The following is a 72,089-nucleotide window of genomic DNA, read 5'->3' as shown; positions in this document are numbered from 1 at the left end:
TATAATTCTGTCGAATAGTGAAGAGATCGACAAATAAATCGATTCGAATGATTTCGTTATTCGTATTAGTATATACGAATCGAATAAAGACTAGAGATCTGCATATCCGGCCCGAGCCCGGCCCGAACGGGCTCCGGGCCTAGAGCCGGGTTCGAGCCTTATTTTTTTAAAAATCGGGTTCGGGCCTAATATTTTAAAATAAAATTCGGGCCAAGTTGGGGCTGGCCTTGGAAATATATTTAAATATATTTAAATTTCATCAATTTTATATTGAATATTTTACGTAAAATAATAATATTTGATCTTATTTATAAAACTAGACGTCATATAACATATGTCTTTTATTTTGAGTAATTGTAAAAATTAATTTCTATATTTAAATAAGTTAGGGCCGGGCCGGTAAATTTTCTCAAATAAAAATTTCGGGTTCGGGCCGGGTCGGGCTTGAAAAATTAGGCCCGATGTAGATCACTTTTAAAGAATAATTCGTTCAAAAAGGCCTTTTATACATATATAATGAAAGGTCTGGTCTTATTTGATGAGAATAGAATGAGTGAGGAAAAGAGTAATTTGATTTGCCTAATATGACCACGACCAGGACAATAATGAGCGGTAAAACGGCTAAAAAGAGCTTTTTGATTGGATTTTGATCTTTGGCATTAAAGTCAGATATATTCTCCATAACCTTTATTAAGAAGAATTACTATATATATATTCAGTAAATTGGATGATCGCCCTACATTATATGTAAACATTTCATCAGATATTCCGGACAATATAGTATATGCTTAACTAAAATTTGCCGCTAATAACGTATATTGCATTCCATATTAAATGATTTCATTCTCAGACTTTAAAAAAATCTACTTTTACATAATTCAATATTTAAAGCTAAGGTGCTCATAGTAAAAACGAAATATCAAGATAACGCTCATGCGATAGAGGCCTATGATAGCTCATAATATATTTTTAATGATATTACTATGATGGGATATTGAACATTACTTCGATTTCTCCTCCTTCCTCGTCCGTAACCACTATATCCTTAATCGTGACAATGACGGAACCGTGTGCCACGACAGCCTTAATAATTACATTCGTAGGTGGAATCTCATTTGATGGTACACTGGTGGGAAGAGTTGATTTGCTTTTAAACCATTGGATGCTACTAGACTGTTTAACAGCTATATAGATATTATTTAGGTTATTAAATATCATAAGCGGGGAACCTCCCCCTTTATTTAACTAAATGATCATCTAAATAAAAGTGCTAAGTATCTTCACTATTATATAATATATGTGTTCAAAAAATTAAGATGAATTTAAGTGGGGAGAGGGGGGTAGCGATTAAAATTGAATGCCTATTTATATGGTATTTAAATACGTGGAGGTGGTTCACATTTGGAAGTTATATTTTATTCTAATGTATTATATAAAAATAAGTATGAATTATCTTAGTTACTTGTTAGTTGGAGCAACAACACAAAATATAAGATTTCTTTCGAATTCATTTTTAGTAATTTTTAAAAATAAAATTTCTTTAACTTTCTAGAAAATAATATATATTTATTATTTCGCATTAAGTAATTAACGAAATGAAATATAGAAGGACTTCCCACAAATTTGGAAATCCAATTTTTTTAAATGCCAAATATTGAGAAAATAGTTTTCCATTAATATCAGCTTTTTTTTACTAAGCTTTCAAACTGTCAAAAAATTTTAGGCAAATTCTTCTTATAACTGTACGTTTTTACATCATAAATACTAGCTTTAACTTGAAAGAATATTAGATATGGTCAAAAGTTTGGTCATAACTGTTGAATATTTTTATGATATATATTTTTTTATATCTATTGTTAATTTCCGCCAAAGCTTATATATATGTGTGGTTCAGGAATGAGATTTATATTTTTAAATTTGCTGGGTATATATAATGTATACGGCCTAAAATAAATTGAAGTATATGAAAAAGTTGTTAAGAGAAAAGATAAAACTTTTTTTATTTAAGTAAATATTTATAATATGTTAGAGCATAATAGTTAGACCTGTGCGCCGACATTTTTATAAAACGATCGCCTGGTTATAGCGTACAGATTTAGACACCACCACAAAATTCGGCGGCGGCGTCAAATATTTTTCTAAACTTTTTGATTACAATTATAATTTTATTGGAAATACTTTTATAATAAAATATTTGCTATATTATCCAAATTTCGATATAAATTATAACTATAATTTTAACGATTTTATTAAGTTTATCACGTATAAGTATTATATTATTTAGATTTATAGGACATAATGATGTCCTTTAGAGTTTAGAGTGAGTTCAGCTATGGAAAATACACCCTTGCTGGGTTGTACCTAGAATACACAGAACATTTATAATATTAAAAGTTTAGGAGATTCAATACCCTCTTCCAAAAATCGAAGACATCATTTATCTATAAATAATAAGGCGAAATTTTTAGACTAGTTAAATAGTTTGTGGTTATAGATTCTTCTAAAGAATGTTTGGTAGCTAATATCTTAGGAGAATCAAATTCTGAAGCAACTTCTGCGGTTTCACATTCGATTAATTCGTTCGGTAAAACAACAGAGAAGTAACCATCATCATTCATCATGTGTAATTTGCAAGCATATATTACAAAAGGTGCTATCTGCCGCAACATTGGTTCTCCATTTATTTGTGTCACTTATTAATATTAGGGATCCAAAATATTTCATTGCAAAAATAGGTTTTGCTTGCAAGGATAACTGTATTTTGTTACCTATTATAATGCTACATCCATTACAAATGTTTTAATTAATCCTGCTATGTTTATATATGCTATAATGGCAATAAAATAAAAATCATTAATTAAAATTTCCTTTTTAATAAAAAATAAATTTTATATTCTATATGATGAGTCGTGGATTGCATTAAGAAAATATTATATTACTTCTTATATAATCGATAGTCTCATACAAAAGTTTTAAAAGATCAAATCATTGAAACTTCAAATTACAACTTATAACTAGTGCTACAAAGTATCCAAAAAAGTTAACGTCGTTACAAACGGCATTACATTTTTCGAAGAAAAGGAACGTCATTCATTACTTTATTCTAGAGGTAACGAGTAAAGGTAAGTTTCTTTTTTTTTGAGTAATGGTAAGGCAAAACTCGTTACTTAAAATTTTTCTTAAAAAATATGGAAAAAACATGTTTTATTGTATTATAAATTTTTTTTAAAATTTTATGAATATAAGCCGAGTTTTTAATTCATATCAACTACCAAATTCCTTTATTTTTATTTTAAATTTTCAGAATGTATGTTTTGCACAGCGAAAGCTCATTTATCTGATCTAATATTTTTCTATTGTTAAAAATTAATAAATAATTATTACAAAAATATCTTATCTTATAATATATTATTTTTATATTATTTTAATTATAAATTATATATATAAAAAAATTATTACAAAAAGATATCTTATTATATATTAATTTTTGCATAATTTTATTTATATATACATAGGGAGAAAAAAATTTTTTTTCTTAGATAATATATAGTTTTTTAAGTAACTAGTAACCCCTTACTTTTTTAAATAGCCAGTACCACGCGTTCCTTTTTTCACAAGGTAACGAGTAATAGTAACCCATTGATTTTTTCAGACGTAACGAGTAACACGTTTCTTTTTTGAAGTAGCGTCTACAGCACTACCTGTTTACCACAATACAGATTATAAAATCTAACTTTTTTTAAAACTTACCTAAAATAAATCTTTTTAGAATTAACGAAGGAATGGTATTAATTAAAATAATAAAATATACAATAATATTTCAATACCTTTCTGCATTATTAATCTAAATATATAACATCTTGTTACAAATCAAATGTTTATAGAAAATAATATTTATTAATTTTTAAAAGTAAAATCATTTTATAATTTAAAATATATTTAATGTTTTTAATTTTTAAAAGTAAAATCATTTTTAATAATTTAAAATATATTTAATGTTATTTTTCTTTTAATTATAATTCATAAATAATAAATAAATATTAATTTTAATTTTAATAATAAAATATATATTTCACACCGCCACGCCACAAAATTTTTACATCGGCGTCGGCGTGTTGAGAGCGGCGGCGCACAGGCCTAATAATATATATAAAAAACCGATGCACTCGGATCAGATGGAACCAATGTATTTAAAAAAAGTTCTACTCATTCCGGTCCAAAATAAGAGACCTATCTTGTTATTTTAAAAATAGCTAATAGCATGCATAAATTCAAATGTACCAATATGTGAAAGGATGATTCAAAACTTTGCCATCAATATTGAACAAAATATTTATTAATGAATTAGAATTGTTTATCAATTATTTTTAACTTAATTTAAGTTTATTTTTAAGTTACCATTCGGCATATACCCCATATTCAAAAATTGGAAACAAATGGCTAAACCAACTTCCCTCTCATGTACACTGTTTACAATAACTCTAAAAAATTATAAGTCAATTGTCACTTTTAAAAATTCTGCTATCACTGAAATTATATTGGTGTTCAAAATATTTATATTCGCATTTTGATCAAAATAATTTATAAAGTTCAGAGATAAAGAATATGTTGTGAATTATTTTAATTTACATTAACCATCAACATTATAATGATGCCTAAGCAACTTTGAAATAATCATTTCTACATCAACATTAAAATTATGTGAAAGCAACTTAAAGATAACCATTTTTATTACTCCTTTTAATTTAAGAAAAGATTTTGTATTTTATAACAAAAATTTAAAAGTTCTAATAAAAATTAATATGAAGATCAAAAAATATATTTATATAAAAAATGACAATTTCCTTATTATATATAATAAAATAAAAAAATTCCAATTTTGATCAAAAATCTTTGTACAAATTTTTTTGTAAGCAAATCTTTTGAATTTTAAGCAGTTTATGAAATTCAGGTTCAAGTTGAAACTCACAAAATGGTGAGTTCTAAGATTAATCTAAATTTTCCCAACCAATATGGGATTGCCTAGAAAAATAAGTAATTGTATTTCTTATGATCTAATATTGTCATTAGATTAACCTTAACCCATACCAGGCCCGAATACACTCTTTGCACAAAAAAACAAATATATTTTATAAAACGCTAAATCTTATGGCTTCTATATCTTATAGTTTAAATTAAATTATAATAAATAACTTAAATCCTTATTTTTGTAATAGTTGTTCCATGGAATTGCATATGATATAATGAAATAGCTCGAAATAGTTACATTTTATATAATATTGGAATCATATGGTAAGTAATTTCTTGTAATGTAACTTTTTATAGTTTCAATATATCATATTTTTTAACTATCAACATGACATATATAGTTATTCTTAAATGCGATTTATAATTACAAAAAGCAATAGCTCAAAATAAATATTATCTAAAAGAAATTAAAATACAATTAATTTCCTCATGATCATTATTATTTTTACAAATGTTCCTTGTTAATTAATAATATTTTATCGATAAATAAATGTAAAATAGATGGTATTCATTTTTGAAAATGTTATATAGGGTTATAAAAAATAATTGTGAGAAGACTCGTGATCAATTCAGACGATATTTAAAATTAAAAAATATTTCCGTTTAGGATAAAATTCAACTCATACATAAGTTATAATATACATTGAAGGATTCCTCTCTCATAAAACATCAATGTAACTAGATTTTTTCCTCAATAAAGAGAAAGGTTAAGAACTGCAATATATAAATTAATCTATTTTCATTCATTTATTGTTTGACTAAAATTTAAAATATAGAGAGGAGTTTGAAAACTGAGATTTAAAATATTAAAGCAAATTTATTAATGAAGATTTGAAAACTGTGAATTGAAATTTTAAAGAAAAATTTATTAATTGCCACTTTGTAAAAGTTGTGCCATAGCTGAATTGGAACATTCAAAATATTTATACTCACATTGTCCTAATTGGCGTTTTTTGTTATTAGTTTATTGGGATATATTTTTTTTTTGTAAATTCATTATATGAATTTTTATTACGCGCAATAATCCGGTTTGTTAACCTTAGCGCATTGATTTGTTTTAGGATTGTAAGACTCACAATGACTCATGTTATTCGGATTTGTAAGAATTATTCTTTTATTTATATTATTTTCATCTATAAAATAGCCGTTTTTGTAGCAAATTAGGGAGAATTAGTTTCTTTTTATTTTTAAATTAATAAAAAATATTCATAAAATATTCTGAAATTGTGGAAAATGGATATTCTCATGGGCACAATGCAATAGTTGGTACCAGGACCAAACAAATAAAGAGTAAGTTTTATTTTTTATATTTATATAAAAAAAAATTTAGGTAAAAAATAAATAAAAAGGAAAAACTTAACATTTGTTAAGGGCACAGTGGGTTAACTGTGGTATTGATTTTATGTTGTTAACGTCACAGGGGTTCTGTGGAATATTTTGTTTTTGAGGAAAATTCGGTAGAGTACCGTGGTTGTTGTTAAAGTCACAGGGGTTCTGTGGAATATTTATTTTTTTGAGGAAAATTTGGTAGAGTACCGTGGTTGTTGTTAAAGTCACAGGGGTTCTGTGGAATATTTATTTTTTTTGAGGAAAATTTGGTAGAGTACCGTGGTTGTTGTTAAAGTCACAGGGGTTCTGTGGAATATTTTTTTTGAGAAAAATTCGGTAGAGTACTGGGATTATTAACAGGGATAGGAAAAATATGTACTGTTGTGTTATTTCGGTATTAATTTTATTGATTGTATCATATTGTTTAACTCTTCAGGTAGTTAAGATTTTTATTAGTTAAGTTAATTATTAAATTTTTAAAGTGAAATGAAGAGTTTTAAATTAACTAAATATGTAGAAGTACAGTATAATATATTAGGAGCGATAGTGGTATTGCTGATTTGGTTGGGTAGTTTATATTTCGGCCGGAGAGAACGTTGGAATAGAAGTATTAAAATACGGGGGCAGACGTTATTGATTGAAGGACATAACGGGGAAGAAGATAGGTATGGAAGGGTTACGTGGTGCCCGTGCAGGAAATGTTGTAGGGATGGGCGAGTAATGAGGATTTAAAATGGAGCGATAATGGAAAAGGAATTGGAGATGGAAGAATAGGAATATATAGAGGTCGGGAAAAATTGACAAAGTCGTTTAGGACGGAAGGTCAGAGGAATAGGAATATTGTGTTTTAAATGTGGTATAAAAGGGCACAGCACTGTGGACTGTAGGGATATTAAATGTTTTGAGTGTAGCCACAGTGGTCATACTTCGACGTTTTGTCCTGGTAAGCACAACAGTAAAGGGTGGCGGTGAAAATGGCTCAATGGGTTTGTGGGGCCGGTTGAGGCTCAATGGGTTTTTGGGGCGGTTGAGAAAACTGGCTCATGGTGTGTTGGGGGGGGCCGATTGAGAAAAATGGCTCAATGTGTGTTGGGGGGCCGGTTGAGAAAAATGTCTCAATGTATGTTTGTGGGACCGGTTAAGGAAAATTGCCAAAATATGATAATTGTTATTTTTTTTTCATTATTAATTTTTATATGAATATATACCTGATTAAGTCAAATTTTTAATTACATTACATAAATTTAAAAATGTTTAAGATTGTATCTTATCCTGATTGTCTTAGCCTGATTAGTCAATTCTTAATTTTGCAAAGTAATTTGATCTTATAGTCGAAATTATGTTTTTATTTCGTAAAATGTTATATCGTTTATATTTTAGTGAAGGCTTTATTTTTGTAGAAACGTTATGCAAATCTAAGACCCGAGTAAAAAGAAAAAATTGTATATTCAAAAACATGTATCGAAATATTTTTATTTGTAAATTTATAGGGGAAAGGTGAGTAATATGTTAGGGTTATAGGTAATTTTTTATAGTTTTTGTCAATTTGTGTCAATTTTAGTAAAAAGGAAAAAATAATAATAATTTCGATCAAAATAAAAAATTTTAAAGTTCAGAGACAACGAGTATGATGTTAATTTTTTTTTAGTTTATATTAATTATCAAAATGTTAAAATTATGCTTAAACAACTTTAAAATATTAATTTTTAATATTCACTTTAATTTTAAAAAAATATATAAAGTTTTTTTAAAAATTATTATGAAGATCAAAAATAAATTTTTTTTAAAAAAGAATGACAATTTTCTGATTATAATAAAATCACAAAAGATTTTCAATTTTGGTTAAAAATCTTTTGAACATGCACAAATTTTGTAAAAAAATCTTATTGAATTTTAAGCATTATAAATTCAGATTTAAGTTGAAATCACCAAATAGCAAGTTCTAAAATTAATCTAAATTTCCCCAACCGATATATGATTGAATAAAATTAAGTATTTATATTTATTATGATCTAACATCCTTCACCTGCACTATTAGATCAAAAAACAAATATATTTCTATTTAAATTTAAGAAACTACATAATTTACTAAATTCAAGTCTAAACAAGCTTATAGTTTTGAATAAATCATTATAAATAACTTAAATCCTTATTTATGTAATAGTTAGTATATAGAATCTATATTTTTATGTTCATATGGATACATTTTACAATATTTTATAACTCAATCATGTGTAAATATATTATATGAAATAATAATCAAAATAAAATATATAACGCAAACTCAAAAATATTTCGCAATTATATTTATATAATGGTGAAAATATAATAGATATATAGTAAGTAGCATTTCTTATTTGTCATGTCTCTTTTCCGTACTTTCAATAAAAAAATATTTCAGGAAATATACTTGTAATAATCCATAAGGCACTTGATCCTAATAACCTTCCACCATTATTCTTGCATTTTAAGATATGTTTTCTTGAATGAATAAATAACTTAATATAAAAAATCATTTCCAAACCGTAAATTGTGTTTTGATCTATTCCTTTAGTTTTGGAATGTCTATTTATATATATCATGACTCTTTTTTTATGGTCAAGTTCAAGTAAATTATTTTTATAACGTTACCTGTCAGATAAAAGTTGTTACAAAATGAATAAAACTTATTAAAACCCTCTAAAATATATCTTATCCCTAACCCATCTCTTAAACTCTTAAATAACCCTAACCTATATCTTTCTAAACCTTAATTCTACTTACTAGTTTAGCTTTTTATATATCATCCAATTAAAAAATTTCTTTGAATATTTTTTTTATCATCAAAATATAACCTTTTAGTAAAAGAACCAAAATCATATATATTTGTAATATTTTTATTAAATACCCAAATGACTTTGATATTATCCTCTAAATATTGAAATATCTTATTTTTCAACTACCAACATAACAAACATAATTATTCTTAAATACGAAATTTACTTATAAATAACAATAGCTCAAAAAAATATTATCTAAAATAAGTTAAATTAATATTAATTTATTGAAAATACCTTTTGATAATTATTATCATTACAAATGTTCCTAGTGAATCAATAATATTGTATAGACAAATAAATGCAAAATAGATGGTATCCGTTTTTGGAAAGGTTATTGGGTTATAAAGAATAATTGTTAACAGAATCTTAACTAGTTCAGCCGATATTCAAAAATATAAAATATTTATTTTAAGGATAAAATTTAACTTATGAGTTAGAATATTCTTTGAAGTTTTCACCACTCATAAAATCTTCAATGAAACTAGGTTCAAGGAAGAATAATAACTATATATAGGACTTGGCTATATAAAAGTATTTGCTAATATCTCATTTTCAAGGATAATATTAACTCTTCAGGTTCAGATTATTGAGAATGTAATCATTTAATATTTTATACTAATGTTAATTAAAATAATTTTTTTTGAGAGAAAAAAATATATTATATATTTTTGTTTTATAAAACAGATATTAATTAATTAAGAAAAAAAAATAATAAACTATATTATTGATGATGAATATTTGTTTTTAGGGCTATATGAAGCAGTTGTGGTAAAAAAAAAGTTTTTTAAAAAAAATTTTGACTATTATAAATAACGACGCACTATGTATGTAATTCAAAATAAAGGAAAAGGGATAAAATGTAAAATAATTACATACATTGGTTCGGTTATTTTAAAAATGTGTTGTATTTTCCATCATTTTAAATTAGTGTTGTTAAACGAAAGAGTCTTGAGCCAAATTTTGGGTCGAAAAAATTGACCCAAACTGACTTGAGTTATGAACTCGAGTCGTGAACTCAAGTCTATATACTTAAATCGACTAGAGGACGAATAGTTCTATAAACTTGAGTCGTCGACTAGAGAATGAGAATTTTCATAATTATAACTATTTCTCATTTTTATTATGAATTTCTTCAAAGTAATAATAAAGATTGTTGTTTTTTGATCTTATAGCATCATACAGCATATTTTTATTTTTTATATTAATGTTTAACGGTGCAGATATGCCCCAGGCTAGATTTCCATTAATTTTTTGACGTATTTTATTCATAATATAATATTTGGACTTTACGCTATATAATTTAAAAAATTGAGCATTTTTATCAGAACTAAAATCTTGGCCATTATGGATTAAATGGCCATACTGGAGCTAATGGGAGGGAGTCTGAATTTAGTTTTTACATGAATAATTGTAAATGCAAGAGGAATTTGGTGACGTAATGGAAATGGTTGTTTGATATATTTTCTTTAAGAAAGGTATAAATCGGGCCTAATTTTTCAAGCCCGGCTGAGCCCGAAATTTTTTTAAAAAAGTTTTGCTGACCCGGCCTTAATTTATTTAAATATAGAAATTTATTTTTATAATTACTCAAAATAAAAGATATTGCTATATAAGTATAATCAAATATTTTATTTTAAATAAAAAATATAACGTAAAATTCAAATATTTAAAAAAATTTCCAAGACCAGGTACCGGCTAGATTTTTTTTAAAAAAATATTAAATCCGATCCAACCCCCATTTATTTTTTAAAAAATAAACCAAAGTACGGGCCGGACTGATCTCTAGTCTAAGTACAAAAAAAATTTTTTTCTTGATATTTTGATTAGATGCTTTAAAAATTTTAGTTATTCTTAATGTGTTAATTAAATATATTTTTTTTAAGAAATCACTAAGAAATAAAATTATAAATATATAATTGATTTATTAATCACATGTGGGAACTGGTTAATTTTTTTTATAATTAAAAACAATATTTGTAAATTTTTATAGGGTGTTTGTAAAAATTTTTGATATTTTTAAACTTTAATTAACACGAACGTCAAAGAAGTTAAGAATGAAAATAGTTTTTTTTATGTTATGAACACATGTATATCATTTTTTGAGTTTGTAAAAAAACATTTCGATAAAAATTGATCTTTTTTATTTTCGGTTTTGGAAAAGTGCCAACACTTTTTTGTTTTGCTTATAACTCACGAACGGTTCATTCCGTTGATATGCGGTTTAAAGATTCTGGAGGATCAATTAACTCACCACACTTTGGCATAATTTTAGGTAATTGTTCCTCACTTTTTAAAAAAATTCCTACAACTTCACGCTATAAAAACAGGTCATAACTCAGTTGCGGTTAGTGATATCGATATCCGATTTGGAAATTATCAACGTACAAATTAAAGCCTAAATAATTGCTAAGTTTCAGATCGTGATCTTTTATATTTTCGGTTTTGGCAAAGTGCCAACACTTTCTTATTTTGCTCATAACTCAGTAACGGTTCCCGCTGCTTTCCGGATAGAAGATCAATTAGGATCAATTAACGGGCTATATAATGGTATAAATTTTGGTAATTGATCCTCAAATCATTCCTACAGCTGCAAATCTTCGCACTTTCATTATTTTGCTTATAACTCAATAACCTTTGATTCCGCTGATGTCTGGTTTGAAGATCAATTAAGACTCTAAATAATGGCATAGGTTTTGTTAATTGATCCTTACATCGTTCCTACAACTTCACGGACCTGTTTTATTAAATTTTAAATATAAAATCATTATTATAACTATATAAATACAATATACTTTTAAAATTTATGAGTATCCATTTTGATTATTTCTGGTATTCAAATCAGAGACCTGCAGAGGCACCATTTGCACGGACCGGCCCGGTTTTAATTTTAAACCCGGCCCGGATATTTTTTAAAAAAATTTTCTACGGCCCGGCCCGGATTTAAAGATTTAAGGCCCGGCCCGGATTTAAAAATTTAAGGCCCGGCCTGGATATTTAAAAAAAAAAATTTCAGGCCCGGCTCGGAATTTTTTAAAATTATATTCGACCTGGTATATACAAAAATTCACCTATGAGGTATTTTACCATATTTTTCAGCGAGTATTATCGCTTATTATTTAAAAAATACATGAAAAAAGCTAATATTTTGAGAATATTATATTGAATTTATAAAAATTATAAACTGTTATTTATAAAAATGGATATTTTGAGCATATACTATATTTTTTGCATTTATAAAAATAAAACTAATATTCATAAAAATGGTAATAATATTTTGAGCATATACTATATTTTATATTGCATTTAAAAAAAATAAAACTAATATTTAATTTATAAAAATGGAAAATATTTTGAGAATATATATTGTATTTAATTTACCATTTACTATTTAATTTATAAAATAAAAATAAATCGCTATTTAAAAAAATGCATGTATAATAAATAGTATTTTGAAAATATAATCTAATTGCACAATATTAATATAATTTATTTTATAATTTTTAAATATTTTATATTACATTTATAGGTTGGTTTTTCAGGTGTAAAAAAAATTTATTAATTTTCATGGATTTACCATCACATTTATGTCTTTTTAGATGTGATGTACCATGTTTATAAATATAAGATAATATACTTGAACAATTCTTACATTGTACGTAGCCAATGTTTTTTTATTTTCATCTATGATGATGTTAAATTTAGCCCATATTTCAGATTTTAAATTATTATTTGTATTTCTAAAAGAATAAACATTATTTTTAATTTTATTAATTATATCATTAGTATTTTGTGCCATGATATTCCTTTATTTGATTGTTTTGGTAAATATTCTAAAAATTTAGATATGAATTATAAAAAATATATTATTAATACTTGAATATTGAGGCGTATTTAAGATATTCCTTTATTTGATTGTTTTGGTAAAATATGTTGTAAAAATTTAGATATGAATTATAAAAAAATATATTAATACTTTGAATAAAGTTGCAGGAAATTAATAATTAGATCGATCTTAGGGTGTTAGGTGTGTTAACCATCACCCAATATTATATTAATCATAACTATAATATAATATAATCTTATAACCATTAACTCATAATGTAAAAATTTTTATAAAAAATATTAAGGCCCGGCCCGGGTTTAACAATCTTAGGTACCGCCCCGGCCCGGATATATTTAAAAAAAAAATTTTTTAGGCCCGGCCCGGGTATATTTAAAAAATTTAAAATACGGCCCGGGCCGGGCGTCTCTGATTCAAATAAAATAATTATAAAACCAACATTTATAAACGAGAGCTTTCGTAATTTTATTTATTTACATAAAAATAAATATATGACGTATTTTGGCGTGCTTTTTAATTTATGAAAAAAATAGTGCAAAGCTTACCGTGCATTATCATTAGCCTTGTTTGGAGGGTACTACTGTAATTGGCTATTAAAATTTTTTAATTACTTCCAAAAAATTATATCATACACTCATTAATTTATATTTATTTAATTTACATTTTTATTTAACTTTCATGTTAACTTATTCTTTCAAATTATACAATATATATATAGATCCAAAACACTTTTAACTTATATTTTTTTATTTATATAAAAATAAACTCACCTGAAGTTTCACAAATTGTGTACAATCAGCAAAACTGGCCTTGAACTATGATTATCTAGATTAAAAATGAATTAAGTGATAATATTGTATTGGTGAATAAGGAAAGCTTTGCTCGGCCCTCTATGTTATCTCTACATTTTAGGTAAACATAATTTTGACCATACCCCTTGAACAAATATTCATAGCCCAAATGACAATTATATCAGTGTTTTTTTTGGTTTTTTAATAAAAATATACAATAATAATGGCTTTTAAATTTGCAGTTATTTTTTGGGGATGTTATCGCGATTTTGAACTTGGCGATTTAGTGGTTATAAGAATCTTCTAACATTATTCTTGTATTTAAAAATATATTTTCTTTTCTTGGATGAATTTATAACTTAATATAAAAAAATCATTTTAATATTTCTAATCCGTAAATTTTGATTTGACCCATTCCATTAGTTTTGGAATTTCTATTTTATATATATGACCAACTCAAGGAAATTATTTTTAATCACATGGCTTGTCAGATACAAGTTGTTATAAAATTATTAAAACATTATGTTATTGATTAAAACCCTCGAAAATATATCTTATCTCTTACCCATACCTGAAACCCTTGATTAACATTAACCCATTTGCAAATCTTATACTGCTGATAAGATCCAGTAGATACTTTAATCCTATTTACTTGTTTAGCTTTATATAGATATCTTCCAATTAAAAAATTTCTCTGAGTTGAAGATTCCTTGAGTTGGGTTATTATCATTTTTGTTAAAATTATTTATCAGTATATATAATTCATCAAAAAAATATATTCGAAAACCTTTTATATAAATAACCAAAATCATATATATTTGTATTATTTTTATTAACCATCCAAATGACTTTTATATCATCTTCAAAATATTGAAATATCTTATTCTGAACTACCAACATGACAAATATAATTAATTAAAATATTTATAAAAAGAATTAGAATACAATTTATTTATTGAAAATACATCCCGATCATTATTATTTTTACAAAGAATCCTAGTTAATATGTAAAATAGATGGTATTAATTTTTATAAATGTTATATTAAGGTTATAAAAATAAATTGTAACAGAATCGTACCTGATTCAGGGGATATTTAAAAATATTTATTTTTAGGATAAAATTTATCCATAAGTTAGAATATCCTTTGACGTTTTATTCTCATAGAGAGAAGGAAGAATTAAATGAAGACGGGTTTCTACAGAAATATTATCCAATCTCAGTATGAGCCAGAGTATTCTTTAACTTTATTTATTTGAAATAATAATTTTTCCTTTATCAATATCAAATTATTTAACCCTCTTAAAATTTGGTTAAATAGCTTTTTAGCCCAATTTTTGACACCAAAAAATAATTAAATCAGGCAAAAATATATTTATACTAATTTTTTTTTAAAAAAATGTAATTTTCTATTCCATTTTTTTATCTTAGTAATAATAATTTTTAAAAAGATTGCCTCCACTCCTTTGTTTCCTGATTTTTTAAGATTGATAATTTATTTATTATTTTTTTTAAAATAATTTTTGTATGTTTCAGCAAATTATATATCAATATTTGTGATAGGTTAGTGTCGTCTCGATAACTGGTAGTGTCGGTTTTGGCAAGAAAATGTTCCAAATATTATTATTTATTCTATTGACTGAGACTGACATATATAATTCTCTTTTTTTAAATTTTATTATGGAACGAAGAGAAGAAATCTAGAAAGTCGGAGTCCATTTTTAACCACTATTGCATGCATAATTAGTTATAATTAAATATCAAAGCGATTTAGAGAAAGATTTCCTTGTTACTTCTTACTAAAACGTATATTGATTCAAATTTTATAAATAAAATTATGTTTTTTAAGATATATAAGCCAATGAAGGAAAAAATTATTTATCTAAAAACGTCACGCGTCTTGTATTCTTGAAAATTCACAATCTCAATCCACTTAAAATTAGGACATGCAAAAAAATTGAAAATGTATTTATTTTGACTCAACAGATGAAGAAAAAGAATATTATACGTTTAAAAACGTCACCCGGATTTACTCTTGAAAATTCACTTTCTCAATTACTTCAGAATCACAAAAATCTTAAAATTTAACCAAAACGACTCAGATGATGAGCATACGTATTTATGATATGTCAAATGCCAATGATATTAGGAAATGCAAACCAATCGAAGAAGAAAAACTGTTAATAGCAATTCTCCAACTATAAATGGCACATATAAAAGTATCGTTATTTATAAAGTTATTAGGACGAAGAATAGGCAATTTTATATGAACCACAATTGTAAATCTTTAAAAATACAGTGATAATTTTATATAAAGGATTATATATTTTCGTTGTAAGGAAGATTAGTTATCATCCAAAAGTTTGTCCCATTCTATTCTCATGCCAAATACCTCCCTTTCCAACCATTTTTCGTAATTTTTCTTGAAATTGGAGGTTAGTTCTATATCTTCGACGGCTTTCAAAGTGTCGAAAATGTTTACGGCATCGTCATCGTATCTATGAGATCCTTTGATATAGCTAGCTTGGGGGTTAGTGAGTACAACATCCTTATTTACCTATAATCACTCATATTAAGTTTAAATCATATAAAATTTCTAAAATTGTGAAAATCAATGTCTATATTTTTTTCCAATTTAACTCAAAATTTTTAAAAAAATGGACTCTCATGATTTTACAACTTGAACTAAATGCGTAGCGGTGTGCCGCCATTTATTAGCTGATCAAGTTTATCAAATATTTGAAATCAGCCTTTCTATTACCTCATATTAAATACGATAAAATTCGACCAGCTAGTTGTCAAATTGCATTGTACTAGGCGTTCACTCGAAAATAATTTTTAAAAATTGATATTCTGTCGAATAAAAAATTTGCGCGCGAGTGTGTTATCAAACACTAACCTTCATCTTATTTATAAGTTCCGATAAGTTATTCAGCACGATTTGACTTTTATCGTCAGTGTTGATCCTCATTTCGCCGCAATGCTCGTTTACCAATTTAGAAATGTGCTCCCTGTTATCGTTCGCGTGTTCTTTGTCATTCAACCCATTTTTTATGTTAAAAATGGGCTTATTGCTAGTGTTATCGGAATCGAAAAGATAGGGGTACCTTCTGAGATGAAATTTTTCGATAACAACTTTCAATGGAGCTTCGTCCGAATGGAAATCCCGAGGTTTAATCTCGTTATCTGATTTTTATTTATTGTTTATTTAGTGAGTTGGATAAAATAAGCTAAAAGGCTTCAAAAGGATTTAAGTGGTTAGATACTAAAATTTAAAAGTAAATCCAAAGAGTTGTTCGCCCGAGAAGAAGACTCTCTCTTCTCTTATTCATATTTTTATATTGGTATCATGAATCATGTATTTTCCTTTATTAATATTTAGGAATATTAAAATCGTATTTTATTAAAATTTCACAAACAAAGCTCACTCACAATTGCCATAAGCCCAATCGTCGTTGAGGTGATGCCTCACGCATTGATAAATCGCGCTCACGATCCTCATATTATTTTTCCTCCATTGTCTCCCTAAATATTTCATTTGCAATTTGAGCAGTTTTAGCAAGTAATACTGTAGAGTTATTTCTTTGACCTTGAGCGCTTTTCTAAGGATCGGGGCGGAACCAAATACCACTAACATCTGTAATATTAAGCAATATATAATTATTCTTAAAATTATAAAAAATAAAATAAAAAAATCGAATAGGTCTATAAGTATACAAAAAAGAGAACAAATTATTAGGGTTGTAAATTAAAATGGACCGTAGAAAAAACATTTGGTAGATACTTAAAATTTTTGGTCAGTTAATAAATAATTTTCCAGTTTTTTTTTATTTACTTGGGAAGTTTTAATTTTTAGTACCAAAAATAGCATCAAACTTAAATTATAGATGGTATCAATAAATTATAATTAGCTCAAGACCAAATTAATTTTGCTAGAGCCACTACATTCTTTATTTAAAAAAAGGGAAATCAGCAGTTCCAGACTTTAAATATTACGAAATGGAATAGCTAAATTCAAAGAACACATAGTATGAAGTTTTAAACAGTTTACACCTAGCATCAACAATGCACTAGAAGCAAACAATCGATTAATTAAGATGAAAATATTAAAAAGGCTTTATCCAATTTCAAAATTGTTGGTATGGAGATGGTTGAAAAATGGTATTTAACCTATACCACTTAGAAATGGTTTATGACATATCCAACAATTACTTTAGAAAATCAGGTTATAACTGGGCTAAATTAAAAAATATATTCCATCAATTGAGAGGGATAATTATATTGAGCACTATATCTCTGCTGATAAATTGCAAGTAATTAATCAGGATGAAATAAATTTGTGAATAATTTAGACTGGAGTTCTTTTAATAAATATATTAAGCATTTGGTTCGTAAGACTAGCTCAAAATAAATATAACAAAGATGATTGAAACAAAGGAAAATTGCTCTATTTTTTAAATTATTTAGTGTAAGCACGTTGTTGGTTTGGCTCTAATATTTATTAAACTATTGTAAACATACTTCAGCAGTCATGGACGTTCCAATCTGGCAAAAACGACGCAGAGGTTGACCTTCAAAGTTTAAAAAGACTCTTGATGTACAATAACATGTAAGCAAACATTTATAAATTAGTCTCTATTTTTTAGATTTTCTCAAATGATATACAATTCCATTTGGATCTTTTTGACATATTTGTTAATTTACTAATTTATATATATATATTATGTTAATTTTCATAATATTCTTGATAATTTATAATAAAAGAGATATGTATATTAAAAGGCTCTTGTTGTACATTTACATGTAGTTTTAATTAAATAGATATAAAAAAATAATTTTATTTTATAACTTTTTTATATTTGGTATATTAATTTTCATATTATATACTTTACTTGATAGCTAATAATAAAAAGATATTTAAATAAATACTAAACATCTTTCAAATAAATACAGTACAATACAATTTTTAGTTATAATTCAGCTTAATTTTTTTTAATGCTCAATATTATATAAACACTGGCAAAATTGTTAATTTTTTTAATAAAAGAATACTACACATTTTGATAAATTCACTACCAAAAATTTTAAAATACTGACAAAAAATTAATTTTTTGATAATAAAAATACTGCCCATTTTGATTATTGTACTACCCAAAAAAATCAGGATTTACAAAATTCTGAGTAAAATTTCATGGTCAGAAAAATTGTGATTTCAGTCATGAAAGATCTTTTAGGCATAAATCACATATGAATTTACTTATAAAAGACTAAAAAGGATTTAGAATTTATAGAAAAAATTCGATCATAAATCTTGTTTTGTAAATATTCAAAAAAAGGATCTTAGTTTTAAAAATTTTTGTAGATTTTTTATTTTGAGCAGTTTATGAAACACCCCGATAAAAAAAAAAATACACCCAATACCATGTAAAAGAAGAGAGTAATTTAATGAAGTTTAAAAAATGGTCCGATTAAGATTTTAACCCAATATTATAATGCAAGCCTCAAGACTTGGTAAATGGAAGGTCTTAATCTTTCTGTCATATATGAGCAAAATCTCCAGGATTACATAATATTATTTAGGCTAAAATCCTAAACGGGCAGTTACACCGTATATTTTTTTACCATTATACGAGTCTGTTTTCCCTTGATCAGCATATTCAAAATTCGTGCCAAGTTGATACAAGTAAACAAATTAGCCCAACTATATTCGCCTTTGCTATAAGATTGAGCTTTGTTATGATAAATTGGCATGGATGACATGTCTTCGATACTATCCTAAATAAATCCATTTCAAAATAATATCAAATTAAGTATAAAAATAATTTTTTAAAAGAAATTTTGGTCCCGCTTTTCAGATTTAACCCGATTTCGGTTACACAATTTTTTTTTTTTAATTTACTATATGAAGCGATTGAAGCCTATAGGAGTTCATGGAAATCTTAAAGGGGATGCCAGTTCAGGATAGGTTCCAAATCTTTAAAATTGAGAATCATGCTTAGATCTCCTAGAAATTCTTTCAAATTAATTAATGCTGTAAAGTAACGTCAAAGGTAACGGCGTTACCTTTGCTGAAGAAAAAGAACATCATTCGTTCCTTCTTCTAGAGGTAAAGGAGTCACGGTAACGCTTACCCCAAATTTTTCTCAAAAAATATGGGAAAAACATATTTTATTGTAATATAAAATTATCTTAATTTATTTTTTTAAATTATAAATAATTTAAGCTGAGTTTTTGACCGTCAAATTCTTTCATTTTTATTTTAAATTTTGGTTGTCAAATTTTCAGTCGAGTTTGTTAATCTAATTAATATTGAGTCAATCAATGTTAGATTTATATTCTTATTCTTATTAATTAAAGAATATTATGTCAATTGTACATTTTCTTCAGATGAAGATGAGTAAAGCTTGCCTTGCTCCAATAAACATTTTTTTACACGAATAAAGAAAACGAAGGGTACAAAGTTTACATTTTGTAAGTGTAATTTGAGTCCCATCTCAAATATTAAACGGAATTGTGGAATAAACATGGGCATCCTCCAAACTGTGCAGCCATTTTTAAGAAAATGGGATACATCTGATTGACTGGTTAAATGGAACTCTTTCTATATCTCTTTGAAATTAATATAGTCTTATTAAGGATAATGGTCACAAATTTGACGAATCTTGTGATAAATATAAATTACAGAAGTCGTTTATAGATGAATAATGTATGGTCATATATATGATTTTATAGGTTATGGAACCTGTTCCTAAGTCTTCTTTCGATTTTAGAGAGAAAAAAAAATGCATTTGTGAAATCTCACTCGCACGATAATTTTTATAATATTTTTAAAAAATGGCTTTAAATAATTTCATTTTGAAAGCCACCTATTAATGCAATTCTGCAAGACAAAGATAAAAGGTATACAGTTGAAGTATTGTTCACAATTTGTATTTTGAAAATATTTTATTTCAATTGAATATATATATTATCAGCAATAATTCACCTGCTCTTTAAAATCAAATTGGTCCTCATAAAACTAGATGTAAGCTAAGGAAGGAAGCTTGAACTTATTTCCTAATTGAAAAAAGATCTCGACAAAGAAAAGGCAGACTTTCCTTTAAAAAACAACGTACAGATTATTTTCTAATCACGATAAAAAAAAAATTGAACGATGATCTGAATGAAGTTTCTTTTTACGATAAACTAAGCTTTTTCCAAAAAAAGATTATTCTTTAATTTTTAATCAAATTCCTCCAAATAAATTTTTTTTATTTATCCAATATATTACAATCTTCTCATACTCTGCGCCAGTTGAACGTGTGCACTAGGCGCTCTTGTTTATCTGATCAAAATTTTAAAAATCAATTGTTATTAAAAATAGAATGATTACAAAAAATATCTTATATATTATTTTTTGCATAAACTTATTTATTTTATATAGAGACCTGCAGTCCTGGCCTGGGTACATGAGGCGGGGCCTGAAAATATAAGAGCCGTGCCGGGCAGTAAAAATTTTTTGAAACCTCTGCAGATCATTAATGTATGTATATATATATATAATGAAAATATTTTATTTTATATATATATATATAATGAAAATATTTTATTTTATATATATATATATAATGAAAATATTTTATTTTATATATATATATATAATTAATTTTTTAAAGAGTAACGGTAAAGCGTTCCTTTTTTGAGGTAATGTTTACAGCACTAATATTAATAGATGGAAGTAAACGAAATCGCAAAAAATGGAGGAAAATATCATCATTGTTCCCAGAACTTTTAACAAATATCTACATTTCCTCCATTTGTAGCGATTTTTTTTTAAAAAAAAGCACAATTTAAAATAAGCGTGTTTGCTTCGCTAGCATCAAATTGATATTATTTTTTTTCAAATTTAATATAAAAAATTTACTAGGAGATATAAGCTAAATTAATTAATTTTGTTTTTGTATTTTTGCGATTTTAGAAACGGGAAATGCCTGTTGCTACATTTGTCTTGGTTCCAAAATTGAAATTTTAAATTCACTCAAATAATAATTACATATAATAAAGTTATAAATAATGTATATATAATATATAATTTTCATAACTAGAAATTCTCGCAAGCTGTTTCTATCGCATGAATTATTCAGCACGTAATTAGGAAACTTCATATATGGGTGGCTTTTTAGATTATTTAAAAAAAAAATTGTTATTTTAAATAATGATTTTTAAAAAAAATAATATTAACATGAGAGATATTATAAATTTCTCATAATATCCTATAAAAGAAAAATAAATAAATTTCAAAAAATTATATGCCTAGGTTAAAGAAATATTTTGCAACATCTCTAAAAGCTCATAGGTCGGTTAAATAGCTAAAAAAGTAAAAGAAAAATTTAAAACAAAAAAAAACGAGAATAAAGTACGAAAATTCCGAATATTTAAAATAAGCCAAAATAAAGTATCCAGGGTTCAAAAACTTTTTTAGCCTATACTAAAAAACAATTAAGTACCCAAATTAAGCTGACCTAGGAAACACCCTTTAGGTTCTTTTTTAAAAAAGCTATATATAGAATTTAGAAAAAAAATAATTAAATACATAACCTAACTAAGCATATAAATTTGTTTTTTTAAGGCTAAATAATAAACACTCTTTCGCGGTTCTTTTTAAAAAAAACAAATACTTAAATACTAGTGATCTGCATCAGACCAAATTCTCCAAGCCTGGTCCGAAAATTTGTTTTTTTTATTTTGTCTTGAAAAGTTCGTTCCAAAATAGGAATTATTTGTCCACCCGGCCCAGGCTCGAATTGATTTAAATATTAGAAATTCAAACTTTTCAATTATAATTTGTCATTTTTACATACATAATCTAGTTTTTTTTTGATCATTCCATCAAATAAAAAAATATTGGTGCCTTGTTTTTTATAATTTTTTTTTATTTCAAAAATCCGTATAACTACTAAATCGCCGAGCTCAAAATAGCTAAAACATCCAATTACGTCCTCAAAAAAATGGCAGCCAAAATTTTAATAATGGACTCAATTTAAAGTAAATAGCCGGTTCCTACACTAAATCGCCAAGTTCAAAATAGCCAAATATTTACGTAATTTAAAACACCACAAGTAATATAATATTTTATATATAATACAACCATAATATATCATGATACTAATATAATGTAATAAAAGGAATTATAATACAAATATAATATAATACTAATATAAAATATATAATAATAATATAATCTAATATAATACTAATATGTAATACAGTATAATATTAATATAACGTTATATTATAATATAATAAAAATCCTAATATAAGTCTAATATAATATAAAATATATAATAATAGTATAATGTAATATAAAATATATAATAATAATAAAATATGTAATAATAATAAAATATGTAATAATAATAAAATATGTAATAATAATAAAATAAAATTATAATTAAAAATAAAATTTTGTTTAATCAGGTGTCCTAGATTTTGACATCCTAATAGTTTATTTTTTTAAGATTTATATTGATTCATAAGTATATGGAACTCACTTTTCTTACTATAAGCTTCATGAATAAATTTTTTTATCTTAGTTAATTTAACTTTTACTCCTATAAATATCTGATATCTTAATATTATATTTTTTTTAAGGTTTATATTGATAAGAAACTCACTTGTCTTATTGGAAACTTTATGAATAATTTTTTATCGTAGTTAATTTAACTTTTACTCCTATAAATATCTGATATCTTAATAATTTATTTTTTTTAAGGTTTATATTGATTCATAAGTATATGAAACTCACTGGTCTTACTAGAAACTTTATGAATAAATTTTTTATCGTAGTTAATTTAACTTTTACTCCTATAAATATCTGATATCTTAATATTTTATTTTTTTTAAAGGTTTATATTGATTCATAAGTATATGGAACTCACTATTCTTACTATAAGCTTCATGAATAAATTTTTATATCTTAGTTAATTTAACTTTTACTCCTATAAATATCTGATATCTTAATATTTTATTTTTTTTAAGGTTTATATTGATTCATAAGTATAAGAAACTTTATGAATAAATTTTTTTGTCTAGTTAATTTAACTTTTACTCCTATAAATATCTGATATCTTAATATTTTATTTTTTTTAAGGATTATATTGATTCATAAGTATATGAAACTCACTTGTATTACTGGAAACTCTATGAATAAATTTTTATAGTTAATTTAACTTTTACTCCTATAAATATCTAATATCTTAATATTTTATTTTTTTTAAGGATTATATTGATTCAAAAGTATATGGAACTCACTTTTCTTACTATAAGCTTCATGAATAAATTTTTTTAACTTAGTTAATTTAACTTTTACTCCAATAAATATTTGATATCTTAATATTTTATTTATTTTTTTTAAGGTTTATATTGATTCATAAGTATAAGAAACTCACTTATCTTATTAGAAACTTTATGAATAAATTTTTTTGTCTAGTTAATTTAACTTTTACTCCTATAAATATCTGATATCTTAATATTTTTTTTTTAATGTTTATATTGATTCATAAGGAAGAGAAACTCACTTATCTTATTGGAAACTTTATGAATAAATTTTTTTGTCGTAGTTAATTTAACTTTTACTCCTATAAATATCTGATATCTTAATATTTTATTTGTTTTAAGATTTTGTATACTTAGGTCTTTGTAAAAAAAAGTACTAATATTTATTATAATATCGGATTAAATAAATATAATAAAAAACAAAAGTAATAATGTACAATTTAATATATACGTATATTTTTGTAAAATATAAAAAAGTAGTAATATTTTAAAGTACAATTTAATATATACGTATATTTTTGTAAAATATAAAAAAGTTGTAATATTTTAAAATACAATTTAATATATACGTATATTTTTGTAAAATATAAAAAAGTAGTAATATTTATTATATTATCGGATTAAATAAATATAATAAAAAAACAAAAGTAATAATGTACAATTTAATAAGTATAATTTTGTAAAAATATAAAAAAGTACTAATATTTATTATATTATCGTATTAAATAAATATAATAAAAAAACAAAATTAATAATGTAGAATTAAATATATAAGTAAAATTTAATCAGAATAACTTAAATATATATTATTTGATTGAAAATTTACCAAAAATTATATTTTGTCTAAAAAGGAAAACAAATTTAAGATTACTCTATCATACATAGACGTTAGATTGTCTATTTTATGATTTAATCTTTCATAAGTCCGATTTGCTCACATACTCCATAAAACGAAGTAGGGATGGATTGTTAGTTGCCATTGAGTAGCAAGATAAACGAACCTTGGCCAAATGCTCTTCCTTGCAAAATGGTTAAGTTGTCATCCGCCTAACAACTATATGGACATGGGAGTCGTTCAGGTAGTCCCTAACTAAACCCAAAGCTTGACATTTCCGCCATAAAGCTTGAGAATAATGGAAGAATCCTAAATATTTTAAATTATAATTTACATATATTATAATTTAACCTTTGATCACTATATTCGGAAATACAAATCGAAGAGCAGATATAGCCGCTGCCTCAAAATCTGTTTGACCATTTGGAGGATTGAAATTGATGCTGCCTTCCAGGGTATAAAAATTTCTGACTATATGAAATAGTTGAATATATGTCTCCCTTGATTTATCTGGAAGGAGAGCATATATAACTGGTATCATGACGTTTTCATACATTACGTGTATGGTATAGAGCTGACAATATAATCTCGGAACTATGTAGAAAGTTCCGTCCATATATATTGTCGTAGCAGCTCCCAACAATTTTAACATATCCGTAGTCCCAAAGACCAATATCTTATTAGATTCAGTAGGGATGTGAAATCTTTGAGATCTGGTAGAGGTTGCATATACAGGCGTTAATATTAAATCCTCAATTGAATGAGGCATGGAAGGCCTATATTTCTTTAGAAGTCTGTCAATATGACCCCTAATTGATATGAAAGGGGAGATAGCCTCTGGATAATTTTCGATGTGAGTAGTCTCTAAACATCTAATATCGATAGTTTTTTGATAAATCCTCATCCTCGTTTAACGCCTGTATATGCAACCTCTACCAGATCTCAAAGATTTCACATCCCTACTGAATCTAATAGGATATTGGTCTTTGGGACTACGGATATGTTAAAATTGTTGGGAGCTGCTACGACAATATATATGGACGGAACTTTCTACATAGTTCCGAGATTATATTGTCAGCTCTATACCATACACGTGATGTATGAAAACGTCATGATACCAGTTATATATGCTCTCCTTCCAGATAAATCAAGGGAGACATATATTCAACTATTTCATATAGTCAGAAATTTTTGTATCCTGGAAGGCATCAATTTCAATCCTCCAAATGGTCAAACAGATTTTGAGGCAGCGGCTATATCTGCTCTTCGATTTGTATTTCCATAGTGATCAAAGGTTAAATTATAATATATGTAAATTATAATTTAAAATATTTAGGATGTTTCTTCCATTATTCTCAAGCTTTATGGCGGAAATGTCAAGCTTTGGGTTTAGTTAGGGACTACCTGAACGACTCCCATGTCCATATAGTTGTTAGGCGGATGACAACTTTACCATTTTGCAAGGAGGAGCATTTGGCCGAGGTTCGTTTATCTTGCTACTCAATGGCAACTAACAATCCATCCCTACTTCGTTTTATGGAGTATATGGATCATACGTGGCTTGGTGAAACTGCCTTATTCCCCCATAGTATATGGACAAGGTATAAAAACTTAAAATAATTGTATTCAATTATTCTAATATTTTTCAATATTTATTTTAGGTATTATGTAGATGGGCCCCGCACAAATAACCACCTCGAGGGGTTCCATCATGCTCTAAAAAGGAAAACCAGCAGTGCACATCCGAATGTGTACGTTCTTATAAAAATTTTGATCGAAAATCAAAATTCGAATGATATTAAACTCTAACAAATTCATAATGGATCGATTGTTCGGCAAGCAAATCGAACTTATGCATAAAATAGACAATCTAACGTCTATGTATGATAGAGTAATCTTAAATTTGTTTTCCTTTTTAGACAAAATATCATTTTTGGTAAATTTTTAATCAAATAATATATATTCAAGTTATTCTGATTAAATTTTACTTGTATATTTAATTGTACATTATTAATTTTGTTTTTTTATTATATTTATTTAATACGATAATATAATAAATATTAGTACTTTCTTATATTTTTACAAAATTATACTTATTAAATTGTATTTTAAAATATTACTACTTTTTTATATTTTACAAAAATATACGTATATATTAAATTGTATTTTAAAATATTGCTACTTTTTTATATTTTACAAAAATATACGTATATAATAAATTGTATTTTAAAATATTACTACTTTTTTATATTTTACAAAAATATACGTACATATTAAATTGTATTTTAAAATATTACTACATTTTTATATTTTACAAAAATATACGTATATATTAAATTGTATTTTAAAATATTACTACTTTTTTATATTTTACAAAAATATACGTATATATTAAATTGTACATTATTACTTTTGTTTTTTATTATATTTATTTAATCCGATATTATAATAAATATTAGTACTTTTTTTACAAAGACCTAAGCATACAAAACCTTTAAAAAAAATAAAATATTAAGATATCAGATATTTATAGGAGTAAAAGTTAAATTAACTACGACAAAAAAATTTATTCATAAAGTTTCCAATAAGAGAAGTGAGTTTCATATACTTATGAATCAATATAATCCTTAAAAAAAATAATATTAAGATATCAGATATTTATAGGAGTAAAAGTTAAATTAACTACGATAAAAAAATTTATTCATAGAGTTTCCAGTAAGACAAGTGAGTTTCATATACTATGAATCAATATAATCCTTAAAAAAAATAAAATATTAAGATATCATATATTTATAGGAGTAAAAGTTAAATTAACTACGACAAAAAAATTTATTCATAAAGTTTCCAATAAGAGAAGTGAGTTTCATATACTTATGAATCAATATAATCCTTAAAAAAAAAATATTAAGATATCAGATATTTATAGGAATAAAAGTTAAATTAACTACGACAAAAAAATTTATTCATAAAGTTTCCAATAAGATAAGTGAGTTTCATATACTTATGAATCAATATAAACCTTAAAAAAAATAATATTAAGATATCAGATATTTATAGGAGTAAAAGTTAAATTAACTAAGATAAAAAAATTTATTCATGAAGCTTATAGTAAGAAAAGTGAGTTCCATATACTTATGAATCAATATAAACCTTAAAAAATAAACTATTAGGATGTCAAAATCTAGGACGCCTGATTAAACAAAATTTTATTTTATTACATATTTTATATTACATTATACTATTATTATATATTTTATATTATATTATTATTATAAATTTATATTATATTATTATATATATTTTATATTATATTAGACTTATATTAGGATTTTTATTATATTATAATATAACGTTATATTAATATTATACTGTATACCATATTAGTATTATATTAGATTATATTATTATTATATATTTTGTATTATATTACATTATTTATTAGTAATTTTTCATATTATATCATTATATTATAATTATATATATAATTATAATATCATTATATTTTAATTATATTAGTAATATATATTATTATATTTATTAGAGTGTATTACATTATTAGTATCAAATTATATTATATTAGTATTATATTATTATTATATATTTTATATTATATTAGACTATATTATATGTTAGTATTTTATTATATTATAATATTAAAATTATAATTAGTATCATATTATATTATATTTGTATTATATTAGTATTATATTATTATTTTAATTTTATATTGTATTACACTATGTTATATGTAAGTGTTTTATTATATTATAATATCATTATATTATAATTATATTAGTATTATATTATATTTGTATTATAATTCCTTCTATTACATTATAATAGTATCATGATATATTAGGGTTGTATTATATATAAAATATTATATTACTTGTGGTGTTTTAAATTACGTACAAAAATGTTTGGCTATTTTGAACTTGGCGATTTAGTGTGGGAACCTCAAAATCTAGCCAGTCCGAGCTCTTTAGACCAGACCTATCTTTGCAGATCTACTGAATACTATATTAACTAAAATTATAATATCTTTATAATATAATATATTTTTATACTCCTTGTCGATAGTTATGTGTTGATGTATGTCTTGATTAAAGTATTTCAGAATTAAAGGCACGCAATTGGCACTTGATAATAACTGACAACAGTATTCAAACTTTTAATTTAAAAAAAAAGATATGGATATTAATATTTTTTCCTTGTGAATTAAAAAAAAAATATATATATACTAGCCCTAAAATTAACAAATTATTTCGACCCAACCCGTAAGAAATACATTTTATCTAAGAGTTCTCGCAAACTTCTATTATTTTAAAATTTAATAGGTTTAAGGTATCGTCGAAAGTAAAATTCGACTATATATATATTAAAAAAAAAAGAAGAATAATACAATGCGCGCGAAATTTCCTAAAGGTGGTCAACCAGTTGTGGATATAAAAAAATATTGCACTATATTCAAAACGCAAACCTGATAAATGTGGTTGACTTTGAAGTGCTTCAACAAAAGAAACAGTATTCCGCTAACTGTCTTCGCTACTATCGATTTGTGCCTCTTGATATCGGACTCCAATAAAAGCAATTCATTCTGAGACTTACTTGTATTTTTTTTTATTAAATAAAACGACTAGTGTAGTTAAACGGGCCCTAAAAACGGTCCGATTAAGATTTTACCCTATTGTAAGCCTGAAGTTACAGATGGCAGAAAGGGTGTATACAATTATTTGTCGAATCTCGAGGATTGCATAATTAACATTTGGGCTAAAAAATCTTAATCGGGTCAGTTTAAGCAATTCCTAAAAACGGCCATTTAAAAATAATTTAAAAAAAAAAAGTAATAATAGATTCTAATTTGTCTTAAATTATGTTCTTAATTCTGAATGGAGCATTCCATTTTCAAGCGCGGTTAGTTTATTTTTTAAAAATATATAATATCGATTTTGACATAGTAAAACGCGTTTAAAGATGCATCCCTTCTTCCCTTTTTTGCTAGTCTAAGAAGCACATTTCAATTCGGTTATTTCGATGAAATGCAGGTTAAGGCCTGGTTCAAAACTAAGCTAAACGACCACCATTTTTCGAGAAATAATATTTGGCAATGGATGTGAATTTAATTTTTAGTATGTTGAGAACGATTCGATTTATCAGATAAAAATGTCGGAATCAAGATTTTAGTCAGGAAAACAATTCTTCCAAGATTAGTTGGCCAGCAGATGCGCGCACATCTTGATTCCGCCATTTTTTAAAAATCGGTTATACTGAGTAGCTTAGCACTAGTTTTAGGTTCGCTATGACAGGCGAGGGCTTGGCCTCTTCTATGGTCAACTTTATCGTTCTGGATAAATTCGATCAAACCTTTTTGAACAGCAAAGGATCGGATTTTTATTTTGATGATATCAATAATGACATTATGAAAGTGAAAAGTAACGATGAATCGAATGAAGACGAGATGACAATCATATTGGATAACAGATAAAAAAAAATTATTTACGCGTTTATCTCTTTAGGCAAAACGTCATTTTTTATATTGATAGATTCAGTTTTAGCCTTGGAGGTGGGTGATGCCGCCAGCAAAATTTTTAATAAACTCACCTAAGTTTTTTTTTTTTAAAAAAATGGAAAAATAAAATACAAACAAATTTACATATTTTGATCGATATTACGAAGCCTTTCAATATGGGGTGTACGACTACTAAAAATTTATCCCCCCAAAAAAATAATATATACTTTTTTTTCCACATTTTTTTGTTTTTAATTAATAGAAGAGTTCGAAATTTGTAATTTTTTCCAATTTGAAATAATTATATATTTTTTTAATTTATAAAAAGATTTGAAAAATTATATTTATTATTTTGGTGTGGAAAAATTTTAAAATAAAAGAATAAAAATTGTTTGTGTCAAATTCCCATAGCATCAGTTGCAACAAAAAGAAGGTAGAGCGGGTGTACATTTGGTGTTCTATTACTATTACCGATTAATAAATTCTTCCCATTTATTTTTACTAACTTTAATTTAAAACTATTTCAAAAAATGGATTTGTGAATATTATATTACAAATATTTTGGATTATATATTCATCTTTTTATTAAGCAATTCGGATTACCAAATAAGCTGTCATATTCGGCAAAAGACTCTCGTACATCATTTCGGCGATTGTCTGCGGTACAAGTTTTTCCTATATATGATTTTTGAAAAAAAATTATTTCTTTCTATTTATACAAAGCGAATATTTTTTTTTACGGTAAAAAATTAATGTTTTTTCTTTTTTCTAAACATGCACATATATATAATATATATATACCTTAAAAGTGTAAGGATACAAGGAACGTTTGTTTTCCAATTCAATCTCGATTTCAGATATAGGGATGTATAAATGCTGTAAATAAAATTTATTTTAACAAACATATTTAAATTATTTAAAACTCGCCCCCCCCTCTCACCTCCTTCCCCAAAAAATAAAATAAATAAAACTAGTATTGTTAAACGGCTCGATTTGAGTCGATTTTTAAAAACCGCTAAACTAGCCTCGAGATCGATAATAAATGTATAAACCTTTGTGCACATCTATGGGAAAAATCTTCATGCTAACGTAATATTTTTCTGGATAAGATATTGAGTTATTTTATAAAAATCGGCTCAAAAAGAGCCTTGTAACAACACAAAATTATTAATATTAATGAAAGTGATATTAATGGGTTTTTTTTAAAAAAACATTTTTGAGTGTTTGATAACTCTCGTGTATAGGCCTGGGTAATCCGGTCAAAGTAGTTGAATCGTTCGGTAAAGTGAAGCCCAAAAATTTGTGTCTGGATTTATTTAAGAACTCCAAAATATCGCTATTCCTGTATTCAATAAAAAAAAAATCGGTGATCATTAATTTAAAAAAAAAGAAGAATTTATCTATTGAAGAAAAACGCAAATGATATTGAGATTAAATCAATAAATAATCGTTATAAATAAAGAAAAATAAGGGGGGGGGGAGTAGGAGTAGCCTATAAAATATTTTTCTCGAGAAACTAATCGTTAAAAATATCGTAATAATTAAATTAAAGCAATCAAAACGAATAAATCTTCTTATGATTTTGAAACAATGGGCGAGCCCAACATTTTTTAGACCAATTGGTGGCAAGGATAAATTTTTTTTGTTCCCCCCAAAAAATATAGGTAAGTTCAGGTTAAAAAAAAAATTTTAAAAAACAATGGATGGAGCGAATATGTGGGCTAGTTTAACATACGAATACATATTATAATTTTATCACGATATCCAGCCTTTTAATCAAAAATGCTACAATTAAAATCGTACTAAAAAAACAGCACTTCTTCTCATTTTTGAGAGCCAAGAAAAAAAAAGGTTTTGTTGTTGTTCTTGAAACCTGACTTTAGATTTCCAGGGCAATTTTTTGTCATTCAAGGACGCTAAATCAGGGATTTGGATCTCCGAGTGTTTCGCGGCGTCATCGAGAACGTGTAATTGACTGATATTATGAGGTGTGTAGGGTAAATCATCAGTTTTGCGGGTAAAGTGAAAGGGTGTACCCGATTCGATTTGCTTTGACAGATTAAATGCGTTTTCTATAGAGCTTTTTAAAAAAATGGAAAAATATATTTTATGGGGGAATGGTAGGGGAGCAATATCACCCAGCATTTTATGCTTTAAATTGTCACTATTATTTTTTTTCTTCTTGTTTTATATTTATTTGTCCAGTGAAAATTGACAAATCGTATATATAAAACTGGGGAGTAATTTTTGATCAGTAAAATAAATCGTTTATCGCGATAAAAAAAAACGCTCATAAATTTTTTTTTGAGTAAAAAAAATTTAGTAGTCCAAACCTGATTTAGTTGTTGTTTAAACGACCCGATTTGAACCTATTTTTTAAAAAAAATCGGCTTAATCAAGATTTTAGCGCCTAAGTATTGAGAATTCGCTAATAGATGTCCAAACATTTGTGCGATTCATTAGAAAACTCTTAACACTCGCGTAATCTTTTTTTTCTGGATATAATATTGAGTTAGCTATTTTTACATATCGGCTAAAAATCAAGTCGTTTAACTAAATTAACTGATTTTACCTAAATTAAATATGGGGCTAAAATACTGGGTGTGGGTTACAATTAGTTTTTATAAGATATGTCTAAAGATTTGATTTTTCAACAAAAAAAATATAGGATTAACCTAAACATGGCAGAGGCTGATTCGCAACTTCAATATTATTTTACTCATAGATTAAAAATTTTTAAAAAATCAAATATTTTTTAAAAAAAACAACGTAAAACTAAATAGACCACTTAGAGAGAAAAAAAATTAGTCAATTCGAAATTTATACTCTTTAGGTTGGTTAGCTGCTATCAATGGCTCCTTTTCATCCAATATGATTGTCATCTCGTCTTCGTTCGATTCGTCGATACTTTCATCATCCACGTTGTCATTATTGATATCATCAAAAATACCCGATCCTTTGTTGTTCAAAAAGGTTTGATCGGATTTGTCCAGATCGATAAAGTTTACCATTGATGAGGCGAAACCCTTGTAAATTTTTTTTAAAAAAATTAACGTATTAAATTTTCTTCAAAAAGAAAACTGGAAAAGAATCAGTTCTGTCTAAAAAGATCGATTTTTAAAAAACCAACAGTTAGTTTTTCAAATGAATAGGTCTACATTCAGTTAAAATCTGTCCGATCTGTGATACGGTCTCAATCTGTTAAAGTTTTGTAATAGAATCAATTATATATAAATTAACCTTGAAAAGTAAATGAATTGGTAATATGATTAATTGATGTGGTGAATATATTTATTTGTCAAGATATATATATCAGGCACGTACGCAGGAATTTGGTCTGGGGGGGGGGGGATAATAAAATTTTTTAAGAAATATTATTGTTTTTTAAAAATATCAAGCATAAATTTATTAAGACTAATAACTATTTCTAATACAATTTTAAATTAATGTGAATTATAAAAAAATTATATGTAAAGAATCACTTAAATGACCCAAAATAGAAATTTGAATTTTTTCAGCTTTAAAATTTATATATAAAGTATAAAAAATTTAAATGTTAGAAATATAAATTAATACACAAAAAGCTTAGGGAATAATTGTATTTTGTATGTTATATATTTACAATGTAAAATCCAATCTTCGTTGGGATTGAGCTAATTTTTCAATTATCTCATCCTTGCTGATTGTCAAATGCCTATGAATATTCAAAAGATCCAAACCTTTCAATCTACTTTCAAAAGTTGTACTTCTTGGTATGTTTTTGAGAGACCTGCAGGGCCCGAAATTTTTAAAAAAAAACACCCTGGCTGAGCCTGAATTTAAAAAAAAAACATCTAGGCCGGGCCTGAAAATTTTTTTAAAAAAAAAATCCGGGCCGGACTGTATATTTTAAAACAGCCTATATTTGAAATCGTTATTATTAGCTATAAAAATCAAAAATAAATATAATTTATTTTAAAAAAATCCGGGTCGGGCCTGAAAATTGAGCTTAGCCGTAAAAATCTTTAAAAAAATCCGGGTCGTGCCCTGCAAATGGTACTTCTGCAAAGCTCTGTTATTCTTCTTAAAAAAGAGAATGTTATCTCATTATACTATTGGAAAGAGTTGCGAATATATAAACCCTTTTAATACATTGGGATTATAATCTAAAATGTGTTTGAAATAATGCAGAGCATCCATAGCATTTTTTGGGACTGTATCAACCATAGTTAATCTTATAAACATAGTTATTCAGCTAATAAGGCATCATAAGATACTTTAACATCTTCATGATAAAAATCCAACAAATTTTTTCTATCACCTTCTGAAAAAGGTTGGGAAGGCTTTTATGAAAATAATATTTGCAGAGTAAGTGCTGCATAATGAATTAAAAACCATTCATTTATTTGGTTTATAAATGTATTTGTATCTAAGATATCTACTGATCCTATATTAATGTTTTAGCTATGAGCTTGCCTTGCTGCAAGTCGAATGAGACAAATATTAAACACATATAGCTCTGCTTTTGACTTAACAATAACATATAAAATATGAAATTCTTCATAAACATTAGCCCTAATTTCCTTGAATTCTAATAAAATGCTCTCCGCTATTCTCATCTTCTTAATCAAGTCATCATGTTTTTGAAAAGTAATACATAAAATAGTTGTACATTCTAATGAGAAAAAAATTTGAAATAAGCATTGAATCCAATAATTTTTTTGCTTCTAAGGAAAAATTTTATTTAGGCCATTGTGATATGTCAGTAATAGCAAATAATCGGCTCTTCTAACTCCATAAAAGCTTTTACTGCTTGATGGCGGAGACTCTATCTCGTAGGACAAGGTTGCAATTTCTTTCTCCCTGTTGGACAATTTCAGAATAATTATTATTTGACTGGAAATTTAAAAATGGTAGATAAATATTACGCCACTAAAAATTTGAAAATAATAAGAAAATATTACACGGGAAAACTTGAAATCGAAATTAATTGATAAACTTAGTGATGAATGTGATAATAAATGTAATTAAATATATATTTAATATGAGATAGGAATAAATATTAACAAATATAAATTAATATAGTACTGTGTAAATTTAATTCAAAACATTTCTATATTTATTAATTTATTTGAAAATAAAATTATTTGACTTGTAAAAAGTTGTTAAAATAACATGTTTATATATTCTTATCAATTTTTACAAGTTAAAATTTTTATTTACAAACGAATTAAAAAATATGGAAATGTTTTAAAGTAAATCTGCACAACACTCTAAACAAAAATATTTTTGAAAAATATATCCGGCATCTGCATTTTTTGGCTTAGCGGGGGGGGGGGGGGATTTGTCCCCCTGCCCCCCCGCTGCGTACGCTAATGATATATATATAAATATACTGAAATAAATTACAAGATAATATTAATAAAATTCTTCATTGTTTCACAACTATCACATGTGTCACTCTAGGAGTTTGGTCTAAAGCTGATTTACTTTACGAATAACCAAAAAATGTACTAGATGTGATTGCCCATTTTTGTTAGATATATCTTTAATACATTATTGCTTAGGAAAAAAAATTTGATAGGTCTCAACATTTCATATTATTCATTATGAGTGAGAATTACCATATTAAAAATTCTGTTGAAATTTCCTATATTTTTTCTATAACGCTCATGAAAAGGGATGAAGCGCTTATATAACCTTGAGGAAAAATGGCAAAAAAAGGTTCTAAAGCTAATGTTGTTATTATAATCATATTTTATATATTCGCGACAATTTAGTCACCTATGTCGTAACGGGAAACCCCTAATACTTGTCCTCCAGTAAACATCCCTTAGAATTTTATATAAAAAAATTTAAGGTTAAAATTGCGCTAGTTATACCTATATAGTTTTAGAGAGTTCATTAATTTATAACTAACATAAATATATATTTTTTTTAAATTCATTAGATTTATAAAATGTAATCATGTGTGGGCGCATGCGTCACGCGACGCTAGACACATATATCAGAAAATGAACAATTAATTTATTTTCAAATTGAATACCGTCTTTAAAAAAAAATATGAGTGTTATAATTCATATCAGACCTCGGATAAGTAAATTTTAACAAGATTTCTATAAATTATAAAAAAAAAAATGCATTAAAAAAAATTTAAACTTCTCTCCCCAATTTAGGGATATCATTTGCGAGTTCCTCTTCGAAAGCGAATCCCTTTCCCTTGCTCACGTTCACCACTTTGGAACGGGTCAAAGTTCTAACAACGTCAGAGTCGATGTCATTCAAGCCAAAGCTCGGCTCGTCAAAATCGATACTTAGTGACGCGTTTAGGTCGATGCTCGCGTCGGCCTGGTCGTTGATTTCATTCATAATATCATCCTTTTCGATTGCTTGGAAGAAGGCGGAGAAAAATCAATTTAGAGGATAAATCAAAAATATATTATATATAATATATGTCTGTGGAGAGTATAAACTTAAAAGCTCATTCTAGTTTTGGTAAAAAGAAAGAGGGGAAAATGTCAGGGTGGAACTAACCCGAATCAATCTTGGCCGTTTTCGAGAGGGGTCCTCTACTAGGCACCTTGTCAAATCGGCAGGTTGGGGGCCGTCGAGAGGCTAACAACGAAAATGGGAAAGGAGGGCCGTCGAAATGGAAAGCACTTATGAGGCAGGATATACTTGAGGCGTTTTGGGGTGATTCACCGCAAAATGGGAGATAATTTTCGGAAATGCCTAATTTTATGGCCTTGGAGCGTTTTAAGGAAGTGTAATTTGTGGTGCCATCTGTTACAAACTTTAAACATACATATACATATATATATATATTATTTATTAGTTTATATTTTTATAAATCTATCTCCGAATTTTGGATGATGCGAATGTTTTTAATGCAATTGGAAGATAAGGTTAGACAGACACAGAACCCTAAGTTTTATATAATGTCTGGATTAGAGTCCGGTAGTGTTGACCCATCAGCCAGGCCCATTGGTCCAGTGGGCTGGGCCAGTGACAACATTGAGAGACTAGCAAAATAGAAATTTTTGACCAGAGCCTCCTGTAAGTTAGTGGCAAAAAATTTAAACCCCAAGACCAGCCCATGGCTCGAATAAAAAAACGTATCAAAAATATTTTATTTCTATTAGAATGTTGTATTAGTGTTGTAAACGAACGCGTTCAATTAACGAAGTTGGTTTTTTTTAAAAAATTGATGAAGGCGTTCCTTTTATTTTTGACGAACTTTGAACGTGAACGCGTTCCTTTTTTATGACGAACGCGTTCGAATTTAACGTTCGTTCAATTTTAAAAACACTTTTTATTTTTATTTATTTGAAAAATTTAAGATTAATCCTGATCTAATTTTTTAAGAAAAGTGTCTTATACTTTATAATCAGCTGTTTTCATTTTCACATTTCAATTTTTTTTAACACGTCATTATTATAGTTTATTAATTTTATTATTGTTTATATTTTAATTTAATAGATTAGCATAAGCATGGATATTATTATTTCATCAGCATCATCATCATCTGTTTCTGAAAAATTCAAAATCAGATTAACACTACCATGGCCCATATATGATAAATATTTTACAATAACATCCCATATTAAAGGAACTAATTCAATACTTAAAAAATGTAAAATGTGCCCAAAATGTATTATATCATTTCAAAATCTTCAAGTTCCAATTTAAAACGATATTTGATTGTAATATTAATCATTCATTTTATAGAATCTAAGTAAAATCATTGAATTTGAAGAAAAAATTTGGGCTATTTGACTACAACAATAAAGATAGCTATTTTAAATTAAAAAACCATTGACAGATGCAGTATTAAATGGAATTAAGGTATTAAACCTAACACTATCAAATTAATTACATATATTTTATTTTATTAAAGATTTGAACATATATATGAAGATAAATGTTATTTCTGCAATTATACATCCAGTATTCAAGCTTCAATGGTCATGAATAAAACATCCACATAAAGAATCTATAAAAAATAAACTTAAAACGTTATTGAAAAAAATGCATTTAAAAACCCTATTGTTAATTTCGAAATATTCTTTCTTTTGACGAGGAAGTAGATGCTGGATTGGAGGAGAATAACTCATCTCAATTTTTTGAAGCAAAGGACGAAACAATAAATGTTTTTAATAAATTCCCCGCATTAAAAGAGTTGTTCATTAAGTATAATACAGCAATCCCCATCATCTACTCCCGTGGAGCGGGTTTTTAGAATAGCTAATGCGGTATTAATTGCCAAGGGTTTCTGTCTATCAGATAAAAAAATTTGAAAAAACAATTGTTATTATTAAGAATAAGAAAAATTTTTTATAAATAAAAAATATCCTTTTATTAGCTATATTATATTATATTATATTGTATTTGTAATTATATTATCAAAATAAAACTATATTATTTTTTAACATGGCTAATATATTGTGTTAAAAAATATAAGACATTTATTTATATTAATAAATTTAAAAAAAATTTATTATAAAATTTTGAACGAACGTGAACGCGTTCCTTTTTTTGGGAAGTGAACTTGAACGCGTTCCTTTTTTTTTGGAAGTGAACTTGAACGCGTTAGATTTTTGTCAATGAACGTTAAATTTTTTTAGAAATTTACAGCACAATGTTATATATATATATCAAATTTAAATGGCGGGCTAGACCAGTGGTAACGTCACCACTAAAACATATAAGCCCAGTGGACCAAAATATAATTAAAGTTATATTTTCTTCCTATTCATTCTTCTTTTATTGTCTGATTGAATATCGTAAATATAAGATGAGTTTAAAAAATTAGGTAGAAAATATTCATCTTAAACAAGTTGGACCTGTAAAATTAAATAGAAATTTATATTTTTACTATTTTATTCAACATAAGTAAAAAAAAATGATATAAAAGATCTATATTTATTTTGTAATTGTAGGGTCAAAATAAACATTTATCCTAAATATAAAAATTTTTTTAAAATACTTTAGGTTATGTCTAAAGATAATAACTATCTATTTTAAAAATATAAGAAAACTATATTGAATATAATAATCTCCATTCTTAAATAATATGAAAGAATATTAAAATGAATTTAAAACAAAAATTATTGAATCTCGATAAAATAAATAACTGGTGAACAAAAATAATATGTAAGTCTACCAATTTAATTTTCATCTTCATATCATATTTTGTAACAAAATAGATAAACATCTAAACCATCAAGGTTATTAACATCTAAACCATCAAGGTTATTGCTAAATATTTCAATTTATTACTTACTTGAATTCAAAATTTCTTCCATATATGTTCCTTTTTAAATTAGACCTTGGTCAATAATGGGCTGGCCTCAAGTATAATTTTTGCCATAGATCACGGACAAGCTTGGGCTAATAAAAAATTTTCATTTGTAGGCCTATGATCTGAGTTTAGCAATTCCATTAGAATAATATTATTAAAGTTTAGAAGATATATTAATGTTAATATATAATTTGCATATTTTTTACTTTGTAATTAATGACCTTTTTGTAAAAATCTTTTCTTTTAAATTTATTTAATGACCTTTTAAATTATCCTAATTTTTGCAAATGTTAATATGTAAATAGTATTAAAATAATAATATATATATAGGTAAAATTTAAATATCTTCAGTGGTAGTAATTGTAATAAAAAAATGATAAATTAAATTAAATAAATTTTTTACTTTTTCCTTACCTGCCTTCCCAGAAAATATCAATTAACATAATAGCTTTGCTTAATAATCAACTTAATGGTTAGAGTGATACCACATGGTTTATATAAAGAACTCTTAAATAATGAAATGTTTTTATTATAGTACCTTAGTGATCATATCAAAATGATACTCATTATTTAAATCAAAAAATATAATGCAATATGTGACAATTTTGAAAAATCATGATAAACCCTGGGTTGATATAAAGAACAATATCAAAAAATTTAATATAATAATTTAAATAAATTAAATTACTAATATTATTTTCCAGAGTAATAACAAAACTTTACGGACTGGGATATGAGGTGATGAAATACTGCAAAACTTGTTGAGCAAAGTAAATAAGCAGACCACTAATGAGTTTTCATTATCAGAAATATGGTTATCTATAGCATGTTTATATTATTTGATAATGTGTAGATTAGAACTTATAATATTTTCTAAAAAATTTTTGCGTTGGTCAATATATTCTGTATCATTATTATCTATGCTTCTCAAGGTTTCCAAAATAGAATAAAGAATTGATAGCACAATTCTAAGATACTGGTTTGTTTCCAAGTGACAATCATTGTCAAAGTATTTGGGACTAAATAATAAGTACTAAACACAAAAAAAAATTATCTGTACTCTTTTTGGATTTCATAGAAGAGAATTTTAATCAATGAGCAAAATAGCCCTCTTTTATATAGTAAAACACTATTGTACTTTAGTGAGGCAACTAAATCATTAGAAGTTCTGCACTCATCAAAATTTCCTAATGTAAAGTAATATATTAATTATAAAATCTTACAAACCTTGACATAAATATAGTAATGATCTTAATATTTTAATTTCATTTTGGTCATCCTTTTGTTCAAGTTTATCTAAAATAAAGTGTAAAAATTGATCTTTTTCAAGCAATTTTGATGTAAGCCATTTTTTGTTTCCAAAGTATTCATAAAAATATTCTTTATTCTTTTTATATTCACTTTCTTCACTATATGTATATAATTCTATAGATTAAATATGATATTTAGAATTTAATTTTGTATAGTACCAGATATCTCCTGAATATAATTATCTGAATCTCGATAAAGATATTTTATTTCAGGAGACTCATTATAATTCTATATATTTTTATAATAAAAGATAAAATAGCACAATAAAACTTCAAAATTCTCATTTCTTTCCTTATTTCTAAGATTAACTTTTTCTAAATCAATCATTAGACATTAGCCTAAGACTCTTTCCGTAGAAAATCATATTAAATATAGATGGCGTTATACGCTTTTCTAAGAAGTTCTTATAAAAGATAATAAGTATATCAATTACCATAACTATTAATGAATTGGTAAAAGATCTAAAATATGGAATATTATGTATCCAGATGCCCATATTAGCAGATTGTAACTTGGTTTGTTAAAAATCCCGATTCGGGTTGATCTTAAAAAATGGCCCGTTAAGTTTATGACCATAATAAAATTATAAAAGCTTATAGGTTTTTCATATAACTGCCAGAAATACTTGGACATCTATTTGCTAAATCTCGATGCTTAAATAATTAGTTAGATCTTAATCGAGCCGTTTTAAAAAATCGACCCAAAACTGGCTTAACAACACTAACTACAAGCTCCATAATATGAAATTTCTTTCCATTGTAGATATATGAATAAAATAATTTTGAACTTAAAAGAATCGCTGACCAATTATATTTTTTGCTTGTACTAGGGATGAAGAATAAATAAGTAGTTCAAAAACATAAAAAAAGGAGGAAATATAAACTATCCTAAATATTTTTTAAAAAAAATTTTCAAACATTCAAAAATAAATTATAAATTATAAAAATGACAAGAAACAAAATACAAAATAAAACAATGCTACCAACAATAATGAAAGAACAATGGAAATTAATAAAAATTTTTATCTATTTATATTTTGACAAATCATTTTCTAGATATAGATAACATATATTATTTTATGCTCAGTATTTAATAAAGTAAATTATAAAATTACCTTTCTTTTAAGAAGGGTTTAGAATATGATAGATATCATAAAAATTAGCCCTAAAATATTAGTAGATTATATTTTCCAAAAGGATTGTAATTGAATATAATTGTTTTTTTTTAACTGAAAGAAGTAAAGTTTGTTATTCCCTCAAGACAGTGGCGTAGCTAAGAATTTTCCTTAGAGTGGGTCCATACATATAAGAGCCTGTGGGGCTTCGCCCCCCAACCCCTTTAACGGGCTTTCGGCCCTTTTGCCTGCCTTCGGCCGGGTTTATCTTACAAATCATAACTATATCATCGATAATTTATAATAAATATATATTTTAAATGCATCAATAATATGTTATTATAATTTAGTAAGCAGGGTTGGGCAGTATCGCGGATATTTGTATCTAAGATACAAGATACATATCTTTTTTTAAAATTTTGGAAAGTATCTTGTATCCAGTATCTAAGATACATATTATTTAAAAGTATTTGTATCTTAACCAAGTTTGTATTCAAAAAGATACAGATACTTTAAAAAAAATTTATATTGGTTAATTTAAATAGTATTAAAATTAAAAATGATATTGTTTTAAGATTTAAATGAAAAATTTAATCAAAATTTAGATATTTTAAGATAATTTTTGATATATGACGTTGGTCGTCATATAGCAATTTGCTAACAATTAAAACTACCATATTTGAATCGTTTTATATCTGTCTATTTTAAAATTATGGAAGAAGAAAATAGAATAATATGTTTATCTTCGTCTTCAGATGATTCTTCAACCGAAAATTATAACAATAAATTTAAACTAAGCATACTTAATGGCAAATTTTTTGAAGTACTTCAAGATGATCATAATAAAGAAATTCATCGTGACTTTGCTATTGACGAAAAAGTTATAGCAACTGTTACAGATAACGGCTCTAATTTTAAGAAAGCTTTCAAGGAGTTTTGATATTCTATGGAAGCTGTAGAGAATGACTTTGACATCAATGATGATGAATGTATAGAATTCGAAATCATTGAAAGTATTATTTAATACTTCTTTAAAAGTTATTATGATATTGTAAATTTTGTAAAAATTTTTATTCAAATAAAATTATTTATTTGTTTATTTAAGGGTCTAAAGAAGCCTCAATAACATTGCCTCAACAAATTCGTTGTTTGTGCCATACGGTAAAATTGCCACAACAGATGTCGAGAGAGCTATTAAGGATTCTCCTAACATTTCTAAAATTCATCATCCTGCAATAGCTAAATGTACTAAACTATGGAATGCAAATAATAGGCCTAAAACTGCAGAACTTATCAAAGCAGTTTTAGGAAAACAATTAGTTACACCTTGTTGCACTAGATGGAATAGTTTGTATGATAGTCTTCATAGTTTATTAAAATTTAAAGGCGAACTTCCTAAATTATGTCAAAAATTAGAATTTCTTAAATTAAGAGATATTGAAATTCAATATTTAGAAGAATATTGCAATATAATGGCCCCATTGGCTATAGCGATTGACAAAATACAGAGTGAAATCAACTGCTATTATGGAAAATCAGCTCCAATTTTAAATGTCGTTAAAATAAAATTACAAATTTAATTCAAACCAATCTACAATTTTGCAAACCATTAGCTGTTGCCATAGAAAATTATTTAAATAAAAGATTTAAAAATATATATGATATTGATAACAATGTTAAAAGTGCATTTTTGGCAACTATTTCTCATCTCTATTTTAAAAATCGTTGGATTGATGGTGAAAAAGAAAAAAAATACCTTGATTTGTTATTACATGAAGTTTTAATTGTTTTTAAAAATAATATTGAAATTAATACTTCAACAAAATCTTCAATTGATGAAGATGATGATTACTTTTGCCTTAAAAGTACCACATCCAATTCTAATAATTCAATAAATGATATTGAAATAGAGGTACTAACTTATATGAAAGATGACATGCGGAGTATAAATATGTTAAATAGTTATAAATATATAAAAGAAATATTTATTAAATATAACACAATATTACCCTCCTCAGCCCCTTTGAAAGATTATTTAGCTTTGCTAATATGGTTAATAGATCAAATCGTCAAAGATTGAACGATAAATCATTTGAAAAATTAATAATATTAAAAAATAATGCTGATTTATGAAGCTGATTTATTATTATTTACTAATTATATAATTATTAAATGGAATATCGCATTATCTTTTATAATAAATTTGTTATTTTCAACAATTTATTTTAAATATTTTTTTATAAATTTATATTATAGATAAGAAATTAAGCTTTATACATTTGATTTTGACTATTTAAAGTTTTTTAAAAAAGTATCGTGTATCTTAGATATTTTTTTATAAAAAAAATACAAGTATCTTGTATCTTATATCTTATTGAAATTTTTCTAAAGTATCTAGTATCTTGTATCTTAAATACAAAATTTTATAAAGTATCTGTATCCGAATACAATTTTCTGAAAATTTGCCCAACCCTGTTAGTAGGTTATTCTCGATGACTTTATAATAATACTATCCAGAATAATTTAAATAGTAATATAATATCCTTCCACAAACATCAAAACCAGAAAAATATTAATATTAATGGTATATATTTGATATAAAGTCACTCTTAAGTCTTTTGAACGTATAATCTAAAAAAAAAATTTTGCTCTGGCAGGAGTCCAAACCCGAAAACCACCTTTGATATTTTTGTGTAAAAATATTAATGTGTATCTTTGCTCTTTAAGTGAGTTGGCATAAAATATTATGATAAATCTAATAAAAAATATGGTATTTGGATAAATTATTTTATTTATAGGATAGGTATTAAAGCCACATACTGGAATTAAAAAACTCGTTCAACAAATGATTCTTCTATTTTCAAACTTTAAATAATTTACGTTCTTTAAATTTGGGAAATTTATTTTTACTTGAAATATGAATACCTACTCTACAAATAACCGACATTATTTTATGACATATTACTAGCCTCTATATGAGCGGAGGAGTGGGAGGGAAGGAACAGTTTGCATCCAATTTATTTTGAGAGGAATAGGGGGTATATGCCTTTAAGGAGGATAATAAAAATAATTGGGGGTTATCTGTTAAATTTTTACATGAAATAGGACAAATTATATTGCTGTAAAAATGACTACCTTTATTATAGACCTATTATAATACAATAATATTGCTGATCATCGACCAAATCTATATATTGCAAACAATCATAGACATTATTTTCCAAATTAAACTTTCTGCAATCCTTTTAAATGTAATTTATAAGCTTTAGACATTCTCATCAAACTCATATTCATGCCAAACAATATTGTATAATAATGCATTTATTGTAAATGAAGAAGTTTTTAATTAAATTCATGATCTAAAAAATAATTTTTTTATATTTACAATTTTTTGATAGTTGGTAGTAGAGCTAAAATAATTTAAATTATTCTTTTTAAAATAATTGAAATGTGTACTAGTATAATTAAAAAGGTGTACTTGATAATGGAAAACAAAAATTTTTTGAGTAGGCTTAGGTATTTAAAGGGGATTTGCATTCAGTGTAAATCCTGTTGTAGTCGCTGCTTATTACACTTATTTCTTAGGCAATATGTATTAACTAAGCAATTAAGCACACTTGCACAATTATTGATTGTTCTAGGATGTAGGCAAATAAATATAAACTTTATAGAAAATAATATCATTTAAAATAAAATACTCTGTAGTTAAACTCAGAAATTGTAAAGAAATTAGACATAGTAATGCCAATTTCAATTGGTTATCAAAATAGGTAAGTTAAACAAAATAAATGTTTAATCAAATTTTTAATTAAGATTTTAATTTTATAATAATTATATTTAATTTATTTTAAAGACTATTTACTTACTTATCTATTTAACTAGTTATTTTTATCTTTTATCTAAAAATACATCACTTACGGAACTAGTATCCACTTAATATCATTAATTTAATAAACTTTTTACAGCATGATGAGAATGTAGTGTTGTAATTGCCATTATATGTTTTACAGGCTTTATTAAACATTTTAATTATCTAAAATTTTATTGTTCTCTGGTATTTTGGAGACAAATAATTCTTGTTATCAAAGTAAAAATAATATTCACTTAATCGGGAATTGACTCTATTCTTTTCCTAGTCCCACTAGATTTACAAAAGAAAAATTTCCATCTCGTCTTACTCAGAGAGATTAAAATTCGCATTCACTCTCTTCGGAAGACCAGCGAAACCATGGTTATTAAATCTAGGACTACTATATGCTCAATATTTTTCCTCTCATACTTCGCCATAAAAATGGAATCTTCTTTTGAGTGCACGCTTCTTAACTTAATCTATTCTAATGTAATGCTGCCCAAATCAGAGTTGCTTTACCCTTATAGGAAGCATCTCACAAAAATACACTCTGCCCAAAGGAGGGTGATGGAGATCATGCTATTTATCTGTTTCAAATTTTCAATGCAGTTTTCTTGAATTAATGACTGCTGACAAAAGACCAGATAGATTAACACCTAACTCTGATAAAAAGACCTACTCTTAACATGCGATTTGAGATACTTTTATATTTATGCGAAGTTCAAATACAATGAACACTCACCATGAATGGCTAGAATTTATTAAAAAATAAATATCTATTTTATTCCAATTGTTGCTTCCAAGAATCAAAATGATTAAACCCCTTATATACGGAGGAAATTAATTTTACATTCAAAAAGATACACCTCAAAAATGGGTTTTAAATATTGAATATCCTCCTCTCAATCAAAAGATTCAGCCCATTTTCTTTTCTTTTTTTGCCTTATTTAATGCGAAAAAATTTTAAAGAAAATTAAACTACTAAAAATATAAAGAATATAATAAAAAGTGATATAGATATTTTAGTTTTCAAAAAATTAATAATAAGAAACGAATAGCATTTTTATTTTTATCTAACTTATTGTTATTGTTTAAAAAAAAAATTTAATAAAATAATTTATTTATAAAATATTTTATTTTTAATTGATTTTATTTAAATTAACTTTACAAAAATATTAATTATTATTATATGAAGAATATAAACCTATATACCTTACTTGTATGGGAATTAAATATTCGATTATTTCTACCGGTATTCGATTTAAAACTTATATTTTTAAATTTATGTAGAGGAGGTAAGATAGTAAAAACAATAATTTTTAATTTTTCGCTGTTTCTTAAATATAGACTGCCCAATACAATACTAATTAATAATTTTGAATATTATTTATTTTTTTTTAAAAAATTGGTAAGCCCTGTATTCTATTCTGGAAAGAAATCCGTGGACAATTTTTTTATATATAATAATTATTAATCATAACAGTTAAAATTTTGAAAAAGAAAATAAAAGACCAGTAGGTATATGGCCTTAGTGTTTTTATAGGATTTGGGGATAATTATCGAAATAAATTACTTTGGTCATAAACGAGAATATTCTAAATTATTGTTTCAAAAAATACTATACTCTTGATCATGACCATGAACAGACGACTTTGATTTAAAATTATTTATTCGTTATATATTTTTCAAGAAAAACATCCATTTTGAAAAAAAATAAATTTCCTCCAACCGCTTACAATATTTCCCTCTTTTTCTTTGTTAAATCTATTTTATCCCAATCCAATATTTGTGGAGGGATTCCCTTGATTTAAGATTTTGGTCCCATTTCGGTCAAAATAGACGACAATTAATATTTTTTTTTATGCAGGTAATTATTGTTTTCTATTCATTTATTTAAAATGTATCAGATAAATTTCAAGTAATTTTTTTATTAAACAATATTTTAAGATAATCTTAATTTACACAGCTATTAGATGGGCCAATCAGAAAAATGGACTAATTTATGTTAAAATGATTTTACGATCATCAATATTTGTTATTAATTAATTTTTCCCCCGGATATGATTTGAAATTAAATGATCTTATCGATGGAACGGATATTTATTTTTTTTTTATCTCAGATCAGGCCAAACCTGTAAAAATAAGTTTTATGTAGTGGTAGTGTTGTTAAGTTATGAGAATAATATTACGCAAGCCTGAATATTATATTTGTGGAAGGAACAAAGGTTTGGACATCTATTAGCGAAATCTTGTGTTTTTAAAAATCGGCTCAAAACGAGCCGTTTAACAACACTATGTAGTGGTCTAGAATATTTAATCAGTTGTTGCTCTTATTAGGAATATCAGGATTTATAAGTCCCGTATAATATTATTTTCCTTATAATTAGCCAGGTATTCCTTGGGTATATATTTATGGCGTCATTAAAATTTTATATAGGGGAAAGCTAAGTTTTTTTGAAAAAAAAATTGTATTTTTTAAAATATTAAAAGACTAAATTTTAGTGTTTTGTTTAACTAAGAGAGTAATATTGATAGATAAATATTAAAATTTCTATTTTATTTCCTGAAATTTTACATTCTCATCCTTTAGAAAATGTTTTATACTCAGTCACAGTAAGGTTTTGTTGGTAAATTTTCCATGGAGTCTGTTTTTGAACCTCCTTACGTTACCTTAAACTAATATATCTATATATACTATTCAAGATTTAATGTCACAATGTGGATAAATATTCACGGCAAAACCGTATAAATGACCTATTTCAACATTTTTACGGGCGTTAAAATTTGGTCAGTTAAGGTTTGCAGTAATGTAGGCCGATATTTGATATTCTCTATGAATATGCAATTATATATTCAATTGCACGCAATTAAAATTTAAGAAAATTTGGTTAGTCCGCCTACGCCGGACCAATGTTTGAAGATTGTCATATTTGTTGGGTTAGCCTATTTTTTAAACTTTCAATATTTCCATAAATTTCTTTTTAAATATATGTATATTTTTTTTAAAGTTTATTTATTTATTTTTCATTTCAAATAATTCACATAAGTTGAAAAAAAAAATATAATAAAACTTATATTTTAGGAAGGATTAAAATAATATTTTTATAAACTATTCTTTCATTAATCATATTTAAAAAAAATCAATTTGTCCAAAAAATATTGCAACCTTTACTCACCCGCTCGCCAGCTGTTTTATAAATATTTTTAACCGTCCTATCAATATTTAAATATTTTTATCCGCTAAAATTTGCCCTATCATGCGTAGTTGCAACACCACCACCCCCCCCCCGCCAAATACGCCGCTATCACTATAACAAGTGTTGCAGAGCTTTTGTTTGTGTCAAAATATATTTTAGACTTCCTTTTCAAAAAAAAAATTAAAATTTTTTTTAAAATATAAATTTCACTTCTTAATTTTTTTTACGTTTAAAAAGAAAAATAAATTAAATTAATATCTTTGAACTAATTTCCTTGACTTTGATCTATAATTTATAAAAAATCACATTTATATATTAAAAATAAAATGTTAAATTAAAAGAATTATATAAAAATATTATAACCTTCATTTATCTTGTAAAAAATTAATTAATTTTTTTTTTTTAAATTGTCTTGATTCTTGTAGTTGCTAATTTATGTGTCATGCAGGTGAAACTATGAAAAAAAATTTTTATATAAAAATTCAAAAATAAAAATAAAATGTTAATATATTTCTTTTATCTGAAATCGGTGTCCAAAATTTAATATGAAAATAAATAATATTAAAATAAAACCATGTCCAAAATATATTTCCAAAAAAAAATATAACCCTCGATTTCTTCAAAAATAAAATTTCTGAAAGTTTTGAAACTTTAAATTTTAAAAACAGATTTTGGACGCAATCTAAAATATATTTTAAAAAAAACTAATCATTATTACATATTTGAGAATTCATTGGTACAGACTACAATTGGGTAATGGCTAAATGTAGATTGATACGGCTCAATCTGTAGACGCGCGCCGGAGAAAATTTTCTAACATTAAAGGCGTTTTAATTAATATTAGTTGTTTTTTTTATCAAATTTGAGCTGATATAATTTTGACAAAAACCCAGAAGGCCAAAGTAATTGTTTCGGGGTACGGGTAAAAAATTAGTAATTACCCAACTATGAGTACAGACCGACCTAGCCGGCCACTCAAAAATATAATTTAAGACCCCCTGATATATGCCCGTAATTTTTTTTTTAAAAAAAAACAATACTAACCTAACCCATATAATATGTTTTTTGATGGGACGAATCTAAGACTGGAGTAGGATCTTAGCCAACATCACACCTTCTATCCACACTAGCCAGCCGACATTTTGGTATTTGCCCTGAATGTTAATTTGTTTTATTTAAACCAATTACAAATAATGTTTTCAGTATATGAAGCTATTCGCCGATTGTAAACGTGACGAGATTTAGATCTTTAGGCATTAACTTTTAGAGGAAAGTCTCGAGTTTAACTTTTAAAAACTCAATAAGATTTTTTATTTTTTTAAAGCACAGTTTAATTTATATATTTAGGGTTTGGTATAAATGGGTAGGATCAAACAACACATGCCTATAACTATAATTTATTTAATGGTGACTTGTATATTATTTCAGCCCTATCCATCTCATAGGCTCATCACGATAAGAGTCATATATCCATCCATTTTATTTTACCTATTTTATCCTATGTTTTTTATAAACATCTATTTTAATATTTAAAAAAAAATAATAATAATTAGTATATATTACACGAACGAAAAGGGCTTGATTCAACGGGCGTCATATTTCAATACTATAATCGGGTTCCTTATTATCCTTATTACGACTGGTCATTGAAGCGAGTCAAATCAGCTCCGAATTATCAGATCCCTATCAGTTCTTGGCTGGGAATCAAAAATAAAATGGCGTCAGACCTTGAGTCATCTCACGATACAAATACGAATAATGACAAAAATTTAAGCTTGGCATATAAGATTAAATTACGCGGGAGAGACATAGATGAATATGATTCCGTTAATTATATCATGAATAAACTTGAAGAAAAAACGTCAGCCGATAATAATATGAAGATAGTAAATATTAAAATATTAAAATGATATCTATTTAAATTGCGTAAATGTTTCAAATAAAATCGTAGTCAAGGGTCAAAAATTTGCTATTAAAAGGTACTTACTCCCTACCCCCATCCCCTCTATCTCTTGTATAAAATAAATACAATTGCCCCCCTTCCCTATATTTCTTCTTTAAAAGCCTATGTAAAGCGTATTTGGGATGCATCCCGTCTCAGGTCTAGAAGACCTTAACCACGTGCAGTTCTGAAAATAAAAGTGGCAGGATGGAATTAAAATTTGGGATTTACATTGATAACAAACACTACTATGAGATTTATTCATTTTATTAGATAAAAACGCGTAAACCATGGAATGGGTTATTTCAAAATGATATTGTTTTGACTCAGTTAACAGCCTTTCATGCGATTCAGAATAATGTGATAACAAAAACGATCTCCCGAGTCTATCCAACGTGGAAAAATAACTTGCCCATAAAATATCAAATTTCAGAATTGGACGGTAAAATATATAATACACATCATCGATGGGTTAGTTTAATGAATGCACTTTTTTAGAGATTCTGTTCATATAAAGATGAGTTATTTTAAATTTTATTTTGCAGATGAAACGGTAACTGACTCTATAGAAAAGGCTATCAAGATGTGGGAAAATGAAACGTGTATTAGGTTTACTAAAGTTGAACAGGGCTCCGAGGATTATCTAAATTTTTATAGTGGAGCAGGGTATATAAATATTTAGTATATGTATGTCAAATTTCATATCTAATATATACAAAGGTATTGAGGAAGCGATCAGGTGTTCTACTAGTTATGGAAAAATCTTCAAAATTTAAAACATTTATGCTTTCTATATATGCAATTTTAATTCTTATAATTTTAGATGTTGGTCTTACATTGGAAAAACGGGTGGAGAACAATTAATATCCGTTTCCTCAAAATGTCCCGAAGTTTATAATTTATATATGTATTCATTTTTCATGTATGTATGTTTTTACAAACAATAATCTTTATTAAAATGGTGCTGGCTAACTTTAAAATAAATCAAAATTGGAATGGTAAGTAAATGTTTAATTATAATTTCAAAATCATATACACTCTTCCCCTTCCAGCGTTATTACGATAACCAAAAAGTAATAGGCCGATTAATTGCTTAATAGGTTAGAATTTATTGCATATCACAAGGTTATAACTTCTCCATCTTTAGAAGATTTTAATCTTTAGAAATTTCATTTCACCGATTTAATAAATATATTTAAAAACATTATGATTAGACCTACGCACGTCTGGCTATGCCGCCGATGCTAAATTTTAGAAGTCTTATGATGCCAATTTAAAAATTGTAAACGATTGACGCGCCACCACCGGATTTTTTTTTATCGAAGGCGGAGTGGCCTAGAAAAATTTTTATTTTTTTTAATTATTACATTTTTTAAATTTATTAATAATTTCATTCATGAATTTATTTCGCAATTTTTTAATTAATAAAAAATATTTCGGTAAAAAATTTGAAATAACTATCAACAAACAAATAAATTAAAACATATTTAATTTTTAATATTTTATATAAATATATTTTAGATTTTTTCTTTGTGGGTTTAAAAATCCCAATCAATCAATTTAAGATCTAAGAAAATCTCAATGATCTCGGATGCAGGATGGAATGAAACGCCATTTTATTTTAAGGGCATAGATTACATAATCTTGTCGATGGATGGAATAAAGAAAGTAAGTAGAAGAGACAATAGATTTTAAGAGAAGTAAATTCACTTGTTGCAATATTATTTAGAGTCCAAGTTTAAAAGTATATTTGATTCTCAAAAATGAAAATTGTACAAAAGCAAAAGATACTGCTTTAGATTGTATCTGAATGAAGAAAATCCGTACGATGAAGAAACATTTTAAATTTGACCAGTGATCTCAAACTAAATATGCTTACAAGTTGACATAGCATAGATAGAAAAGGTGAATGGAACTTAAAAAGGGAGTATTACTATCATTATATATCTTTTAAAACAAAATCTGAGCAATTCATTGAATCATAGATTTCCAATATAACTGATCTTTGGGTATTCCATATTTCTTTAATTTATTTTTCTACTTTTATAAGATTACAGCTGAAATGTTAGAAAGATCCTAGATTTCAAAAGCTAAATATCGTGAAATCTTAAAAAGAGTAATAATTTAACTCCCGTTTAACCTTCATGTAATCATGTGATAGAGCTTAAGAATACAGGAGAGATGTCTCTTCTAAAGCAAATTACATATAAAAAGGTAGAAAACGAAATTCTGAAAGAGTTAGTATCAGAATATTACTAATCATTTTTCCTCTCTATTTTGTGGTAGAGGATGTATTAGACTAATAGGAAAATAGAATATTAAAATATTACGTGTTCCTGCTAAAAAGATTCCCAGTGAGACATGTATTTCTGTTGTTGGTATTGGTACTTTAAATTCAAGAATATTTAAACTATACCCTTAAAATTTGAACAAAAATTTTTTTATAATCTATTTATTAATATATTCAAAAATTTTCTGAAGTACCAATTGCACGGCCCGGACCGGATTTGTAAAAAAATATTTTTGGGTTAGGCCAGATTAAATTTTTAGCCCACTCCGACTAGGATTTCTTAATTTTCGGTCATGCCTGGGTGCATAATTTTTTTTATGATAAAATGGTTTACAAATGATATAGGAAAAAAAATTTTTAGGGCCAGACCTGGGTTTATTAAAAAAATATATAACTGTCCTACCAGTGTACACAGGCGATCGGGCCCTCATTTCTGTAATAATTATATATGATAAATTTTGGTAAAAGTTATTTCAAATATTTATTAATTTTTAGTTGTTCATGCAAAAATAAAAATAAATAAATGAATGAATTAATTTTTCCAAAAAATAAAAATTTTGCGCCGCCGCTAAATGTAAATGGAGGCGTGAAAATTAACACGAGTCGGCGAGTTTTTTTTTAAAAATTGGCACACAGGTCTGTTTATATTAAATACAATATGACTCGGAAGAAAGAAAAAGAAAGAAAGAAAGAAAGAAAGAAAGAAAGAAAGAAAGAAAGAATGAAAGAAAGAAAGAAAGAAAGAAAGAAAGAAAGAAAGAAAGAAAGAAAGAAAGAAAGAAAGAAAGAAAGAAAGAAAGAAAGAAAGAAAGAAAGAAAGAAAGAAAGAAAGAAAGAAAGAAAGAAAGAAAGAAAGAAAGAAAGAAAGAAAGAAAGAAAGAAAGAAAGAAAGAAAGAAAGAAAGAAAGAAAGAAAGAAAGAAAGAAAGAAAGAAAGAAAGAAAGAAAGAAAGAAAGAAAGAAAAAAAGAAAGAAAGGAGGACAGAAGATAGACAAGGAACCGCTCACCTTTAAAATTGATATCGAGCACGTAAAATTTAACTTAGAATTCTAAAAAGCCGTCAAAAATATCTAATTTTTATTGCACTTTATAAAAAATGATAATATATTTCCCATTTTTATTATATTTATTGCGTCTCGTTAATAGGCCGGAGAAATCGCTCATGAGTTAGGCCACGCTTTGGGATTGTGGCACGAACAATCGCGACCGGACAGAGATTTTTACGTGGAAGTGTTATACGAAAACGTAGAGCAAGGTTATTCCAAGGATTTCGCCAAATCTCCTAAAATTAATACCAAACCTAACCCTGTCCCTTACGATCTTTCATCTTTAATGCACTATGATCCATTGGTATTATAATTTAATTTGCATAATACTTTAAATTATTATATATATTTTTAAAAAAATAGCCAAAATTAAGTCCATATTTTCCTATTGTTGTTAAAAGTATCTTATTGACACCCAAATCAAGAAAACAATTGTATATAATCCTCATTTACTTTTAAAGACCTTATCAAGCAATGGATTGCCAACGTTAAAAACTATCAACCCTCGACATCAACCAGCTATGGGAAACAGAGAATACATAACATTTTCTGATGCCAAAACAATCAACAACGAGTATTGTTCGGGTATACACAGTTTAAAATACTATATTTTACCTAAAATTCCAAATCTCTTTAAAAAAAATCTTTTATACGTTAATCTTATTTTGTGAAATTTATGGAAATGTATAATTAAAAATATGAATAAAATTTGTTGATTAAATAAAACATTAAAATAAAATGTCCTAAATCTGGAATATAACATATTTTTGGACCGGAAACTAGATATCGGAATAGGAACGTAAATATTTTTCTATTTCCGGGTCCCAGGAAATTATCGTGAAAAAAAAATTACATCATAGAATTAAAAGTGTGAGTCAAAAATGAAATCGAAATATAATCCTATTTTGTCTACCGCAAAATTCCGAAAGATCATTCTGTAAAAAAAATATTTTTTATCCTTGCAAGCAATTTTTCTAGAAAGATTTTGGGCGATAAAGATAAAAAAAAAATTTCACATCCTCAAAGAAGATAGGATATACTTTTAAGCTTCTTAAATTTCGATAATTTGAATTTTTATAAAATTATATAAACTAAATAATTCGTAACATGATGACAAAAAAGAAACTTGTGGATTTGTTTACAGAGCTAGTAAATGTTACCGGCAAGGCTACCCAGATCCGAATAATTGCACCCGGTGTAAATGTCCCGATGGTTTTGGTGGTTTGTATTGCGAAAAGATTATCAAAGAAGATGACGGTTAATTAATAATTTTAATGTTCCTTTTTTGTTTAGGTTTAAATACATTCGGAGACTTTTTTCTTAGATCGGTAAGTATAAGGAAATATATTATTATGGGATAGCCTAACCTAATTTGTAATTTTTACATCAGCGGATAAGATAAGGTTAAGTCAAATCTTCTTTTTTTTAAAACTCCTTTTCAAACTCATAGCTATTTATAATTATATATTGAAAAGTTACAGCTTCTTTATTTCTTTTCTTTCTTTCTTTCTTTCTTTCTTTCTTTCTTTCTTTCTTTCTTTCTTTCTTTCTTTCTTTCTTTCTTTCTTTCTTTCTTCCTTCCTTCCTTCCTTCCTTCCTTCCTTCCTTCCTTCCTTCCTTCCTTCCTTCCTTCCTTCCTTCCTTCCTTCCTTCCTTCCTTCCTTCCTTCCTTCCTTCCTTCCTTCCTTCCTTCCTTCCTTCCTTCCTTCCTTCCTTCCTTCCTTCCTTCCTTCCTTCCTTCCTTCCTTCCTTCCTTCCTTCCTTCCTTCCTTCCTTCCTTCCTTCCTTCCTTCCTTCCTTCCTTCCTTCCTTCCTTCCTTCCTTCCTTCCTTCCTTCCTTCCTTCCTTCCTTCCTTCCTTCCTTCCTTCCTTCCTTCCTTCCTTTCTTTCTTTCTTCTTCCTTCCTTCCTTCCTTCCTTCCTTCCTTCCTTCCTTCCTTCCTTCCTTCCTTCCTTCCTTCCTTCCTTCCTTCCTTCCTTCCTTCCTTCCTTCCTTCCTTCCTTCCTTCCTTCCTTCCTTCCTTCCTTCCTTCCTTCCTTCCTTCCTTCCTTCCTTCCTTCCTTCCTTCCTTCCTTCCTTCCTTCCTTCCTTTCTTTCTTTCTTTTGAAGATAAATACTGTGCCTGTTAAGCAAACATAAACGGAGTGGGGTGGGAGGGGGGGGGGCATTTTGTTTCCTTATTTCAGACAAGTAGGGGGAGTTATAAAAAAATTAGAGGGAGGGGTTGATTTGGACTGGATCCAAATTATATTCTCTCATGAAGACACATGACCATAAATTAACTAGGTCAGTTAGTTTATGTAAAATGAGTAGGGGAAAGGGTGAGGGTAAATTAAAATAGTTATTTCTTATCCGAAACTGGTATAAGGCTAATGATGCAAAATCGCTCCAATTGAGCCGATTTTTAAAAACGTACTTCAATATTTTTAGCCAGAAATATATAGCCTTAGCCTGGAGATTTTGCTAATAGATTTACAAACCTTTGTGCCATCTATGAGCAAAATCTTCAGGCTTGCATAATACTTTTCTATATATAATACGGAGTTAGTCGTTTTTGAAAATCGACTTAAATGAAACGATTTGACATCACTATATAGAGCTATGAATGCGGTTGAATAATAATTAAATAGGTACGGGATAAAATATTGATTAGTGATATCCGTGATATATAGCGCATAAGCCCTCTGGCGTTGAATAAACAACAGAGCTACGCTAGGTATTTCTCATTTCCATCTAATTGGAACATAAGTTAATTTGGGAGAAAGTTTAAAAAAAATATGAGGAGCCCTCTACACGTTTGTGGGCAAGCCGTACGTACTTGTATGCGCAACATTTCGAAAAAGGTTACAGAGTAAATTTAAAAAAAACTAAAAATTAAATAAACAATGAAAACGTTTGATTGACTGCCTATTTGACAAATCAGGATATATATAAATATATGTATTTAGAATGGTTATCATTTCTAATATCTATACACTATATAGAATGCAGCAAGGAAGTTCTTAACAAAAGGTACGGACTAATAAAAGTTTGGGACACTGGCAACATCACTCTGCCAAAAGCGTGCAACTGGCTGATACAAGTATATTTTATCGATTCTTAAAAAAGATCTTTATATAAGGGGAGACAGCGAGCCTTTAAAATGTAATACTCAATAAAATAATATTAGAGATTATTCCTTTAAATCTTATTTTGTTTTATCCCGGTTCATAGGGCTCTGCTTTCGGTTTCATAGGAACTAGGATTCGATTAAAATTTTAAACCCACCGAAATAGTTCTAAACAATTATGAAACCGGAAGTAAGTTCCTTTGAACGGGGTCAAACAAAGGCGGAATCCCTTTAATAGGAACCAGAATTAGATTAAAATTTTCAAGTGTACATGAAGAGGTTCTATATAAAAAAAACATTGGGATATTTATTATAAAATAAATAGTACTCTACCCCCAAAAAAAGCAATTATTATTTAATAATTGATCAAATTTCGTGCAATTCGTTTTATCGTAATTTTTGAGACTATTCATTTCAACAAAACAAAAACATAATAAATCAATAAAGGCGCGCCCTTGTCAAACCATATTATTCGAATTATTAGAACTTAAAATTGGGGGCTACGCGAAGGATAACATCAGATGTCTAAACTGGATCGAAATAAGAGGGGCGGAAGATTTATCTTTAATAGGAGAAAGGTTCTGTGATTTTTTAAGTTACTTTTAAAAATATATAATTATATTCAAGGCTATTTAAATGTGGCATTTTATCTTGTAAAAGTATCGTTTTAAAAATAATATTTACCACACTTATTACAAGTTTATTGAAATTGGGCGAAGATGCAATTCACTTTTTTAAAAACTTTAGGTAAAAAGTTAACGAAGACAAAGAATACCTTTTGAGATATCTAGATCTAATTTTATCTTCATCCTCGGCTACTATGTCTGACAAAATAAATTTTTAATCCACCCCCCTTCACCGTTTTTTTTAAAAATATTTTAGTTTATATAATTTTAAATATATCTATTTTTTTAAACATTTTGAATTAATTTGGAGAAAATTATATTTCTTCGAGTTCTTCATTTAACCACAAAACATTTTTTTTCTTCTTTCTTTCAATTTGTAACTTAAATCCATTTATTAATGCCTTTGAATTTATGTAGTAATTTATTTTTTTGTAATGCATTAAAATAAAGTTAATTCCCACAACTAAATTATTTTTTTAAAAATAAAGTAAGAAATAAGTATTTAAAAGAATGTTCTAATAACAGTTATTATTTAAAAGTAAAAAATATTAGACATTCGAAACAAGTATATGAATGCTAATTCACGGCGATTGTATACAAAGATTAGTAAAATTTGTTATTTTTATAGCAAATTTTGTATATTTCGCCCTGAATTGGCGGTAACTGTGAATGCAGGGTAAATATTCATTTTTCTCTTAAACGCTTAATCTTTCTTTCCATCCACAATCTGTTTTAAAAAAATTTGCGTCCTTAAGAATTCACGGTTTTAGATCTTTTTTGAAAAAAATGATCACCGGTAAACTTCTTTTATTAGGGATCAGAAAGAATCTTCAAAAAAAATTTTTTAAACAGAAATCTTTAAATCTTGAAAGTGCCACGTAGGTATTTTAAGATAAAATTTGATCTAAAATCTGTTCTTTAAAAATGGGCTAAAAATATTCCTCTAACAAAAATCTCTATATCATCTAAATGGTACGACTACGTAAAAATCGATATAACTAATAATTTTACCTCATACTTTTTTTAGAGTCTGTGGATATAAACTTCCTAGTGACCAATTATTTCGATCTCACGGTTCCGAAATGCTTATAATGTATCGAATTAGTATCAATGCTAAATTAAACGATACCGACTCATTTATAAAGGGCTTTATTGGAAGATACAAGATTGGTAATTAATACCTAAATTTAATGATTATTATGACTACTTATAACAATTTTTTTTTGTAAATAGCTGACAAACCATTATGCATTAGACCCACTCAATAGAAATTAGTCAAAATGAAGATAGAAAAAATTATATACAAAGTGTGACGTGACGTCTTTTACCAGTTGAATATGTTTTCAAATTCTTTGTAAAATAAAATTACATCAAGGTATACAAAATTCTTTTGTAATTATCCGTGAAAACCATTTCATTTATTTTTTGAAATTTTTACATTCAATGCATACAATTTATTTATTGTTATCAAAACATAGTATTTATTAACAACTCTTATTAAATCAAGATAGAATATATAAGTGTATTAAAATTTTTCAGTCCGTTTTTTTACGTTTCTTGCCATCTTTGACCTTTTTAACAGGGAATTTCTTGTAATCACTTTTCTTCTTGAAGGCAAACACATTGGAATTGGTGCCAATCTTATACTTTTTAGCCTTGTTGCTTGCCCTGATCTGACTTTTGCTTTTATCCTTGTCGGCCCTAGCAGCTTTGTCGATCATATCCAGTTTTTGGATAGTAGAATTGGCCAACTTGTCCAAATTATTGAGTTTGGGTTCTTTCCTAGCCATCATTTGCAAGATATCTAGTTGGCATTCTTTTTCGCGTTTCGTATCTATCGCTACCGACTTCGGCTTAATCGATTTCAGCATTTTGTTTACGTTGTCTTTTGCATTATTGGCTAACTTATTCTTGGTATTTGATGGGAAAGGGTTAATTTTCGCCGAAAATTTACCCATAGAAGCGGTGGCTTGGTGAGCTTCTTTTAGAGATTTGTTCAAATGCTTAAATTTATTTTTTTTTAAGAAAAAATGGAAATATTATATTACAAATTTATAATAAAAAAATTTTTTTTTTTTTTAGGTGGGGGGGAGGGGTGAATAACTTCTTTATTGGAAGAAAAGGAGCTTGATATTTGATTGAAGGGTTGATTCAAACCGGTCGCTATTTTTGCTCTTTTCGCGTTATTCATTTGAGCTCTTTCAATTTTTTTATCGCTAGCCACTCTTTTTTGCTGTTTCAAGGCGAAGGCATCATCAAAAGGATCTATACGTGTTAAATAATTAAATTAAAATTTAGATACATAAGGTCCTCACTGCAAGACCTAGTAAATGACATTTTTAAAAAATATTCAGGAGAGATATATTTTTTATATCCTATATATTAATAAGAAAAATTTGATAATAATGTGATAAAAACAGGTTTATAATAATTATTATAAACTTTTGTATATGCATGCCTCATAATATTTTTTTAATTAAAATAGGCATCTTTGTAGTAGATGGCATTATGTACCCCAATATGATTAAAAAAAACATTTTAATCAATAATTAGATTCGAGTTTTTAAGTGATGGTAAATGATCTATATATATATTTATGCAAAAGAAGTAACATTGTTAAGAAGTGGGGTGTTATTAAACGGCTTTTTAAATATTAAGTTAAACCTGGACACAGCCTTATGGTGTGTAGCGGTTCAACTTATTACTAAATAGCTGACCGCTTAGCTTCGATTAAAAACAGCCGAAAAAGTAAAATAAAACAAAAAAAACGAGAAAAAAATACGAAAAATTTAAATTACACCTAATATATATTTTAAAAAAATATCGGATTTGATTAGACCGATTGCTAAATTCAAATTTCGGATAGGACTTAGATCTTTGAAGAAGAAAAATAACTCAAATCAGATTGTTCAAAGAATATTTTCCTCAGATCGTGTAAATAATACTTTTATTAGTATTATTCAGGCAAACCTGGCCCAGAACCCAACCCAATAAATGTTAATATTTAAAAATCAATAAAAAAATCCTGAGAAGACCAATTTTCTTTGAATTATTTTAATTAATTTGCTGGAAAATCATATGGACCCTGTTGATAGAATTTCATGAAATTTGCAGAAAAAATTGATAATTTATACCTTCTCAATCTAATTTTTTTAATTGAATTATATTTAGAAATAAGATTTATTGCAAAAACAAAAAGGGTATCAGCTCAATTATAAAGTTGTATAAAATTAATAACATTGCATGAAGCTATATAAAAAAAATTTTAAGAACCAAAATGGAAAAATTTTTTAAGAAAAACATAATTGTGTTAAAAAAACAATAAAAAATTATTTAATTGTACATTCGACCTAATCCCTAGGTTCGATTGTTTGTAATTTTATTCTGTGAGCTAAATTTTTTTTTATGAACTGAAGGTGATATATGGAAACTGTCTATTGACAGAAGTTTCAATTGGTAGAATATAAAATTGCTTTTTTATATTTGTTGATATTCCTTAATATCTGCTAGAGTGAGCAAGTTGTTATTTATATTGGAAGGGAATGATGGGACACATGTATAATTCCAAATAAGAGATTTTCATATGGGACAGGAGATGGTGGTCATGCTGCTAGGTCTTAGGCTATCATATGTTGAAAAATGAAAAGTTATAGAATATTAGATATACAAGCTAGGAGCAGGAGGCTTAATAATTTAGAGTGGCATTGATATCAGCCCCTTTTAATTCTATTATGGTTATGTCACTGGGTTGCATCAAAATCTATATCCTAAGGTCTCTCTTAATGGTTCATCGATAAGAGACTTACCAGATATCTGTTCAAGGCTTACAGCCCTTCATGGCCTCTGGTTTATCTTAGTTTTGAAAGAGCATAAAAGTATGTCTAGCTATTGAGAAGATCCCAATCATTTTACAAGTGGAGATTAATCAAAAATTAGCATAATCCATTAGATAAACATTGATCATTATTTGGAAAATTTATGATTTGTACTGAAAACCAAAAAAATATTTTTAAAACTTTAGTTCAGCCTGGGCTAATATTTTTTAAAATGTCTAGACTAGCCTAAAATCCCAGCCCAGATAATGGACCAGGCTTTGGTCTATGCTAAGTTGTTATCTAATATATATAAAAAGAAATAAGTGTTCTAAATTATTATCATAAACAATGTTGCTATAAAAATAGAAAGCAATTAGCTTCATAAAAAAAGATAAATTAATTTAAATAATAAAATAAAAGAATTTAATTGTGCAGTAAATCATAAACATTAAAAGTTTTATTGTAATCAAATATAATAATAATGAATTTATATAAGCAAACTTGCATTATCTGGTAATTCAATAAGCCAATTTTTAGTTTTTTCATCATTTGCTCTATTATATCCCCAAGCTGGCTTCCAAGATTTGGTTACTTCATCAAATACCATTCTTTCTTTCTTTTTATCTTTGATACCTTTTGATTTAGCAAAAGCCTCCCATTTAGTATTTGGTTTAGCTATTGGAATCTAAATTTATATAATTTAATATAAAATCTTAGATAAGTATGTAGTACTCTTTTTTCTCTTGGAAGACGAGTTTCACATGGAGGCAACTTAAAATAATAACTTAATATTTATATATATATTTAAATATACCTTAACAACAATAACATCTTCTTTCCGTTCACTTTCCAGCTATTATATAATTTAGATCATATATTTATAAAATATTTTAATGCCTTGTTAATCCTATTGAGTAATTGCTTGACATTGGCATGAGTTATATCCCTTATTATATCGTTATAATTTCTAAGGAAAATATAATATAGATAAATTTATAAGTACAATACTTTATGTTTGAAAAAATGGGTGCAGGATTATAAACCAATAAATTGCCTATATCAAATATACAATTTTCTATTTCCATATTCCTGAATTTTTTTACGGGTATGGTTTTCCCGATAAATAAACTAGAAAAATAGAAAACATTAAATATTTTAAAGGGGGTTTCGGGGTAAGCATTTAAAAGGGAGGAGGGGGTATTTTATCTATTACATTAATGCTTTATAGCAATAAATTGCTATAGATATTTATAATTTAATTACTGACCTATAATAATATAAATTGCTAAATATTGACTAATTTTAACATAGTTTATTTTTTAAATATAATTTATTTCTGGATAATTTCCTGCTTTAATTTAAAAGGGTTAGACATTCTATAAGCTAACTCATATTCCTACCAAATAATATGTTATGATAATGAAGGGGTGTCACTTGCCTTTACAATCTTAGGGGACTCAAAAAAATTTTTATAACATTTTCAAAATTACTTTTTTTAGTTATCAAAATTACACTTGGTATAAAATATGAAATTTAAAATTTTGAGGGGGGTCTTGGAATTTTTTAGGGGGCTCAAGCTCCCCCCTCTAGTGATGCTAATGTAATAATGCATTCATTGAAATTAGGGTATTTTAAAATTTAGGTCATGTTCTAAAAAAACGGTTACATGTCAATTCAGCGAAACTTTTATCGCGAATGTCGTTTATAGCGAATGGATTTTATAGCGAAACCTTTATCGCGAATCCATAATAGCGAATACTATTCCGCGAATGCAATATCGCGAAACAAATATCGCAAATTTTTTAGAGCGAAACCTTTATCTCGAAACCTTTATAGCGAATACATTACCGCGAATACAATATCGCGAAACAAATATCGCGAATTTTTTATAGCGAAACCTTTATCGCGAAACTTTTAATGCGAATATATTACCGCGATACTTTTATCGCGAATCAATAATCGCGAAAATTTTATAGCGAATTTACTGCGAAACCTTTAAAGCTAATACATTACCGCGAAACTTTAATCGCGAATCAATAATCGCGAAAATTTTATAGTGAAGCTATTATCGCGAAACATATATCGCGAAGATATTATAGAGAATTTAATATCGCGATAATTGCGAATAATGACTAATTTATTTTGAATCATTTTTTTATAATTATATTATTTGAATAATATTTTTTTAACTCACATAGTTTTAATTTTCTTTTAACCTTAAAAAATTTATATAATGATTAATAAATTTAGAACGTGTTTCATACACTTTTTCGCTATCCTATCCTTTTCTTCGAAGTTCATATTTTATAATAATCGCGCACAAGGAACTCAGTTTTATCAATATATTAATCATTGAGTTTATTAGTTAAATCTAGATATTTACTGGCGAAATTGATATCTGGGTAGCATTCCTATTTATTGTCTGATGAGTTAATATTTATAAATTTATCAATCAATTTTGGCCAGGGTTAGCAAGTCAGTCAATTGACCAGTCAAATGACTAGATTTTGGTTAGTCATATAAGATCTGAATATAAAAATATGTTTGAAAAAGAAAAAACGATATAAATACATGTGATCACAATGCTGCTATTTATTGAGTTCTTAATATTAAGGAGAGAATTTTGATCATAGTGAAATTAATGAAGTGTGTAATATAATAAAAGGATTAGGCATACAAGGTGGTGATCAAAATATTTCAAGTTATATCATAAATTTCAGAAATAAAAGCGGCTTGTTTAATAGAAAAGCATGGCGAAAGAACTTCCATAAGAAGCAATATCTCAAGCAGTGGAATTAGCTTTGACCACCATGGCCATTAAGAAAAGTGACATTACTAACAATTCCTAGATCTACTTCTTCTTCAGAAATAAATTGGTCAATTTGTGTCAATAATCTTACTAAAACAGAAATCGATTGAAGATTTAGATAAAAAGACAATTGATTAAAAAATATTAAAGAAAATGATGATATTCAATATAAAAAAATATTTATTTGATTTTAACCATATTTGACCGGTCAAATGCACAACCGTGGTTTTGGCAGTCACTATTCTTAAACAGTGTAGATGAATAAAGTATACAACATTACTGTTTAGAATATCAATTTTGAATGGCAATTCAAAAATAAATTACATCTGTGAAATTAGGGATTTTCCCAATTTAAAATATTTATTAATCTTATTATATCTTTTTATCTTTTCTATTTATTTGGAGGAGGTTGGGGGGGGGGGCGTGATAAAAATTTTAGTATAATATCTCGGCATTAATTTCAATTAATTTAAATATAATATTTAGATATGGGTTCTTATTGAATCTTAAATAATTTTAAAATATAATAGAAAAATAGCTACACTAAAAATTAACAAATAATTACTGACATATTAAATTATTACTATTAAAAAAAAAATATTGCCGAAATTTAAAAAAAATATTTTCTCGTCTGACTGGTGCCATTTCTTTGGTTATAAATTATAAATATTTTCGCCATTCTTTCCTCTTTATTTCGGTGTCTTATAAAATATGTTATCAAGCAAAAATAAGGAGATCTTAACCTTTAAAAATTATTTGTTCCGCCTGGATAAAGTAGTCTCAGATACATATTATTATAGATGCCTTAATCAAGATATATTTAAATGTCCCTTACGACTTACAAAAAAAAATGGTAAGATAAAAGATAATAAAGAAATACACAATCATCCAGAAATTCCAATCGAAATGGAAACCAAAAAATAATCAATTCAATTAAGAATGAAGCTTTGAATAATACTATGGAAACTCCAAACTTTATTGTGGCGAAACACGTATCTCAATTAAGTGATTCTATATCAATGGCACTACCATCACCGAATCTTATGAAACAAAATTCACCGAACGCGGAGTTCAAATTTTGCACCTCCGAATTCTAGCAGCCTTATTGAGCTGGTAATTCCGCATGAATATTCAATTACAGATAAGTATAAGAATTTCATACTTCATGATGATGGTCCGGTAAGATTTTCTATAAATTTGAACAATAACTAAATCTTTATTTTTATTGCGATAAGCTGCCCGATAAGAAACACTTTATTTTTATTGCGATAAGCTGCCCGATAAGAAACACTTTATTATAATTGCTTATTTATTTATTATATGTGCTAGGTTTAGACCGTGTTATCATATTTGGAACAAGAAAAGATTTGGCCTTCTTAGCTTCATGCGAACATTGGTTTTCTGATGGTATATTTAAATCGTCGCCACCTTTATTTACGCATATTTATACAATTCATGGGATTAAAAATAATAATGTTTTACCTCTCATATATATATTGACCAATAGAAAGGATTATGAAACATATAAAAGAATATTTACTATTATAGGTGACAACTTAATATCAAATCCGAAAAAAATTATGACGGATTGTAAAAGCTTTTAATGAAGTGTTTCCCCATTCAAAAATATCCAGAAATATCTCAGAAATAATTTAATATACAACTTAGAATGATGGTTTGCTTGGCATTTGTGCCACCCTTAAATGTAGTTGAAACATTTGAATTACTAAAATTTCAATTTTATTCTACTAATCAATTGTTACTTCATCCTCTAATTGAAACTTTTGAAAGCTTACATTGGTAAAACGTTTGGAAGAGGCAGACTACCTGCTTTGTTTAATATTGAACTACGGAATTGTTACCAATAACGGGGAACCGAAAACCAACAATGCGGTTGAAGGGTAGCATAGATGCTTCAGTTCCCTCATAACTAGTCACCATATAAACATGTGGAAATTTATATCAAGTTATCTATATATCTATTATTTAATGAATTAAAAAGTATAAAGATTTACTAATAAACTATATAATTTATATTCTAGGCTTAAAAAAACAACAAGGGTTGATTAAAAATTGCTCAATATAATTCTGGTGAAACACCCTCTACCTCGAGAAAAAAATATCTAATGCGAGAATAGTAACAATTGTTGACTTTGAAAATCGATCAAGATTCGATTATCTTAAAGGAATCGCTATTAATATAACATTGAATGTTTAATTTTTTAAATTCCTATCTACAATAATAAAAATTTTGTTTGTTTTTATAATAATAGTCCCAATTTTTTTATATTTGCATTATTTTTTTGTGACAAAAATATAGGAAGGTCTACTTTGGTATAAAATTTAGCTAGCTACATACAGACTCATTCATCAAGATACAGATTTTATGAAGGTTTTTACAAATTCTTTATGTGACGCAGTCTTTCTCTACCATATCAATCCCACGATTAATATTTCAAAAATAATACCTTTCGTCATGCATTATAAAATTATTTTAAAATTCATATTCCAAGCCCTTGAGTCATATAGTTGTTTTCCATTACAAATATGATCATTTTTGATGAGCAACATTATTAGAAAAATATTATTATAAAATAATACTCAAGTATTACACTAAAGGGCAAAGTTTAAAACGAGGATTACATTTTCCTTTTATTTATTAAAGCATGTAAATTTTTTTATATTGGGGTGTTTTTGTCCGATGTTTTTTTTCCATGGTTATTTTTAACCAGTCTTTGTCCAAATCAGTGATTCTTTTAAAATTTTACACTTCAGTTATATATATATTTAACAAACAAATTATTGGTTTAGACGATATGATATGGCAATGCTCTACTTTTTCCTTCACATATTCAATAAATAAAAAAATCATTTTTTAAAAAACTTTTTATAATGAAATTTATTTTGTAAGGATATTTATTCTATATGTAAATTAGATATAAAAAAATATGACCTAAAGGGATCTATTAATATAAGATAATACTTGCTATACCATTTCCTATTTTAACTTAAGAAAAGGACTGCGGAGAATATAATCAGGGGCTTGTATACATATCTATAAATGATAACAACCCTCTCAAAACTTTTAACCTCCTACCAAATATAAATAATAAAAAAAGAAAATGCCATTCATCCCGTTCCAATTTTATTCAAATAATGATAATTATTTCAAAACTAACTACCCCCCCCCCTCTAATTTCAATGATGCTCCTCCAATGAGTTCGCAGTTCAAGTTACGATATTGACCATGCTATAAATATTTGGAAAAAAATTGGTTGAATTAATTTTGTATATTATAGCTCTAAAATTCCTTAAGGTTATTAATTATTTAAATATTGGAATTTGGTTAACTTTTTTTAATATACTATATTCTCATTTGATTTGATAACAATGTAATTGAGCTTGGGTGGCTTCATGTCATGAATAATAAAAATAAAACTTAAATTAAAATACATCATTTTTTTGGTTATATTTTTTTAAAAATTATTTTTATTTTTTTTACAGCATTAAAAATAATCTTTTTATTAAACAATAGCTCAACCTATTCGCGGCTTGATGAAAATAATTAGCTATCCTAATTGTTTTAAATTTTACCATACCCAATCCATCTCATTTTGATATAACATTTTCAAAGTTGCCGCAAGTTATGTCATCTGTCGGAAAAGTTTCCAAGCTTAATTTTCTTTTGGCTAAAATATCGAGTTAGCCGTTTATCTTTAAATCCTCATATTTTGAAATAGGAAAAAAGTTGATTTTATAAATAATGATAGTAATATTTTTTTAAGATATTTCATTTAATTTTTTTATTATAATTGCTTTCTTTAGATTCTTTGTTCAATCTAAATTTGATTCAAATTTTTGAAATTCTAATAACTTTTGGTTCATACTCACGGTTGCCAGGTCAAATTTTTAAATTGCGGGAGAATTTGGTATTATGCGGGAGAAACATGAAAATTGCGGTAGTAATATTAAAATTGCTAAAAAAAAAAAATTTTGCGGGAAGCCTTCGGCCGGGATTTTGAATTGATTTAATTATCCGCCTATTGTTTTTTATAATTAGTTTATATATATACAAAGTCTGTAACTATTTTTCAAAATACAATAACATCTTGATTTATTAAAATATAAAAAACACCAACGATCTTTTTTAAATATAAAAAAACGATTTTAATTTTACAATTAAAAATATATTTTATGCGAATGTCCCTCATGTGTGTGTATAATATTATAGGGATAGGCGCTTAATCAAGTATCACGTTTAAATACATAATAAGATACTCCAAAATAAGATAAAATACAGATGCAACTACAGTTGCGGCAATGTAGTACAACATTCACAGAGATACTTATCATCACAATCTTGGTAGAATCTTTTTTCCATAATAACGACTCTAATATAAATGAAAATTATACTTGTAGAACAAAAATGAGCAAGGCTATCATTAATGTTTTAAGACCTAAATCCAGGAGGTCAATTTTTAACGATTTGAAAGATGGGCATATATATGCAATTCTAACAGATGCATTTAATAAGGGAAATATTCCCCTTGATCTTCCGCTATTTCAACAAAATTAAGGTCGTTTCAATAAAACTATTAAATTTTTTCCCCTCAAATAGTGAAAAATCCAAAGACATAGCTAACCATATAATGGTAAATATATCAGATTCTAGATGATCAATAAATTGCATGTCAGCTTTCTGATCTGATAATGCCTCAGTGAATTTGGTAAAAACAGAGTGTATGAAGTGAGTCAGCACAATGTTGGTTGCGATATGTTCCTAATACCCGCCATCGATAGAATATTAAAATTTTATAAACCTTTAAAAAATATTTCTTAAATAGTCCTAACATTTTGAAAATTTTTTTCAATAACGAATGGCAGAGGTATATTTAGGAATGATTTCATATGTAGAATGTGCAGTTGCAATCAGAAGAATCTTAACAAAGATTCACAAAATTATGCAGCAGATTTGTCCATCTTTACAGTCAAAAATTGACAATAAATTTTATGGCGCCATTGCTAAAACATAATTATATTTTATTTGAGATTTAAATAATAGAACTAAATGTTTATCGTCGTTATTGAGATTATAATATTCCTGGCATGACATATTATACATTATTTAACCATTAGCTCGTTCTTTAATGTTGTTAAATCCGATTTCTCTCCTTTTTTCCAGGCAGTCCTCTTCAGGCTAAAAATGCGCTCGGTGAGTAAAATAGCTTCAGGTATAACTAAAGATATCCAAGAAGTTGGGACAGAATTTTAAAGGCTATCTTCAAGTGATAAAGGAAATCGGTGTCATCAAATTTAATGGAAATAAATCTACCTCCCTTTTTCGAGGGCATATGCAATTTAAATTTAATATAAGATATTTACTATATTTTTCTTAAAATTTTATAAAAACTATTAATAATTTCTTATTTTTTTTAAATAAAAAAATCAAAAATGAAGAAGGTCTAAATGTAAAATTTTTGGTAAAAATATATTTTTTTTTAACCCTTTAGCGCCCGACTTTTTTTCCCTCGATGAAAAATTTTTTTTTTAAGAGATACTTATTATAGACACAAATAACACATTTTTATCAAAAAAACTTATTTCGAATATTTCTATCAAAAAATATCCAATGATTCCAAATGTCATCAATGGGCAAAATGCAAGTTCATTTAAAAAAATTTTTTATTTCATATGAAATGATAAATAACAATTTCTTTTATTATTTAAACATAAATAAATAATACACTTTTGACACATAATTCTTGAATATGCATCTAAGCAATACTTGCACCTTTGTTTAATTGTTACGGGCTTTGGGAAATGACCTACTTGGTCATATCTTATATCCGATATGGGCACAATATTTATGGCTTTTCATCTCTTTACAACTATACCAGGCTCGGGCCTATTTCTATTTAAAATAATCGAGTTCGGGCCGGGCCGGGCCTACTATATTTAAAAAAATTTGGGACGGGCCGGGTCGGGTCGGACTTTGAAAATTTTTTAAAATATATCTAAATTTAACAATTTTATATTGAATTTTTTATGTAAAATGAAAATATTTGATTTTATTTATTGAAACGAAACGAAACGACATATAACATATGTCTTTTATTTTGAGTAATTATAAAGATTAATTTCTATATTTAAATAAATTCGGGCCAGGCTGGGCCGGTAAATTTTTTTAAAAATATTTTGGGTACGGGCCGGCAAAACTTTTTAAAAATAAGGTTCAGGCCGGGCCGGCAAAACTTTTCTAAAAAAATTTCGGGCCGGGCCGGGCTTGAAAAATTAGGCCCGATGCAGATCACTTATACCATCAGGTCTAAACCATCTACTTGAGATAAGTTTGATGGTTCAAGATTGTTTGGAATGTGGGCAGCTGTTAGGCTTCTATTTATTATATGGTTAACAGCTGAGTGGCGTTGATGTCCCTTGACCAAATATACAATTAAAGCCATGCCTACCCTTTGAATCGAGGTGATTTGCATTGGTTACGACTAGGGAGTGATTTTAACCATTCATGACCACCAAGTATGTCAGATAATTGAAGGAGTTGAATGCTATCTAAAGGTGGATTGACTGATATATCTGTTTGTTATTTCGAGATTAAAGGTGTGAAAAAATTTTTGTGTGTGATGATTGATGGTAATACGGTGTTAGGTGTACTTGCCTTCCGTTTGTCAATAGCGTCGTCTAATAAACGATCGATAGGCAGGGGCGGACTTGCCATAAGACCCGGTGGGCACTTTGCGCATGAGGCCACAAGAAAATGTCGATTTTTGAGGCCGATCAGAGGAAAATATCAAAATAGAGGCCAATTAGAAAAAAAAATATTATTAAGTTCACATTATTTTCTCTTATCATATATTTATTTTTAATGATATCTCTATGGTTTGAATATCACATTCCTTGAGTCATGTCGTTTCTATATATTAATGCATAATATATCAATAACGTCGCTTGACGCTACAAATCTATAGTACTTTTCTTTGTTTTTTTTTCAAATGAGGTGAACACGCTTCAGTTTGAGTAGAGTGAAAGCTAAGTTTTGATTAATTTTATTATATTATATTTTTATACATTGATTTATTGTAGAAATAATATAGCCATCATTTCTTATTCTTAATTCATTGAAATCAAATAAAATCCAGGTCGGTGAATCAGATAAAAGTATGGATGCTTGGGTGAAACAGAATATCATCTGGCCAAAATAAGTTGAGAAGACTGCAAAA

At 26.6% G+C, this 72,089-nt stretch overlaps 3 protein-coding genes and 1 long non-coding RNA gene across 4 annotated transcripts; 2 read left to right on the top strand and 2 right to left on the bottom strand.

Annotated features, from left to right (window-relative positions):
- Nucleotides 1–16,022: 16,022 nt before the first annotated feature.
- On the bottom strand, nt 16,023–41,383 carry LOC135930966 (striatin-interacting protein 1 homolog). Its single transcript, XM_065467775.1, has 21 exons — nt 41,327–41,383; nt 41,215–41,284; nt 40,973–41,170; nt 40,806–40,932; nt 40,607–40,764; nt 40,434–40,564; nt 36,979–37,237; nt 36,604–36,833; nt 33,292–33,491; nt 32,339–32,545; nt 31,678–31,807; nt 31,267–31,341; nt 31,069–31,140; nt 30,457–30,557; nt 29,437–29,563; nt 29,024–29,124; nt 21,889–21,961; nt 19,430–19,582; nt 17,240–17,444; nt 16,707–16,993; nt 16,023–16,364 (listed from the first exon to the last, which is right to left on the bottom strand). Exons 1-21 carry the CDS (start codon nt 41,381–41,383, stop codon nt 16,152–16,154), a joined length of 3,174 nt encoding a protein of 1,057 aa, XP_065323847.1. The 3' UTR covers nt 16,023–16,151.
- A 1,733-nt stretch (nt 41,384–43,116) lies between these two features.
- Nucleotides 43,117–55,166, top strand: LOC135930957 (zinc metalloproteinase nas-37-like). The gene is made up of 8 exons (XM_065467763.1): nt 43,117–43,183; nt 43,276–43,331; nt 50,771–51,103; nt 51,433–51,601; nt 51,705–51,825; nt 51,983–52,049; nt 54,596–54,799; nt 54,957–55,166. Exons 1-8 carry the CDS (start codon nt 43,117–43,119, stop codon nt 55,164–55,166), a joined length of 1,227 nt encoding a protein of 408 aa, XP_065323835.1.
- A 480-nt stretch (nt 55,167–55,646) lies between these two features.
- On the top strand, nt 55,647–58,188 carry LOC135922489 (uncharacterized). The gene is made up of 3 exons (XR_010570928.1): nt 55,647–55,752; nt 57,480–57,577; nt 58,052–58,188. It is a non-coding gene; the product is annotated as an uncharacterized LOC135922489 (long non-coding RNA).
- A 1,462-nt stretch (nt 58,189–59,650) lies between these two features.
- Nucleotides 59,651–63,189, bottom strand: LOC135931697 (ribosome biogenesis regulatory protein homolog). Its single transcript, XM_065468968.1, has 7 exons — nt 63,054–63,189; nt 62,943–63,012; nt 62,860–62,898; nt 62,778–62,816; nt 62,547–62,730; nt 60,335–60,495; nt 59,651–60,233 (listed from the first exon to the last, which is right to left on the bottom strand). Exons 1-7 carry the CDS (start codon nt 63,128–63,130, stop codon nt 59,766–59,768), a joined length of 1,038 nt encoding a protein of 345 aa, XP_065325040.1. The 5' UTR covers nt 63,131–63,189; the 3' UTR covers nt 59,651–59,765.
- Nucleotides 63,190–72,089: the final 8,900 nt, after the last annotated feature.

This window comes from Gordionus sp. m RMFG-2023, chromosome 1 (assembly GCF_954871325.1).
Source record: "Gordionus sp. m RMFG-2023 chromosome 1, tfGorSpeb1-WG-v2, whole genome shotgun sequence".
Classification (NCBI taxonomy): domain Eukaryota; kingdom Metazoa; phylum Nematomorpha; class Gordioida; order Chordodea; family Parachordodidae; genus Gordionus; species Gordionus sp. m RMFG-2023.
The sequence above is the reverse complement of the archived record's forward strand: the minus strand, read 5'-3'. Positions and strand labels throughout refer to the sequence as shown.

Bases quoted from the DNA above. Each gene is read 5' to 3' on its own strand.
- LOC135930966 (XM_065467775.1), bottom strand. From the start codon at position 41,383: ATGATTGATTTAGAAAAAGTTAATCTTAGAAATAAGGAAAGAAATGAG. The intron at 32,546-33,291 runs GTATAAATTTCG...TTTTTTAAAAAG, and splicing joins GCAGCTAACCAACCTAAAGA to CTCTATAGAAAACGCATTTA. The intron at 19,583-21,888 runs GTTATGAAAATT...GGATTTATTTAG, and splicing joins ACAGCTTGCGAGAATTTCTA to GATAGTATCGAAGACATGTC.
- LOC135930957 (XM_065467763.1), top strand. From the start codon at position 43,117: ATGGAAGCTGTAGAGAATGACTTTGACATCAATGATGATGAATGTATA. The intron at 43,184-43,275 runs GTATTATTTAAT...TGTTTATTTAAG, and splicing joins AGAATTCGAAATCATTGAAA to GGTCTAAAGAAGCCTCAATA. The intron at 51,602-51,704 runs GTAAAATATATA...TTTATTTTGCAG, and splicing joins TCAAATTTCAGAATTGGACG to ATGAAACGGTAACTGACTCT.
- LOC135931697 (XM_065468968.1), bottom strand. From the start codon at position 63,130: ATGGAAATAGAAAATTGTATATTTGATATAGGCAATTTATTGGTTTAT. The intron at 63,013-63,053 runs GTATTGTACTTA...TATTTTCCTTAG, and splicing joins CCCATTTTTTCAAACATAAA to AAATTATAACGATATAATAA. The intron at 60,496-62,546 runs GTTTGCTTATAT...TAACACGTATAG, and splicing joins TGAATTACCAGATAATGCAA to ATCCTTTTGATGATGCCTTC.